General features: G+C 43.2%; 1 long non-coding RNA gene across 1 annotated transcript; it reads left to right on the forward strand.

Annotated features, from left to right (window-relative positions):
* The first annotated feature begins 17,085 nt into the window (after positions 1-17,085).
* On the forward strand, positions 17,086-52,577 carry LOC147897032 (uncharacterized). Its single transcript, XR_015541757.1, has 3 exons — positions 17,086-17,146; positions 52,403-52,452; positions 52,529-52,577. It is a non-coding gene; the product is annotated as an uncharacterized LOC147897032 (long non-coding RNA).
* Positions 52,578-72,089: the final 19,512 nt, after the last annotated feature.

A 72,089-nucleotide genomic window follows, 5' to 3' on the forward strand; every position in this document is an offset into this window, starting at 1 on the left:
GAGTGGGTAGCATGCATGGGAAGGGAGGTCAAGAAAAACATTTTTTATCAAATCAATCAATGTCCACTAATTTTGGGGCTTTAGAGGAGGTAGAAGTTCAACCAACACTTGTGGCAAATGTTCACAACATATTGACCATTGTTAAGCAACAAAATCTAATGATTAGCTATTTCTGTAGTGTAGCACATGTCCATGTTGATGAAGTCAGAACCATATGCATCTTGTGACATCACTATGGCAAAAGCCTCAAGATTAGTCCAAGCTTGAGGGTGCACCTTTTACTTAGTAAAAGCTCTTGACTATGTGTCAGGATGTCACTAGATTGTTCTCATTGTCTGCTTGTTGTAAGCAACATCACACTAGCCCAATTACCCAAGATGACATAGATCTTGTGTACTCATTTTGGGAAGTATCCCCCGATAAGGATGTCTATCAAAAGATTATTGGAAGAAATAATTTCATTGAGCATCCAATTCATCTATTTGATGAGCTTAAGATATTTCCTTGAATGTATTTCACTAGTATGTAGTCCCCATACAACACATCCAAATTATGTGTAGATCTTGCCTCCTTCATTTTGACATTGAATTCTTTTACCTTTGCATATGTATCCATGCTTTGGAAATGTATGCTCTCCCCAAAATGTATGCAGTGCCCCACATAATTCAATCCACCAATAGTAATTTGGTTTCTTTCATGTTTAAGTATTCTTTGTTATTACTAAGACCTTATCATGATCTACAACATGCCCTTGGGTTAAGACAACATAAGCAAGCCGAGCACTTGTCGACAGGTCAGCTTAGAGAAGCTAATGTTGGTGTCGAGCGCGCGGTTAGAAGAAAATTTGAAGAAAAGCTAAAGATTGCAAGGGCAAGTGGCACCCTTGAATCGGTTAACTTAGAAGCAACTCTTTGGCTAGCTATCCCAAGCAACTAAAGGATAGTAGTAGTGATACCGATTGTGACTCTGAGTTTGATGAAGGAGTTACCCCAAACTAAGGATGATGGAATAATGGTGAGCATTGTTCTAGTAATCATCAAGCACCTAGAATAGAAGTAAATTCAGTAGAGAGAGTCTACTTAGTGTTAGAAGGAATTATAACAAAGAGGGGAGAAAGACAATCACTTAGATGATTGACTATGATCTCTATTTCTCTCTATCTTGCTAGGTTAGGAGCTTGCTTAGCAGTGTGTGTATAATCCAAGCCAAGGCAGCTTCTTAACAGATTCTTGATTAATACAAGTTTGGGATTCACTTCCCTTGTATTGTGCTATTGATGTATTCTTTATTACTCGATTAATTTCCTCCCATCATCGTATGATTGCAATAGCTACAACTTCCTTGACCTCCAAGTTGATGATACTATTTATAGCTATTTGCACATCGCCAAGCACGTTTTGCATCCACAACACCTTGAGGACTGCATGAGCAAGCATCATCATCTGAGCATTGCACTTGCCATCCACTATGTAGGGTTGGGTTGTGGAATTACAAGAACCAACCACATTTGGAGCTAATTGCAGGATAGTGCAAGCCACACCATCAACAAATGTCCTATATTATTCAAGAGAATGTGGTTGAGATTTACAAATTTCATAAATTGGTTATAGAATCAAAATAAGTTAATAAACTTTTAGATTTTCCACAACATAAACAATCAATGATTGCATATTCATCAATTTTGTATAACAGTTTATAAATCTATGCTTGGACTAAATTCCTATTGAATCCTAACATCATCAATTAATAGAGCTTTTTCATGCCATGACACATATGAAGATCCGTTGCATCCAAAAACACAAAGTGTAGGAAAACCTATCAAATCCAATGAAATGCTTGCATGGTTCTCCGCTTGAGCAAACAAAAATATTACTTTTCCTTGACCTGAATGGAATTTTTTCCCTGAAGTCTTATAGACATTCCAAAAAACACAAGAATATACCAATTTGAACGACACAATGGGTTGTGCTTTGTGATGGATGTGTTAAATTATTGGTACATTATTTAAGCACTTTCATATATTAATTTAGTCAACTTCTTAATGCAAAAGTGTGTTATAGATTTACATGGCCACCAATTGGGTATGGCCATGTGTAGGCTTGAGTGCCATGTTAGGCCTCCTATGGCACCCTCTTTTATCTATCAAAAGTTCCACTCATGTGATTTTATGAGAGAGGAGGATTTGGTCCATATACACTAGTGCATTTATAGTACACTCTGACATGTGGGATTATAGCACAAGGGACCTACCACATGGCAGTCCCACACTCTTCTCTATTTTAGACTATGCTCTTGGATTGCCCATTACCTCACATTTGAGATTCCAACACTACTCCTCAATCCAAGCATGAGGGGGGTCTTGGATTTGCCACTTGTCAGTCATCCATGCTGGAGTACACAGCATGCATTAGCCACTGCATGCCATGCCAATATTTGAGCTACTCTTTTCTTCTTGAGTACACAACATGCATTCCAATCACTATCTTTAAACTCTTCGAAGGCTTTGAGAAAATCTCCACGCTTTTGAAATGTGACTTCCATCAACTAAGGATGTCTTTAGGAAGTCTCACAAACTTCATTAGATGGAGAGTGACATTGCCTGCAAATGGCATTTTAGCATTCTTGGTCTCTTCATACAACTTGCATGCAAAATGCACATCCAGCTTCCGTTGGTTTGTGAACAAGGAATTCCGATCAATGAGCGGTGTGATGATGATAAATTGTACCAATCGCCAAATATATCCCTCGTCTTTAGGAGGATGTAAATTTTCCATACTTATAGAAAAACTAGCAAATGCATCTTCTTCCTCGGACTCTGTACCCTCATTGTCACTATCCAACTGCTCACCTGGTGCTAAATAACTTGCACTCGCTCGGTCTGCCCGTGGAGCTGGAGTTCTTTTTGCTCTCTTTCTTGGAATAGCTTTGGAAGCTAATCCCACCTCGGGATGACTCTCGCTTTCTTGTAGTTTGAGCAAGAGATGGAGTACCAATACTTAATGCCATGGTGGTTGCGAGGTGTACAACCTCAGAACGAGATGCTACTAGTGGCACACTTGCTATTGGTGGCACTCTTACTATAGGTACTACACTGCCACATGTTGAGATATGGTGCCATGAGCACATATAAGAGGCTAAGGTATGGTATAGGAAAGAATTAAAGTAGCCACACTAGGATGTGGACTAGACGATGTGGAGATGTGGATCAGGGATATCCACAAGGAGAGATGTGGATTAGAGGATCCCATAAGTGTTGACTATTCTAAAGGCTCTCTATATATAAGAAGCCTATCATATATTGTTGAATGCACATTGCAATAGATTTAGTATTGCCTACTTTATGTCTCTCTCATGGTGTTTTGATCCTCCTTGATCCCTCACTTTGTCATGGTATCAGAGCTCCCTTGCCTTCCATTGAGGCATTGTGATCCATACATGAGAGTGTGAGAGATCAAGAGACTGAGAGTTTCTATTGAGTGCTAAGTGGAAAAATTTGATTTTGTGATTTGAAAAAATCGGGAAAGTCGCTCGAATGATTCGAATGGAAGAAAAAATCGATTTAAAAAGCGGTGACACATCACATTTTTTAGATAAATTGCCATTTTTGAAATACCTGGAACACATCGCTCTTCCGCGTCGCTCTTCCGCGTTATAGCATAAGCCCACACTTTCCTAGTTGCATCATCAATGAATGTCACATAGTATTCAACCCCGCCTAATGTCCGTGTAGGCATGGGACCACATACATCTGAATTCCTTTCAAGCTCTTTCTTTCTCCTTCTTTTATGGGCTGATTTATTCTGCTTCCCATAGAGACAATGCTCACAGAATTCAAAATCAAAAAAACTCAAATGTGGTACATAACCCAAACGGCATAAGAGTTTCATTCCATTCTAGCTCATGTGCCCCAACCTGCAATGCCACAAAGAAGTACTTGGCTGCTTGGTTATTGCAACAACATGATTAGACACACCTGATACATGTAAGGGATACATGGCACCCCTAGCCAAAACCATAGAGCCCTTCTGAATTTTCCAACTTTGAAAGCCAAAAGTGGTCTGAAAACTAACATCATCTAGCTGACCTATTGAAATAAGATTCTTGGTCAACTTAGGCACATGTCTCACATTTTTCAAAACAAATGCAGACCCATTTGCAAAAGAAAACTTTATGTCACTTGCTCCCACTATGTCACATTCATAGTTATTTCCAGGATGCACACAACCTGTCTTTCCATTGTCATAAGTGGAGAACCACGCCCTATGGGGAGTAACATGGAATGAAGCACCAGAATCCAAAATCCAATCCTGGGAATATGAATCATATGAAGTGATGAGCGAGTCTGCAGGTAGACTAGACATGAAGAGAATGTCATTGTCACTATCATTAGTGATTGCATTAATCTCCTCGATCTTCATCTTTCCTTTGTCCTCCCTTAGACTCTCTTCCTTATTATTTGCACCCCAATTTGCATTCTTTTTCTTATCCTTTTGCTCTCTTTTCAACTTGTAGCGCAATCCTTTTTCATATGGCCCTTCTTGCCATAGTGGTAACACTCAATGTTCCATGCCCTAGATTTGCTATCAGACTTTCCTCTTTCTTGGGACTTCCCCCTGAACTGTGATCTGCCCCTTTGCACATTTAAGGCTGCATCCTGCTTGTTGCCATCCATAGACTTCCATCTAATCTCCTCGGCCAACAAGCTACCCACAACATCATCAAACTTCAGTACTCCACCAGGTGTAGAGTTATTGATAGCTATACAAAAGGTATCCCGTGAGGATGGCAATGAACATTAGAGAAACATTGCCTTAGTCTCTACATCAAAATTCATCTTTTGAGCCTGAAGCTGGCTGAAAATAATATTGAATTCATTCAAGTGAGAAGCAATGGAGACCCCTTCCTTCATCTGCAACTCAAACAACCTCTTCATGAGGTAAACTTTATTAGAGGTAGTTTCCTTCTCATAAGTGGCACACAATTTCTTCCACAAATCTTCTGTAGTCAGCTCATTTACTACTGTGAAATAAACTGACTCTGCAAGATGAAGTCTAATAGTAGACTTTGCTAATGCATCCAACTCATTCCAATCATCCTCAGACATATTTGCAGGCTTAGCTTCAATCCCTGCCAAGGGTTTAATATGCTTCTTTTGAATAAGCACATCCCTTATCCCAAAGATCAAGCCATACATTGTGTATACTAAGTAATATTTGCTTCTAAAAAGCATATAGGACCGGGACCTTGGCCAAAAGTTTTAATAGCAAATTGTTTCTCTAAAAGAATAATCTATTTTGCATTCCACCATATATGATGTCCTTTAAGATACCTAGATAGCGTTTTTATTGTGAACAAGGGGAATTCTGTGTTGTCCTTTGAGTACTTCCTATGGAATATTACAACTTGTGGAAATTTAAATTGTTTAATGTACACTCCTAGGGATGCGTCTTTTTCTAGCCCCAATTTGTGTTTTCCTAAAGCATGCCCCAAAAATTCATCCTCAAACATGACAGGATACAAGACAACATTATCCATTAGAAGCATGACGAGCTACAACATGACGAGTTGTAAGACAACCTTAAGAAAATACAAAATTATACATGTAAATCATTATGAACAAACAAACCTTCTGATTCTCATCATCAACAACAAGTAAAGTTATTTTCCATATGTCGATTGGTGTGTTGCTCTATTCCATGGTTAGGGTAATTGGTTCCTTTCCCATGGCATGCATATTGCTCAGTTGGATGATTGGAGCAACCGGTTCCTTTCCTATGTGCATAATGTTTAGTCTCTTTTGAATTTCTTAGAATTCACTTTCGGTGGGAATGGTATGAGCTACATCTCTGTACATTAAGGTTAATGTCAGAATCCTTTACGTTTGAGTCCAATAGTAAATATTTATCTAGATCTGGCTTCCCAAAATCTTCATCTTCCTCAAGATATTGTGCAATAATTATGAGTCGATAATCCTCCCTTATTTTAAAGAGTGTTTGAATATTTGTAATCAAAACATATTTATTTCCACAAATATGATATGTGGGAGCATTGGAGTAGCAATGAAGTTGGGATTCTTCTCTAGAGTAGATAACTAGTGGAGACGCAACCACTTTGGTTTTTTCTCTCAAGACCACTTCAATATCAATCCTTTGACTGAACTCCCTCTCTACCTCTAAATAAATCTCCTCAATAATCTCATGGGCTTCATCATCCTCTACCTTATTAGTATCATGTCTGCTACTATCCTCTCTTTGGTTCCTGCTCATCCTCTCTTTGGTTCATGCTCATCCTCTACCCTTGTAGTATCTTGTTTGCTGCTATCCTCTCTTGCTTCCTGATTGTCCTCTTGGACTCCATCTTCTTCAGGAACCATATGCGAATAGCAGACAAAGCCATACATGTAATCAACTAGACATTAGTTTGTACTATGAATGGGACACATCATGTCCTTTTTCCTTTTATTCAGTGGCACCTTACTTACATCTCTATGGAACTTCAGTGCATGGATATCACTGTGATGCACATACTCAGCACCTTCAATCATCACTGCATCCCTTGAATTGCAGTCCTTAAATTTCACCTCTATCTCTTCAGTATATGGGAATGAAGAAACGAGCATATCATTGATGGAGAGATCACAATCAAACATACATGGGAACTTTGGATGGCGATTAAAGGGGAAAATTGATGTGTGTGTGTGTGTATCCTATGGGCTTGTGTCCTATGCAAGGAGTGTGTGAGTGTAGGTGAGAAGGTTCTAGTGACTCATCAGTTAGGTGTGATGAGTGAGTGATCATAGGAGGTGACTAATTGAGATAATCATGGAGATGATTATGGATCTGGGATCTACCAACATGGAGGCAGTTGCGCATATATGTAACCACTCTTTGAATAAAGCTTTACATTTGTGCCTCATTACTTTCTCTATGGATTCACACGTGGTTTCAGAGCTTTTTAAAGATCCTAGTGCCTTTGAAGAGATTCTGTGAAGATTCCCTCGAGATTCTCTCTTCTTCCCCAAATGGAGTTTTCTTCTTCCTTCTTCTTCCCCAAATGGAGTTTTCTTCTTCCTTCTTCTTCCCCAAATGGAGTTTTCTTCTTCCTTCCTTCCATGAATTTCCTTAAGCTCCTCCTACAAGCCACCATTGCTCCAACCCTTTTAGATGTAGATTCCCTTAGATAGGGTGTGCTTCCACCTGAGAGGAATTGAATGATTATGGCTTCTACAACCCATGCTTACACTCGCTCTATCCCACACCATTTCTGATGATACAGCTTGCGAGGGCCACCATTTCAAAAACGGTCTAAGGTGCACTTAGGTGACCCTATGGGATACTGTTTTTCAAGAAGATAGGTTTTTGGAGGTGGAGAAGATGCTACTGGCACCAGAGGTGTCAAGCTTCTTTTGGTCTGAGACTTGCACTAAGTCTTCTACTCCCAAGGATCATTAATTGCACATCAAATGCCCTCTGGTTGATGCCTTATGGTGTGAAGTAGCAATCCTCCAAGGTTACTCTGTTTTTGCAAGCATTTCTTAACTATTTTTTTGAAAATAGATGCTACACTAAATGTAAGTTGATGCTTGAGGAGTTAAAATTCAAATCAGAGATTCAGAGATTTCTTTTTCAGATTAGAAAATGTCTTTGAAGTTCAGTTGATGTTGATTTCTTGACAAAATGCCAACCTCGGAATCTTCTTCTTCAAGTGCCAAGAAGATCACAAAGACAAAGTACAAGGTAAAGAAGACCCTAGTTAAGAGGTTGTGGAACAAGCCAACTGGTCATGCATATGCCAAACAATTAGGATTTTCTAAATTCTTATCTTGTAATTTGCATCTATATGGTGAAGGTGATTTCTTTGTTCAGAAAGATTGATCTTTTGTAAAGGGATTAGACACTGCTTTTAAATTGGTATGACCTTCCCAAAATGGCATCCAAATTGAAAATAGATAAGTTTGAAGGAGAGGGGTTCCACACTTGGCAAGAAAAACTGAAGTTTATTCTCATGAAAAAGGGAATAATATGGAAGGTAGCAAATGGAAAAGAAACTAAACCTACAACTAGAGAAGGAGAAGCTTCATCTCTTTCCAAAGATGAAAAAGCACTTGCTATAATTGCTCTTGGTTTGAGTGATTCTTTTATTCATCACATTGATGGATGTGAGATTGCTCATGCTGCATGGACTCATCTTGAGCATGTTTTTGGAGCACATGGAAGATGCTCTAAGTTTAGCTTTCTTATCAAGTTCTTTGATTTAAAATTGGATAGAGGAGAATCCATCTCTTCACATCTAAATTCAATGAAGAGCATTTTGACACAGTTATCTGGCATCAAGTTTAATCTTGATGAAGATATTGTAATTACCATCTTACTTAGAAGTCTCACTAAAGAATATGGCACTATTGTAACCACACTCACCAATATACTAGAGAAGTCTAGTAGAAATTGAAGCATCCATCTTGGAAGAGGAAAGAAAGATCAAACAAAGAAGTGATAAAAAAGAAGGGGCATATTACAAAGAAGGGGCATATTTGGCCAAAAGCAATTTCAAGGGAAAGAGAAAATGAAGTGTAACTTTTGTGGCAAACCTGAACACTTTGAAAAGGAATGTTATGCCAAGAAGAGATGTTCAGCCAATCTTGTTCAGGAAGCAAAAACTAAAGAAGAGGAAGAACCAGAGAATGTCAAAGCTCTCACTGCTTACAACACCCAAGTCAGTTCTGACAAGGGTGAGGATCCATATGTTTTCTAAGTTATGTGTGTGTGAGGTCAATAATGGTTCTTTGCCATGGATAGTCCATCCTTAAATGATTGTTAGTCTTTTGAGATTCTTTCCTTGTTGGACTCATTGGGCTTTTCATACATAGTCAATGTCTATCTCCCAGTTGTAAATGTGTGTTGCCACATGATGGTGGGCAAGCCATGGAGATCCCATGTACTACTGCTGAGGGATGAGGTCATCAATTTGTGGGGGGGAATGAAGGGGCAAATTGATGTGTGTGTGTGTATGCCTATGGGCTTGGAGTCCTCTATGCAAGGAGTGTGTGAGTGTAGGTGTGCTAGAAGGTTCTAGTGACTCATCAGTTAGGTGTGTCAGGTTGGTGTGATGAGTGAGTGATCATAGGAGGTGACTGATTGAGATAATCATGGAGATGATTGTGGATCTAGGATCTACCAACATGGAGGCAGTTGCCTATATATGTAACCACTCTTTGAATAAAGCTTTACATTTGTGCCTCATTGCTTTCTCTATGGATTCACAATGATAAAACTAGCGAACCTTGTACAACAAATCAAATAATTTTTGTCTCGATGTTTCTTCAACATTTGCATCATCATCAACCTCTACATCAAGATCGAAAGGATCCATTTGTAAGATGTTAAAAATAGTATCATTGGCAATGATAAAGATTTCTTAAAGTCACTACAATGTGATATGGGGGCTGTTCCTAGTTTTGAGAATTCTTAAAGCCACTACAGTGCCACATGGAGGATATTCCTAGTTATGAGAGGATTTTTCGCATCGTGATGACTTCCAAAAATGGGACATTCCCAAAAGAAATGATTAATATGCTTTGTAGCCATAAACCTAACTATCAAAAAGCAAACCACATCTCATCGTCTTCCCCACATTTACACTCTTGCAATAAAACTATGCCTAGCTTATTATTGTTGATTACTGCAAGGCACCTTTTCTTTGTGATCTCCCCATATGGCAGTCTCTTAAGTTCCATAAAACTAACCTCACGAAGGACATCTTATTTCATGAATAAAGAAGAGAAACACTTTCTTTTACCTCTTTTATGTATGCTCGAAAACAATGGACAATGCCTGGCATTTGTCTACATTGGTTTGACGAACAGTATCACGTTCTAGTGATTTCAAAGGTCATACACAGGCAATCATATTCATGCAATATGCTTCATCACATTTGGGAAAACTTTTCATCTAAACAAGTAGGCCACAAAATGGGTTATCACTTGCAGGTTGAGGAGCAAAATCTCATAGTAGTGACTTGTAGGTGTCGATGGAAAAATTACGGAAGACATAGTAAACTAAAAAACCCCAATGGAATGCTTTTGGAAGGCAGCAAAAATAAGTCAAGTTAGAGAATGACTTCACGATGGGGAAGACACTTGAATGGATAGAGAATGAATTTGCGATGGGGAAGACACTTGAACTGATAGAGAATGACTTCATGATGGGGAGGACACTTGAACATGATGCTTTAGGAAGGCAACAAAAACACAGACAATGCCTTCTCTAAATTACATGAATATGAAGAGAACAGCTTTTATTTGAATGCCCTCGAGGAAAGACTGTGGACACCTTAATTTTAGACACATGTCACATATGGTTTTGTTGTTTCATAATATACAGCTAAATCTGTCAGATATCACTACCTGTCAACTTAACTACAACATTCATTCTTGTACTATTCAGCGACATCTGCTCACCTCTGACACAAGATCACTACATGTCAAATTACATGTAACAATCATTCTACCAACCAGTTTATGGGCATTTAAGCCTCCCCCCTTGCTTTTTGGGAGCATGTTTACAAGAAAATCACTAGAACAAACTCTAGGCTTTTTCTACTATTTTCACCGGACCTCTTGGCCTCTCGCTTCCTCAGCTCCCACCTCTCATTTCCTCGCTTCCAAGTCATCTCTCACTTCCTCATCTCCCACTTCCTTGGCTCCTACTTCTAAGTCATCTCCCACTTCTTCGACTCCCACTTCCTCTTAGGCTCTCGCTTCCTCACTTCCTTGGCTTTTACTTGATCTCTTTCTTCTCTGAGAGATTCATCCTTGCAGCCAAATCACATACAGTTATAGTCATGGATAGAGACATGCACTCACTCAAAATACTTAGATACAAGTTTAACCAAACTTGTGAGCCTATGGATATGGATTTATTGGATTCGAAGATGCAAGGTATACTAGAGCTTTCTCCTTTTAGGTGCAGCCCAAGTACAATCACTAAACTGCCCCCAAATGTTAAGCATTCTCATGAAACATGATTTAAGGCACCAAGGATGGTAGTTTAGGAGCAAGCCACAGTTGAAGAAAGTCTACTTGGAGAAGCTACAACAAAGATGGAAGCCACAAGAAGAGCTGCTTAGCAAGTTGAGCAAGCCCTCCAAGCATGAAGAGCTCAGTAGTAGTGCATGATTCTAAAGAAAGACACCATCAAGATAATGTGGGAATCAAATAAGACCGCTTTATCCTTTCGTGGTCCCTCTTTCCATGTACATATATCCTTGCAAGGTAGGCCACATTATTACCCTTTCAATGTAGACAACATTCAAGTTCTTTCAAGTGTACATAGAGACTTTCAAGATATAGTCATCAACCCTTTGCTCGGTTTGTTTCTATCATTATTTTTCATTCCAGATTCTTCTTTCTTGTCAAAATAAACAAAATAAATTATATGATAGCATTTTTCTATGCAGCCTAGTAGGGAGCCACGAGAACAGTAATAATATTGCTACGTGAAGATAAATGTTACCCCCTAGCAAATTGAACAAACCCATAACCCTTATATATGGCTTATATATTATCACCTATTAGGGATGGATATTAAGGTAAAATGACCTTGTAAAAAAGAAACAAATGGGGAATGAGATAGTCACAATTTTAACAATGGATATAAACCATTGCCTAGTCTATCTTATCTTATCTTATATCTTATCTTCTTATCTTATCTTATCTTATCTTACTTGTTATCTTACTTCTTATCTTCTTATCTTATCTTCTTATCTTATCTTATCTTATCTTATCTTTCTTATCTTCTTATCTTATATCTTATCTTCTTATCTTATCTTCTATCATCTATCTATTCTATTAAGGAGGGAGGAGGGAAAGCCATGTGGCGGCGACCTTCTATTGCCAAGTGTCGGCGAGCTAGGAGGAGGGAGAGCCACATGGCGACGACCTTCTATTGCCAGGTGTCGGCGAGCTGGGAGGCACCGTCGCCTTCATCACGCCTTCAAAGCGATGCGCCATCGCCTTCAATCATGCCGTCACCTGCAGCTCTTCAACTCCTGCAACTCTTCGTCGTCGACCTCCATCTCTTGCACCTCCACCACCCTCCACCGTTGCTTGAGCTCCAGCAACCACCACCTCACCCTTCATCGTCGCCGTCGCTCGACCTCTAGCTCCTTCAATGCCACCCTCCGTCTCCTGCAGCTCCACCACCCTACCCTTCATCGTCGCCGTCGCTCGACCTCCGTCTCCTGTAGCTCTTCGTCTCTTACAGCTCTTCATCGTCAACCTCCCTCCATCTCCTGCACCTCCACCACCCTCCACCACCCTTCGTCTTCTGCAGCTCCACCATCCTCTGTTGCTCGAGCTCTAGCCTCCACCACCTCCGTCGCTCTTCGACACCACCCTCCATCTCCTGCAGCTCCACCACGACCTCCAGCTCCTGCGGTGCCAACCCACTCCTCCTTCTCTCAGTGCCCTACCCTCTGCCTACTCCTTGCCTTTGCAGCTTGCTACTACGGTCTGCAGCAAAGGGAGCCAAGCAAGGTCAGAGAGAGAGAGCGAGACGGTGTGTGTGTGAGGACCCGAATGCAAATCTCAAGGGGGCAGAGGCATGCAGAGTGCAGACATACGAGTGCCCTTGAGCATCTATCTTCTATCTATTGCCTTCCCTTCCTTGCCTCATCCCATGCTCCTCCAGCACATAACAAAAATCACTTCAAACATCCACTTTGAGACGTAACTGAGCATCATCGGCCCAAAAGTGAAGGAAAAGTATCCCCTCACTCATGGAGGTACATGGAGGTACATTGGAGGTTTGCGACATAAAGAAAAAGGTGAGGGAGTGTGATTCAGTTTATGGAATCTAGACCATGGAGGGCCCATGTAGTGAGGCGAAGGGGTGCAATGACTATTTCATTGCATGCGCCGAAAACAAAAGAATATGGATTAAATCAAATATAAAGGAAATGGGGAGGGGGGGATAAAGGTGTAAGGCATTAGCTCAATTTATATGTGGGGGTGTATGTCATTACGTATTTCTATGAGAGAGAGAGAGAGAGAGAGAGAGAGAGAGATGTACAGTTCGCTTAGCTTTACTTTTTTTTTGGGTTGTTTTTCTAGCAGGTGCTTCATTTTATTGTTGGACTAGCGCTAGCTTCTCTCCACAACTTTTGTTTATCCAGGTAGGTGATCACTCTTTTTCCAATTGACATTGTGTGTGTGTGTGTGTGTGTGTGTGTGTGTGTGTGTGTGTTTGAATCTTAAACATTTTCAAAATCATTGAAACCATTCCGATTTGATAATTCATGACTTCTTTGTTACATTCATGCAACCATTCTGATCGTAATTCGTGGGCCGCTTAGATTCTTGGGAGGGGAAAACTGAACTAAGAACCATCTTTTTTCAAAAAGGTAATGGAGGCGAGAGAGAGAGAGAGAGAGAGATTTAGAAGCTACATTTTTAAAATCATCCAAACCATTATGATCTTATAGTTTCTAGATGATTATATTATTGAGACGGAAGAACTAAAAGATAATGGAGGCGAGAGAGAGAGAGAGAGAGGGAAAATATAATGGTGGATAGAAGTGAATTAAGTTAGTGTATTAGTTAGAGACAAGGTGATGATGTGGTTGGACCAGTAATCATTAAATGTTATTGTATCTTTCGTAGGGGCATCTTGATGACCTGGCAATATGTCTAGAGATAAGCTTGCGCTGTCTACCCTAAGTGATCTAATCTAACCTTCATTTTGAGAAGCTAGCCTTGCTTTTCAATTGACTTTGCTTTCTATTTGCAATTCTTTGCTTCCTTAGGACACGTTGTGTGTGTGTGCGTGTGTGTGTGTGTGTGTTTGCATCGTTTAAGACAAGCTACATTTTCAAAATCATTGAAACCATTCCGATCTGATAATTCATGAATTCTTTGCTTCCTTAGGACACATTGTGTGTGTGTGTGTGTGAGTTTGCATCGTTTGAGACAAGCTACATTCATTGAAACCATTCTGATAAATTTGTGGATGCTTAGGTTCTTGGGAGGGGAAAACTGAACTAAGAACCATCTTTTTTCAAAAAGGTAATGGAGGAGAGAGAGAGAGAGAGAGAGAGAGAGAGAGAGAGTATTGACGGATTTATCTCTCCATATGTTTGCATCGTTTAAGACAAGCTACATTTCTAAAATCATCCAAACAATTATGATCTTATAGTTTGTAGATAATGGAGGCGAGAGAGAGAGAGAGAGGGAGAGAGAGAGAGAGAGAGGGAAAATATAATGGTGGACAGAAGTGAATTAAGTTTGTAGATAATTATATTATTGAGACAGAAAAACTAAAAGATAATGGAGGTGATGATGTGGTTGGACCAGTAATCATTAAATGTAAGATACATTTTTAAAATCATCCAAACCATTATGATCTTATAGTTTCTAGATGATTATATTATTGAGACGGAAGAACTAAAAGATAATAGAGGCGAGAGAGAGAGAGAGAGAGGGACAGAGAGAGAGAGAGAGGGAGAGAGAGAGAGAGGGAAAATATATTGATGGACGGAAGTGAATTAAGTTAGTGTATTAGTTAGAGACAAGGTGATGATGTGGTTGGACCAGTAATCATTAAATGTAATTGTATCTTTCCTAGGAGCATCTTGATGACCTGGCAATATGTCTAGAGATAAGCTTGCACCCTCTACCCTAAGTGATCTAATCAAACCTTCGTTTTGAGAAGCTAGCCTTGCTTCTCAATGAGAGTAAAGCATCAAATATGTTTCATGTCATGTGGACTATAGCCATGAGCACTAAGCTCGAGACGTGAGGCGATTGGATGATAGGTGGGGCTACACTGAGAGAGAGAGAGAGAGAGAGAGGGGACGAAAAAATGTAATGGTAGGCGAGAAGTGAAATAAGACAAGGCCATGATGTGTTTGGACCAGTAATCATTGAAGGTATTTGTATTTTTCTTAGGAGCATGGAGCTGGCAGTATGTCTACAGATAAGCTAGCATCCTCTTCCCTAAGTGATCTAATCTAGCCTCTTTTAGAAGTTAGCCTTGCTTCTCAAGGAGAGTAAAGGATTAAGTGTGTTTCATGTCATGTGCACTATAGCCATGAGAACTAAGCTCGAGTGGTGAGGTGATTGGATGATAGATGGGGCTACACACACACACACATACACACACACACACACACACACACACACATACACACACACACACACACACACACACACACACACATACACATACACACACACACACACGCACACACACACACACACACACAGAGCGCAAAATATAATGGTGGACAGAAGTGAAATAAGTCCATGATGTGGTTGGATACGAAAGAATATGGATTAAATCAAATATAAAGGAAATGGGGAGGGGGAGATAAAGGTGTAAGGCATTAGCTTAATTTATACGTGGGGGTGTATGTCATTACGTATTTCTATGAGACAGAGAGAGAGAGAGAGAGAGAGAGAGAGAGAGATGTACAGTTCGCTTAGCTTTACTTTTTTTTGGGTTGTTTTTCTTGCAGGTGCTTCATTTTATTGTTGGACTAGCACTAGCTTCTCTCCACAACTTTTGTTTATCCAGGTACGTGATCACTTTTTTTCCAATTGACATTGTGTGTGTGTGTGTGTGTGTGCGTGCGCGCACGCGCGCATGTGTTTGCATCTTAAACATTTTCAAAATCATTGAAACCATTCTAATCTGATAATTCATGAGTTCTTTGTTACATTCATGAAACCATTCTGATCGTAATTCGTGGACGCTTAGATTCTTGGGAGGGGAAAACTGAACTAAGAACCATCTTTTTTCAAAAAGGTAATGGAGGAGAGAGAGAGAGAGAGAGAGAGAGAGAGAGAGAGAGATTTAGAAGCTACATTTTTAAAATCATCCAAACCATTATAATCTTATAGTTTCTAGATGATTATATTATTGAGACGGAAGAACTAAAAGATAATGGAGGAGAGAGAGAGAGAGAGAGAGAGAGAGAGAGAGAGAGAGAGAGAGAGAGAGAGGGAAAATATAATGGTGGACAGAAGTGAATTAAGTTAGTGTATCAGTTAGAGACAAGGCGATGATGTGGTTGGACCAGTAATCATTAAATGTAATTGTATCTTTCGTAGGGGCATCTTCATGACCTAGCAATATGTCTAGGGATAAGCTTGCACTATCTACCCTAAGTGATCTAATCTAACCTTCATTTTGAGAAGCTAGCGTTGCTTTTCAATTGACTTTGCTTTGTATTTGGAATTCTTTGCTTCCTTAGGACACATTGTGTGTGTGTGTGTGTGTGTTTGCATTGTTTAAGACAAGCTACATTTTCAAAATCATTGAAACCATTCCGATCTGATAATTCATGAATTCTTTGCTTCCTTAGGACATATTGTGTGTGTGTGTGTGAGTTTGCATCGTTTGAGACAAGCTACATTCATTGAAACCATTCTGATCTTATAATTCGTGGACGCTTAGATTCTTGGGAGGGGAAAACTGAACTAAGAACCATCTCGTGAGGTGATTGGATGATAGGTGGGGCTACACAAAGAGAGAGAGAGAGAGAGAGGGCACGAAAAAATATAATGGTAGGCCAGAAGTGAAATAAGACAAAGCCATGATGTGTTTGGACCAGTAATCATTGAAGGTATTTGTATTTTTCTTAGGAGCATGGAGCTGGCAGTATGTCTATAGATAAGCTAGCATCCTCTTCCCTAAGTGATCTAATCTAGCCTCTTTCAGAAGTTAGCCCTGCTTCTCAAGGAGAGCAAAGGATTAAGTGTGTTTCATGTCATGTGCACTATAGCCATGAGAACTAAGCTCGAGTGGTGAGGCAATTGGATGATAGATGGGGCTATACACACACACACACACACACACAGAGCAAAATATAATGGTGGACAGAAGTGAAATAAATCCATGATGTGGTTGGATATGAAAGAATATGGATTAAATCAAATATAAAGGAAATGGGGAGGGGGGGATAAAGGTGTAAGGCATTAGCTTAATTTATACGTGGGGGTGTATGTCATTACATATTTCTATGAGAGAGAGAGAGAAAGAGATGTACAGTTCGCTTAGCTTTACTTTTTTTTTGGGTTGTTTTTCTTGCAGGTGCTTCATTTTATTGTTGGACTAGCACTAGCTTCTCTCCACAACTTTTGTTTATCCAGGTAGGTGATAACTTTTTTTCCAATTGACGTTGTGTGTGCGTGTGTGTGTGTGTGTGTGTTTGCATCTTAAACATTTTCAAAATCATTGAAACCATTCCGATTTGATAATTCATGAATTCTTTGTTACATTCATGAAACCATTATGTTCGTAATTCATGGACGCTTAGATTCTTGGGAGGGGAAAAATGAACTAAGAACCATCTTTTTTCAAAAAGGTAATGGAGGCGAGAGAGATAGAGAGAGAGATTTAGAAGCTACATTTTTAAAATCATCCAAACCATTATGATCTTATAGTTTCTAGATGATTATATTATTGAGACGGAAGAACTAAAAGATAATGGAGGTGAGAGAGAGAGAGAGAGAGAGAGGGAGAGAGAGAGAGAGGGAAAATATAATGGTGGAGAGAAGTGAATTAAGTTAGTGTATTAGTTAGAGACAAGGCGATGATGTGGTTGGACCAGTAATCATTAAATGTAATTCTATCTTTCGTAGGGGCATCTTGATGACCTGGCAATATGTCTAGATATAAGCTTGCACTGTCTACCCTAAGTGATCTAATCTAACCTTCATTTTGAGAAGCTATCCTTGCTTTTCAATTGACTTTGCTTTCTATTTGGAATTCTTTACTTCCTTAGGACACGTTGTGTGTGTGTGTGTGTGTGTGTGTTTGCATCGTTTAAGACAAGCTACATTTTCAAAATCATTGAAACCATTCCGATCTGATAATTCATGAATTCTTTGCTTCCTTAGGACACATTGTGTGTGTGTGTGTGAGTTTGCATCATTTGAGACAAGCTACATTCATTGAAACCATTCTGATCTTATAATTCGTGGACGCTTAGATTCTTGGGAGGGGAAAAATAAACTAAGAACCATCTTTTTTCAAAAAGGTAATGGAGGCGAGAGAGAGAGAGAGAGAGAGAGAGAGAGAGAGAGAGAGAGAGTATTGACGGATTTCTCTCTCCATATGTTTGCATCGTTTAAGACAAGCTACATTTCTAAAATCATCCAAACCATTATGATCTTATAGTTTGTAGATAATGGAGGCAAGAGAGAGAGAGAGATGGAGAGAGAGAGAGAGAGGGAAAATATAATGGTGGACAGAAGTGAATTAAGTTTGTAGATAATTATATTATTGAGATGGAAGAACTAAAAGATAATGGAGGCGATGATGTGGTTGGACCAATAATCATTAAATGTAAGCTACATTTTTAAAATCATCCAAACCATTATGATCTTATAGTTTCTAGATGATTATATTATTGAGACGGAAGAACTAAAAGATAATAGAGGCGAGAGAGAGAGAGAGAGAGGGAGAGAGAGAGAGAGAGGGAAAATATATTGATTGATAGAAGTGAATTAAGTTAGTGCATAATTAGAGACAAGGCAATGATGTGGTTGGACCAGTAATCATTAAATGTAATTGTATCTTTCCTAGGAGCATCTTGATGACCTGGCAATATGTCTAGAGATAGCTTGCACTATCTACCCTAAGTGATCTAATCTAACCTTCATTTTGAGAAGCTAGCCTTGCTTCTCAATGAGAGTAAAGCATCAAATATGTTTCATGTCATGTGGACTATAGCCATGAGAACTAAGCTCGAGACGTAATCGGATGATAGGTGGGGCTACACCGAGAGAGAGAGAGAGAGAGGGGACAAAAAATTGGAATGGTAGGCTAGAAGTGAAATAAGACAAGGCCATGATGTGTTTGGACCAGTAATCATTGAAGGTATTTGTATTTTTCTTAGGAGCATGGAGCTGGCAGTATGTCTACAGATAAGCTAGCATCCTCTTCCCTAACTGATCTAATCTAGCCTATTTTAGAAGTTAGCCTTGCTTCTCAAGGAGAGTAAAGGATTAAGTGCGTTTCATGTCATGTGCACTATAGCCATGAGAACTAAGCTCGAGAGGTGAGGTGATTGGATAATAGATGGGGCTATACACACACACACACACAGACACACACACACAGAGCAAAATATAATGGTGGACAGAAGTGAAATAAGTCCATGATGTGGTTGGATACGAAAGCTCCAAAGTTAATTGTATCTTTCCCAGGAGCACCTTGATGAACTAAAAACCATCTTTTTTCAAAAAGGTAATGGAGGCGAGAGAGAGAGAGAGAGAGAGAGAGAGAGAGAGAGAGAGATAGAGTATTGATGGATTTATCTCTCCATATGTTCAAGCTATATTTGCATCATTTAAGACAAGCTACATTTTTAAAATCATCCAAACCATTATGATTTTATAGTTTGTAGATAATGGAGGTGAGAGAGACAGAGAGAGGGAAAATATAATGGTGGACAGAAGTGAATTAAGTTTGTAGATGATTAAATTATTGAGACGGAAGAACTAAAAGATAATGGAGGCGATGATGTGGTTGGACGAGTAATCATTAAATGTAAGCTACATCTTTAAAATCATCCAATCCATTATGATCTTATAGTTTCTAGATGATTATATTATTGAGACGGAAGAATTAAAAGATAATAGAGGCGAGAGAGAGAGAGAGAGGGAGAGAGAGAGAGAGGGAAAATATATTGATTGACAGAAGTGAATTAAGTTAGTGTATTAGTTAGAGACAAGGAGATGATGTGGTTGGACCCTAAGTGATCTAATCAACCTCTCAAGGAGAGTAAGGGATTATGTATGTTTCATGTCATGTGCATTATAGCCATGAGAACTAACCTCTAGAGGTGAGGCAATTGGATATCAATAATCATTAAATGTAATTGTATCTTTCCTAGGAGCATCTTGATGACCTGACAATTGTTGGATAACTGAAAGGAAAGCAAAGAGTGGACACAAACTCAGAATACTTGCTTTACTTGCTTGTAGAATGAAGAAGAGTGAGGTCCTTAAGTAGGCACCTCATACATGCTCACTGACATCACTGATGACCTCAGAGCTCCACAATCATCTCCTCAATATGCTCCTAGATTCTCTCAATCATCCTATGTGGCTCTCCACCACCTAACTGTGCTTGTGGGCACCTAACTGTGCCTCTAGCACTCACACATAGAAACATAAGGTGTGCCTCAGGCATACACCTTGAGATATCCCAACAAACCCCCCCTCAAGGAAATGCCTCAGGCTATGTCAAGGATACATCTAGTCTCATAGTTTCTCATGCCATCTCATGGTGGTCAAGGATAAATCTATGGCTAGGTTCTCATGCTAGCAAGGGTTCCCTTGGGTGTAAGGTAAATAAAAGGGATACAAAAAGACCTTCCAATGGTTATCTCCCCTGCATGTACATGCACACAATGTCTGCAGGAGGTACCATGGAACAAAACATACACATGGCCTACATCATAAGGTGACCAGAGGTGTTTACAAAACACACAAAACACAATAGTTTATTTTCATTCATTTTGGAGGACTATCTAGGCTGAGTACCTTGACATAAAAAGAGAGATCTGGAGCATACATAGAGATGTGTTTAAAATGCATAATCTTCAAAGGATGCCTCATCTTGTGGAGGCTCATTAACTGAAAGTAGATTTGCATTTTCTGTCTTTGCTTTGGCTCTGCAAAACTTCTCATTATGGTTGTTCTTGCCACAGTGCTTGCATGGATTAATTTTGAAGCAGTCCTTTGAAAAGGTGATTTGTCTTTCCACAGTGATTGCAAGGAGTATACTTGCCCTTCTGGACTTTTACAGTATAAGCAGTGTCATTGCCTTTCCTGAGCTCCATATGCCTTTCTTCTTCTTGGAGAGCAGAGATAATACCTTCAAGATTAGGATTAGGAAGATTTTTCAAAGTGGTAACTATGTGATCATAATCTTCAGGCATGCTCTTAAGTAACACTGCCATAGCATCATCTGGAGAAATAGGAGAGTTGATAGAAGCTAATTGAGTCATAAGACTCCGCATATAGTTGACATGAGCTGCTAAAGTAGTACCACTAGTCATCTTCAATTCAAAGAAAGAGATTTAAAGTGATAGTGTAGAGATGTGAGAGCTAGCACCAAAAATCATGTCAAGCTTCTGCCAAGCTTCCGAAGGAGACTCCAAGTCAGAGATATGGTGTATATAATCATCTCCTAAAGCAAGAGCAATAATACCGTATGCTTTTTCTTCTCTAGCTGGATCCCTTGCCGGTCGTGTCAGAGTTGAGGATTCTCCAGCATTGGAGGCCGTAGAAGAAGCAGTAGGAGTCGGTTTGACAAGTTCCCATAAGTTCTCCCTCATCAATGCAAATTTCACCTTCATCTACCATGTGTGGAAGCCCTTTCCATTGAACTTCTCGAGATTAAATAGGGTATCCATGAGAGGGTCTAACCCAGATATTGGGCAGTGTCTATCTCTCTTACAAGGAAAAAATAACTGAAAGACTTCCAAAATATGAGCACTTGATGTAGCAAAGACTAGTGACCAATATTCAAACAATGATGCTTCTTCTTACATGCTTCATAGAAGTGGGTGAAATAAATACTTTCCAATCAAAACCAGGTCTAGTAATTCAAAAAAAAACTGAAGCCACACTTGTATGAAGTTATTGAAAGCTTCAAAAAAACAGAAATGCTAGAGTAGCATTTTATGTAGCATCATCTTCAAAAACTTGTCCAAAACTATCAAAACTGAAAAGCTAAACTTGGAGGGATTGTAGCTCACTCTTCAAAGCAAGGAAAAGAGGGCTTTCTAAAGCAAAAGAAAGATCATATACCAGAGACGGTCCAGCACAGACGTTGGACAAAATGGTGTGCACTTTTGCCCGGGAGAGTTGCTACAGGCTGAAACTGAGTTTTGACTATTTCTCCCTCGTTACTAAACCAAATGACCTGAAAAATGGCTCAAAATCTTCGTCTTGAGGTCGCCCATCTACTCCTAAGAGGGCTCAGGCAATGGCGGAGCAGGCAGGGAGTATTGAGCAACATAAGAAATTCGCTGTTTGGAGAATGGCAGCCACCACAGACGTTTTTTCTTCAATTGCTTGCAGGTGGAAGTTTGCCCATACTAGAGGAGTTTCCAGCTTAGAGGGTTTGGGCAATGGTCGTTTATAGGCGGAGAACCAAGCTCTCTAAGATTTTGGGAAGAAGGAGGAAGATTGGGAAGAAGAAGATGAAGAAGAAGATGATGATGTGGCAGAAATGGGCTCAAGGGGGATCAAACGGCTCTGATACCATGTTGGATAACTGAAAGGAAAGCAAAGAGTGGACACAAACTCAGAATACTTGCTTTACTTGCTTGTAGAATGAAGAAGAGTGAGGTCCTTAAGTAGGCACCTCATACATGCTCACTGACATCACTGATGACCTCAGAGCTCCACAATCATCTCCTCAATCTGCTCCTAGATTCTGTCAATCATCCTATGTGGCTCTCCACCACCTAACTGTGCTTGTGGGCACCTAACTGTGCCTCTAGCACTCACACATAGAAACATAAGGTGTGCCTCAGGCATACACCTTGAGATATCCCAACAACAATATGTCTAGAGATAAGCTTGCACCCTCTACTGTAAGTGATCTAATCTAACCTTCGTTTTGAGAAGCTAGCCTTGCTTCTCAATGAGAGTAAAGAATCAAATATGTTTCATGTCATGTGGCCTATAGCCATGAGAACTAAGCTCGAGACGTGAGGTGATTGGATGATAGGTGGGGCTACACCGAGAGAGAGAGAGAGAGGGGACAAAAGAATATAATGGTAGGGCACAAGTGAAATAAGACAAGGCCATGATGTGGTTGGACCAGTAATCATTAAATGTGATTGTATCTTTCGTAGGAGCATCTTGATGACCTGGCAATATGTCCAGAGATAAGCTTGCACCCTCTACCCTGAGTGATCTAATCATACCTTCGTTTTGAGAAGCTAGCCTTGCTTCTCAATGAGAGTAAAGCATCAAATATATTTCATGTCATGTGGACTATAGCCATGAGAACTAAGCTTGAGATGTGAGGCAATTGGATGATAGGTGGGGCTACACCGAGAGAGAGAGAGAGAGAGAGAGAGGGGATGAAAAAATATAATGGTAGGCCAGAAGTGAAATAAGACAAGGCCATGATGTGTTTGGACCAGTAATCATTAAAGGTATTTGTATTTTTCTTAGGAGCATTGAGCTAGCAGTATGTCTACAGATAAGCCAACATCCTCTTCCCTAAGTGATCTAATCTAACCTCTTTCAGAAGTTAGCCTTGCTTCTCAAGGAGAGTAAAGGATTAAGTGTGTTTCACGTCATGTGCTTTATAGCCATGAGAACTAAGCTCGAGAGGTGAGGCGATTGGATGATAGATGGGGCTACACACACACACACACACACACACAGAGCAAAATATGTCTAGAGATAAGCTTGCACCCTCTACCCTAAGTGATCTAATCTAACCTTCATTTTGAGAAGCTAGCCTTGCTTCTCAATGAGAGTAAAGCATCAAATATGTTTCATGTCATGTGTACTATAGCCATGAGAACTAAGCTTGAGACATGAGGCGATTGGATGATAGGTGGGGCTACACCGAGAGAGAGAGAGAGAGAGAGATAGAGAGAGAGACAGAGGGGATGAAAAAATATAATGGTAGGCCAGAAGTGAAATAAGACAAGGCCATGATGTGTTTGGACCAGTAATCATTAAAGGTATTTGTATTTTTCTTAGGAGCATCGAGCTGGCAGTATGTCTAGAGATAAGCCAGCATCCTCTTCCCTAAGTGATATAATCTAACCTCTTTCAGAAGTTAGCCTTGCTTCTCAAGGAGAGTAAAGAATTAAGTGTGTTTCACATCATGTGCCTTATAGCCATGAGAACTAAGCTCAAGAGGTGAGGCGATTGGATGATAGATGGGGCTACACACACACACACACACACAGAGAAAAATATAATGGTGGACAAAAGTGAAATAAGTCCATGATGTGGTTGGATACGAAAGCTCCAAAGTTAATTGTATCTTTCCCAGGAGCACCTTGATGAGCAGACAGTAAGATTGCAGTAAGATTGCTTGGTGATGATCATAGGACTAAGGTTTCAGATTTAGGGTTGGGTAGAGGAGGCTAATGCATGGCAAGGGGAGGTTAGGGGGATTTGATTTTTGAAATAGACACTAGGGCCATGTGCCTTCCATGTCGATTTCTCCTTTTAACATGTCCTATGATTTCTACTTCCTACCACCATATCCTTGGTCACTCTAAGCAACTTACCGCCTTTGAATCAGAAAATATTTGCATGAGTGCTTGGCAAGAGCTCATTCACAAATATCTCAATCCATCCAACTTGATTCCAAATTCTTTGCTGAGAGGAGATGGGCTACAATCTTTGGGTATCTGCCTCCTATCCCAATTGATTTCTGCTCATGTTTGTTCTATGGAATCTGTGTGATCCAATTATACAATTGATCCAATACATACCTGAAAAGGTTTTTGTATTTTGTTATGGATGTAGCTCCAGAAATGGCTTCTACCATTGATCCAAATCTTGGGGAGTCGGGCTTCCATGGGTGACAAAGCCTTCGGGCAATGAAGCGAGCTACAAGGGTGGAGGGCTCTGCAATTTCTGACATTGTGTTTTCATCTTTTCATGAGCCAAATAGCCTTCATGTGATAAATCAAGTTTTTGCAAGGGCCGAGACTTCAACCCATGGAGCAAATCACAGTCCCAAGTTGCCTTCAAAGCATTTTAAGTCTAGCCGTGAATGTCGCACTGCTAATATAATGAAACGACTTAGAAGGGGGAGAGCTTCAACCCATGCAACTGAGCATTCAAGTCATTACAATCTTTTAAAGTCCATTCAAGCCATGTGCAAGAATAATAAGGATGCATGTGCCATGAACACACGATATTTGGGCTCTTTATGGGGAGAAATCCATTCAGATGGTGCTGCAGTAATAGCGCAGGGCATGGCAGAATTCCTTGGAACTCTCATTGCAAGGATTTCTCAAATTGAGAATAGCGTTAAGGACTCTAATTAATGGATGCTGCAGATTTTGGGGAGAGGTGGAGAAGGGGCAGTTGTATGTGAGAATGTGTGTAGACTACAAGTTGATAAGCTAAACGAACAAGTTCAGCTACTGTCCACTGAGGTGTCAATGTTCAAAGTTGGTTTAAATAGGCTAACTACTTTGATGACTAGGATGAGCCGTAAACTAGAGCAGGTCGCAACCCGTGACAATTAAGAGACTCCTGAGACTTTTATGTCACTTTTTGTACTAGAATCCCAAATGCTTCTATGGGATTCATGTACTTGGGTTGCCCTTATGTTATTTGGCAAGACAAGTTTGACTCTTGAGACTTTTATGTCACTTTTTGTACTGGAATCCCAAATGCTTCTATGGGATTCATGTACTTGGGTTGCCCTTATGTTATTTGGCAAGACAAGTTTGACTCCTGAGACTTTTATGTCACTTTTTGTATTGGAATCCCAAATGCTTCTATGGGATTCATGTAGTTGGGTTGCCCTTATGTTATTTGGCAAGACAAGTTTTTTGCAAATGATTATATTTACTTTCATTTGACATATATATGGCAATGGAAGCTAATTTAATTCAATATTTGAATTGCCTATTGTTCCTTCCCATTTTCGTTTTATTTAAGATATTCTCAAATATTTGTAATTTTTTTGCATCATGTATTCGCATAAATGCTGATGCAATGCTTATACTTTTTTATTTTAAAATATTCATTCATATACACATCGTTTCTTAAGATGGTCAACTTTGAGTTTTTTTAGATATGTTAGCTTTGGTTTTTATGTTTCAAATGATGGTTGCACATATGGTATTGTATTTTGCTCATATGTTGAAAAAATATGAGCATTACTCTTACCAAAGATAGTGACACACTGAAACTTGGTCATGGGACACTATGAGTTCAATGCATAGATGGTCCGCTCTCAATTTTAGATAGATGGGAAAGGGATGGCTTTGCTAATTAACCTTGCTTCTTGCTTTTCTAAATTATTTTCTTCCTTAGGGCACATTGGTTGAGATCCATCAATTTTGTCATGGTTGGGGATGATGCATAAGTTATTTGATTAAGCTATTTTTCCCTTTGAGGAATAGATATTTATGTAGTTGGTTGAGTGGATACAAAAGATGGCAAGACAAATAGAAGAGAGGCTAAATTCAATACGTTCTCATAGGAGAAGATTGTTGGATTCAACGCAGGCGGCCCATCATGCTTATGCTATTCAAAGAACAAGGTCTAAAACACAAGGTGCTAGAAGCATGAGGGTGGCTATGGAATCTATGGGTGTAGAAGTAGGAGTTTGTAGTCAACATAATCAGATACATGGATGCAGTAATGTAGCGTGCATTGTGGCTAAAAATACAATGGACCTCAATACTTCAGTAACAGTAGGTAGAGTGCATCAACATGCTTCAGTGATAGGTACACCTACTCAAATGGATTCAACGTGGGTGGCCCCTCATAGTTATGCTATACAAAGAACAAGGTCGAAATCACAAGGAGTTAGAAGCGTGAGGGTGGCTGTGGAATCTATGGATGTAGAAGACGGCCTTCGCAAACAACAGGACCAAATGCATGGGCACAGTAATGTAGCGTGCATTGCTGAAAATACAATGGACGTCAATACTTTACCAACTGTAGATAATGAGCATGAACATGCTCCAGTAATAGGTACAACTACTCAAATGGATTCAACGTAAGCAGCCCGTCGTGTTTATGCTATACAGAGAACAAGGTCGAGAACACAAGTTGCTAGAAGCATGAGGGTGGCAGTGGAATCTATGGATGTAGAAGTTGGCCTATGCAGACAACAGAATCAAATGCATGGGCACAGTAATGTAGCATGCACTGCTGAGAATACAATAGAACTCCATACTTCACCAATAGTACGTAATGAGCATGAACCTGCTCCAATATGTTAGCCCTCTCTACTCTGAAGACTAACTCGAAACGCACTACTGCGACAGATTTACATGCGTAATCGTACTTCAGAACTGCGTATGAAAATTCATAGAGTAGAACAGTGATCGACAGAATCATTCATGATAAAACAATAAGGCAGATGCAATAGAATCTCTGTATAACATTTCTCCGAGCAGTACAACACCGTACTCTCTGATACATAGCACTGATCCTTGCTCCGATCCTCATCAATGAGCCTCAATTGATCTCTCTGAATGATCGCTCTCTTCTCTCTTATCTAACCGGCACACATAACTCCTTCACGGTTGCCGTGCCTATTCAGTTCTCCGCCTGCCCCTAGAACTTCCGTCTTTTCATATCTCATTAATAAACTAGATACAACGTATTAATAATAATCTAAGGACTAATGATCTAAGGACTCCCCCCCTAGCTCCTCTTTACTGTGGCTGCTTTTGCCCCTAACACTTGGCACTCCCAGGGAATCGGATTCTGGATCCGCATCCGAACCCACCGGTTCTCCGCTACGGTTCATCCTCGACGTCGCCACCGTCATCGTCCGCCGCCGCCGCTGCTGCCGCTGCCACCGGAACTGCTGGAACTGCTGGAGCCGCCGGCGCCGGTACTGGTACTGCCGGAGCCGCTTGCGCCGGTCGAAGTAAAGGTAGCTGCTGCGGGTTGAGAGCATGGGTATCCACAAAAATTTGGAGCTGTCCATAGAAAGGTGGTGCCACCGCCCCCGCCTGCTGAGCTACTGCCGCCATCCGATGAATATAGCGGCATGCCGCCCGCAGGTCGACCAACATAGCTGCTCTCTCAACATGACTCGTTCTCCGCAGCTGTTGTAGCTCCTCTGCATGCAGTCGGGTCTTTTCAGATAAAGCGAGTTCGAGATCGGTTACCCGCATAGTGCGATCTGCTTTCTTCGCCACACTATCCAGTCGTTTCATTACCCGCCCCAATTCCTTGGTTTGGGCACCTGTTGAGGGGTCTGGCGTAGTAGCTCGGAGCTGCAGCAAATCGGCCATGAGGCTCTTCACCTCAACTTCATGTTGCTGGTGCTCTTCTTTCCGGGCGAGCTTGAGTGCCAACAGCTGAGATCTTGCATCGTCACACTGCTGTTGCACCACCGCGACGTGTTCTTTCAGCTGCAAAAAGTGCCTGGCGTCCAAGGATTCCCCGTCCGCTGGCTCCGGAAAAGCTGCCACAAAAGCGGCTGCTGCGTCTGCTCGGGGTCGTGGCATCATCGCGGTCTCGGGTCTTTTTCCTCTGGCCTTCGCTCTTCGGAGGGCTTCTTCCAGCTCGGTGATCCGTTTGACATAGCCTTCGGCAGAATCCACCGGTCCCGCCGCTGTCTGCTTCCCGAGAGTATTGGCCGATGTAGAACTTCCACCCTCCGGTTGTGCCGCAGTTGCCGTCATCGGTACTGGTGGTAAAAAGGCTGTTCCTGTGCCCCCTCCCGCCGGATCATCCTCATCCCTCCGGGCCAACCGTCGGTCGAGAGGCCTGCAAGCCCGCTCCAGCTCTACTCGCAATTGATGTTGATGATCAAGAAAAATACCCTGCATCTCTGCGACGAAGGCTTCCGATAGATCCAACAAAAGGGCCTCGTCCAGCATGCGTGTAGAGCCAGAGGGTTGCCGGTACGCCATCACTTCTGCTTCCAACAACTGCACCCTGGCGGTCGCAGCTGTAGCCTTCTCCGTCAATTGTTCCGTCAGCCGCAGGTGTTCTTGAGTTTGGGCGACAATCGCCGTCCTTGCTTCCTCCATATCCTGCTGTCGCCGTGCATCCACCTGTTGGAGTCGTACCAACTGCTCCTGCAGCTGTTGATTGCGTTCGAGCAGCCTGGCATTTTCCTGGCGCAACCTCGCCTCATTCTTCTCCAGCTGCCCCTTCTGAAAACATTGGAGCAAGCGCTCCGCCAACCGTCGTGCCGTGACCAGATCATAGGTCTCCCGGCGGAGATAGCTGCAGCTCACCACTCCCCCTTGGGACTACACGGGCTTCCTCCTGACCTGCCTGTCTCCCCGAACTGTCCTCCCGAGTGTGGACTGAGCTTTCCCCTTGCAAGGCCTCCGCTTCCGAGCGGGTTTTCTTCAACATGCCTCCTTCCGGCGCGAGAGCCAACTTTCTTTTCAATAAACTGGCCATGCGGCTCGATGTTGCTGAGACCGCTGGCCTACTCCTCGGGCTACCCTGTGGAACTTCTGCCGGAACCGCTGGCCTACTCCGCTGGCTGCCCTGTGGAACTTCGGCCGGAACCACCACCGCAGGTACGACCGCCGGAACCTCCACCGCAGGTACTACCGGAGTCACCTGGTTCCTTGGCATCAGCGTCAGAACTCCCTCCGTTGTTGATCTCGCTGGTTCCACCTCCTTGGACTCCTTGTCCGAACCCTCGTCTGTGGACTCCTCCACCTCCACATACGATCCTGGGATGACCGGTTCCGCATCTGGTCCGAACAAAAAGAATAAGACCTGCCCCATCCGGGATGTTGCCGTGGGCTTCAAGAGCTTCTTGGCCACCTCCAGAATTCTGTCCGCCAGCAGCTTCGCCCAGGGAACCGGTTTCCCTTGCTCCGCCCTCTGGAAATAGGTAAACTGGGTCTGTCCCAGTAACTCTGCTTTCACCTTCTGCCAGAGTGCCTCTGCAATAAACTTGTAACATATCTTCGTCGAAGCATCCAGCTTCTTCATATTATACTCCCCCTTGCAACCTGCGCCGAGAGCTGCCTCCATGGCACTGCTGGTAAGCTTCGTGACTTTGCATGGGCCATCCACCGGCAAGTGCAAACGGGCTGCTACCAGCTCCTTGCACAAGGTGAAAGTCTTGCCATACACCACGACCTTGCGCCCGCGTGCAAGCTGCGCCAAGATATCTTGCGCCAAGGGATGAAATGGTGTCGTAGCCCATGGCAAACCCGCGAACTCCACCAGACGAGCTCGTGTCAGCCAAGACTGCACAGCCTCATCCCCAACAGGTAACGGATTGATCAGATGGAAGACCACCATAGCGGCGAAAAGCTGGGATGCGAGGGAGAAGAGTTCTGGAAAACAAAGAGTTGGAAATAAGCCCCCTTTTGCTTCCAAAGTGCCTTTTGGATGCCCTGGTGAACTCCTTGTTTGCATGCAACGATCAAGTGTCCCATCATTCTGATAAAAGCCCCACTTCGAAGATTCAATAGATTGCATGGCGGCGTCCGCGCCCCGCAACACGAAGCTTTGCTCCCACCGTTTCTCGGAATAAAGTGAGTGAGACCACACGTGCGTATTAATAGCCCCCATCATCGGTTTCTCCACCGAAATGGCTACAAATGCATTTGAAATAATCTTCACAGGTGGTTTCTCCGGAAATGGGTAAGGTGGCATGGGCCCTGTATATGGTCGGAGACGAAATCCATTTACCGGCTTCTGCAACAGCTCCCCCTGTAGTGTTCCTAATCTGAACGTGCCGTCACCATAACGCTCCACCACCCAATACGGACCTCCCCACCGTAACTTCAGCTTACCCGGATGCGGACCCATCCGAGTATTAAACAATATCACGGCATCTCTCCGTTTGAAGGTCTTCTTCTTTGAATGACGGTCCACCCAGACCTTCCGTCTGTCCTGGACTACCTGTGCAAGATACGCACTGTAGAACCGCTCCTCACCCAGCCGATCCAGCTGTTCAATCCTCCGGTCTACGGACTCGTCCCAGCCCAATTTCTCTGCCGCTGCAATCCGCAGACTCGGTACTAGGAATTCCATGGGGACCACTGCTTCAACTCCGTAAACCAACTTGAATGGCGTGAACCCCGTCGCAACCTTATAGGAAGTCCGGAACGCCCATAATGCGGAGTAAAGTTTTTCATCCCAATCTGTCCGATTTTCATTGACCAGCTTTTTCAGAATGACTAGCAACACCTTATTCGAGGACTCTGCCTGTCCGCCGTTTGCCTGAGGGTAATACACTGTGGACTTCTTATGAATGATTAGGTGCCGGGTAACCAGTTCCCGTAACACCGCATTAAGAAAATGCCCACCTTGATCCGTGACGAGCTCAACCGGACATCCGTACCGTGTCATAATGGCTTCATAAAGGAATCTGGCCACAGCCTTTGCCGAATTATCCTTCAGTGCTCTGGCCTCCACCCATTTGGTACAGTAATCCGTCGCCACCAGGATATACCGGTTACCTGTCCTCCGCGCCGGCGGCGAAAACGGACCTACAAAGTCCAGCCCAACGGTTCGAGGGCCAGTATGGGATTGTGCGGCATCCGGTCCCGACCTGATGGCTGGCCCAACCTCTGGCACACATCGCATCTTTTGACGAACCTATGCGCATCCCCCATTAATGTTGGCCACCACAGACCTCCTTGGAGTACCTTTCGTCCGGTGACTTCTCCGGCGAAGTGTCCACCGCTGATTCCTTGGTGAGCCTCTTCCAGGATGACCTCCTGCTCATGTGGGTACACACACCGGCGCAACACACCATCCAGCCCCTTTTTATACAATTGGTCAGCAATGATCCGGAAGTCTCTGCTCTTGAGCGCGAGCCGTTTTTCCGCTGGTCTCGCAACATTCTGTCGCGCATCTGGCCCGTGTCGACAAAGTGAAACATGTCGTCGTACCACGTCTTTGGAGCTACCGGTACCACCGCCTCCAGTTCGAACAGCTGGGCATCCGGAAAATCGTCTTCCACACCCATCGGGTCTTCGCCAGATTCCAACCGCGAAAGGTAATCCGCTACGGCATGTGTACTGCCTGGTCGATGGACCACCGTGAAGTCGAACTCCTGTAAAAGCAGCATCCACCGGGCCAACTTTCCAGTGAGCTCGGGCTTGTGTACCAAATACAACAAGGCGGAATGATCCACATGAAACGTGAACCGATTCCCCAACAGGTAGTGACGAAACTTGGTTACGGAATAAATCATCCCCAATGCTTCCCGCTCCATAGTAGAGTAATTCCGTTCGGCTTTTGACAACCTGCGACTTGCATAATACACCGGTCGGAACCACTTGCTTGTCGCTTCCTGCATGAGGACACTACCAATAGCCACGTCCGAGGCATCCACGAAGACATGAAACGTCTTCGCCCAATCTGGCGGCTGAACCACCGGTGCTGTCGCCAACATCAGTTTGAGCCGTCGAAAAGCTAAGTCACAAGCAGAAGACCAGACTAACGGTACTTTGTTGAGTTGGTCATACAGTGGTGTCGCCACATCCGCCAGATACCGCAGCATTCGGCTGTGCCATTTAACCTGCCCTAGGAATCTCCCAAGCTGCTTACCGTTGCCAGGAACCTTTGCCTGCCGAATCGCTTCGACCTTCGCCGGATCCACCGCAATGCCTTCCGCCGAGACAATGCAACCTAGCAGCATACCGCTGCCCACGGCGAATGCACATTTCATAGGGTTCAGACACAACCGTGCCTCCCTACACCGGGTTAAGCATTTCTTCAGATGCTCAAGGTGCTGCTCGCGACTCCCAAAAACACTGAAATCGTCCAGAAATACCTGCATAAAGATTAGTAAATAATCATGAAATATCTCTTGGACCATGCGTTGAAATGTTGCCGGAGCATTCTTTAGCCCAAATGCCATCACCAGGAAAACAAATGCTCCCCACTCCGTGATGAAGGCTGTTTTCTCTCGATCTTCTGGTGCCATCTGCACCTGGTTATACCCACTGAAGCCATCCAGAAAAGAATACATCTCGTGACCTGCCACTGTATCCAGCATAGTATCATTAAACGGCAATGGAAACGGATCCGTGATTGTCGCCGCGTTAAGCTTTCTGTAGTCAACACAGACCCGCAACTTCAAATTCTTTTTCGGAACAATCACGATTGGCGAAAGCCACGTTGCACGGTCAACCGGACAGATAAACCCGACCTTTAGCAACCTGTCCAGATCCTCCTTCACCCTTTGGGCATAGTGCGGATTCATTCTATACCGTTGTTGCCGAACCGGTATCGCATCCTTCTGCAGATTGATCCTGTGCTGATAGAATTTGGGATCGATGCCGAGCAAATCTGTGTAGTCCCAGGCGAACACGTCTTTGAAGGATTTCAGCAATGTCTCCAATTTTCCCCGAAACCCTTTATCGAGCTTTGCACTGACACGGACGTTCTTTGGCTCCCCCTCCGTTCCGAGGTTAAGATCCAGCAGCTCGTCTTCTTTGACCCTCCGCGAGCGACGGAGTTCCTGCTCGAAAACTCTTTCCGCCTCCGCCACTCCCGCTTCGTCCGGCATGTCTCCTGTGCCTTCCGGTAGACTCCCTTCGACTGGTGCTTCCGTGGGACTGGATGACTCCTGCGTAGCCGAGGGAAGCTGATGCTGATATTGCTTTAAAACGGCAACCACATCTACCTCGAACAAGCTTACCAGCTCCGTATTCCTACTGAAGTAGTCATCCTCCTCTTCGACCCCCATTCCGTCCATCATATGGATACCTTCCGCCATCGTCGGTCGGAATGGCGTCCTCAGCCCTTGTTTGGTATGTACCGAGAGCTTCAGCTTCTTTTTTCCTTTCCAAATGGTGATGCGGTCGGATTGCCAGTCTTGTTTCACACGGGCCTGACGCAACCACGGTCTTCCGAGCAATAACGGGTATGACCCGCTAATATCCTCCATCCGGAGAATCACCGCAGCGATTTCGAACTTTACGCCGCAAACCTCCATTTTCAATCCACGGAGCAATCCTAACGGCTGCACTCTCCGTTGGTCCGCCATCCGAACGGCGAAGGGTGCGGATTCCCATTTTGTGATACCCAACGGCACCAGCATTTGTTCGGACAGGATGTTGACCCCAGACCCTCCGTCCAGCAACACCCCTCCCACACGGCTGTTCTCCAGCGTTACGGAAATTACCGGGACCGCTTCATCAAAAACAGGAGGCTGTTCTTCCACTTCAGGCTTTGTAGATCCGTCAGGCGACACTTCCATTGTTACCGCTTCCATCTCCGACTCCATCGCCCTGACTGGTTCCGTCAATTGTTTGATGAGAGAATTCCGGAAGTTGGGTACCAATGCTAACAATTGCTCCATTGTCATGTGTATTTGCTGTTTCCGCAAATCTTGCCATAAATCATATGGTTCAACATCCTCCTTGCCGGTCATCAGGCTGTCCTTCTGACTGGTAGGTAGACAAGTCGCTTCTGGCTGGTCTCCTTGCAGGCGCCTTGCCACCGTCGCACCATTCTCCGTCACCGAGACTGCCTTTTCCGCGCTAGGCCTAGGTAACACCGTTGGGGTTTTCTGGACCCATTCACCGACCGTCGACCGCACCTGTTGTTGTGCCTGCCAATCCAACGCCGGGGGTCGCCCCTTCTCTTGCGGGGCCTTGTAGTCCCGCACCTTTTCCTGGGATCGTGTGACCACGAGCACATCTCCGCTCGCCCTTCCTCCCACGTTGTCTTCAACAGGGACACCCGCCGGGACTTCCGGTACTTCTTCGGACTGCGGACTAGGCTCCTTGCTATCCTGTTGCGGACTGTCATCATCGCATTCGATAATCAGAACCGCGTTCACTGCTGGTGCGGACTTGCCTTCTCCGGATCCCCGGGTTGCTTCCCTTTCCGCCTTGTGGCGCTTGAATAATTCGCAATCTACCTTTCGATGTCCGGGTTGATTGCAATAAAAACATAGGAACGTCCGTTCCCCTGCTGGTTCATCTGCACCTGTTCCAGCCGTTCTCGGCCGCCAAGGTCTTTTCGCCGGTGCGGCTGGTACCGCGGCTGGTGCTGCGGCTGGTGCCGCAACTACCGCCGCCACCGCTGGTGTCGGGGCTATTCGTGCGTTATAGCGGCAGATCTCCGTGGTATGCGTCGCTGTTTGGCAAATCGCACACCACCGCTCATTCAAACCGCATTCCTCTGCTAAGTGTCCTGCATTCCGGCACCGATTACACCAAGTATCCTTGCGAACTTTTGAAGAGGACCCTATTCCACTATCCCGGCTTTTGGCTCCGGCAGCAGATCCTTCTGGAAATAACTTCCCTGCCGCTTTTCCAGCCTTCCGCCTCATGGAACGTTTGTCCTCCTCCTCATCCGACTGATCCGACTCCTCCTCAGTATCAGTATCGGAGTCTCCCTCAGCCTCCTCATACTTCACTTTTCCTTTCCTTCCCTTGGAAGTAAACAGGACTTGTTCCGCCCTCACCGCTGCTTGGACGACTTCTTCCAATGAAAGAGCTTCCAGATCCAACGATGCCAGGGACCTTTTCAATCCTTTATTCAGCCCCTCCATGAAGTAAGCATTTTGGATGGGGACTGCTGGAGTAGTTGCTGCATCGAGGCGGCGGATCAACGACCGAAACCTGGCCGCATACGCCTCCACTTCTTGGTTCTTCTGTTCCAGTTTCCCCAGTTTGGCTAGGACATGAACACGGGTCTTGTCCTCCCGAAACCGGAGCAAAAAGGCATCCCGCAGTAGATCAAATGTGGCAAAATGGGTAGCTCCATATTGCGCGATCCATACTGCCGCCTGCTTCTGCAGTGTCGGGATGAAAGTCGCCATCTTCATAAGATCTGTCGCCTGCACTAGTGGAGCCGTATTCACCATCCATGCCATCTCAAATGACAGTATATGTGCATCCGCATCCTCCTTATCCCGTCCCGAAAACTTGGGGTACTTCACCGTCATCCTGGATACCAGTGGTGGAATAGCCGCGCTGCTTACCGCCGGAACTCCACCCCCGCCTCCGCCGCCACCGCCTCCACCTCCCCTACCGGGATCTGGTGACGGACCTGGGGCTCCGCTTCCTGCAGGCACACCACCCTCCCGTCTCCTGGGACTCGGTGGTGGGGAATTCCGCAACGGTGACGCTTCGTCTTCCGGAGGAGTACCTGTTAAATCGAACGGGCTACTGCGTCCGGAGGATTCGCCTTCCTCCTGAACACCGGAAACGACTGGACCTTCCTCTCCTGGGATCAGCGGAGGTGTGTCAGAGCGGCTACTACTCTCACTATCCGTGAAGAAGTCGAAGAGAAGATCACGTTGAGCCACATATCGGTCATGCCGTTCCTCGCGGGTTGTACGTGCCGATACTGGAGTTGCAGGCTCCCGAGGCCGTTCCGGAGAGCGCGATGTTCCCCCTGGCTCACTCCCAGCGTCATTCATGCGCTAGGCCTCGCACCGAGGAATCAGAGTGTTACAGATGGGGAGCATCCAACCTCTCCGGGGGAATCCACCGCGACGAACATGGAAATCTTCCGTGGTCGCCAAAGTGTTAGCCCTCTCTACTCTGAAGACTAACTCGAAACGCACTACTGCGACAGATTTACATGCGTAATCGTACTTCAGAACTGCGTATGAAAATTCATAGAGTAGAACAGTGATCGACAGAATCATTCATGATAAAACAATAAGGCAGATGCAATAGAATCTCTGTATAACATTTCTCTGAGCAGTACAACACCGTACTCTCTGATACATAGCACTGATCCTTGCTCCGATCCTCATCAATGAGCCTCAATTGATCTCTCTGAATGATCGCTCTCTTCTCTCTTATCTAACCGGCACACATAACTCCTTCACGGTTGCCGTGCCTATTCAGTTCTCCGCCTGCCCCTAGAACTTCCGTCTTTTCATATCTCATTAATAAACTAGATACAACGTATTAATAATAATCTAAGGACTAATGATCTAAGGACTCCCCCCCTAGCTCCTCTTTACTGTGGTTGCTTTTGCCCCTAACACAATATTATGTACAACTACTCAAATGGATGCAACCACGGATGCTACTCATTTAAGAGCCCGAAGGCATGTTGTTCACAACAGGGCTGTGATTTTGGGTGCAGGGGGGAGCCTCTCTATCTTGCATACTTTTCCATTAAGGGAAAATGTAGAGCATCCATCTTTGTATCCACTGGTCTTCAATGCTCCTTCTCTTCATGCACTCGGATCCATGGATCATACATGCAGCTTTTGCCAGGCTCAACTATGGAAACAAGAGACGCGAATGCATATGCATCAAGTTGTGGGCAAGCACTGTTGCAAAGTTGGTCGTGTGTCATTGTTGCCGTTAGAAGAACCACTAGAGATTTTGAGAGTTCTACTGCACGGACATGATGCTAGAAGCAAACTATTTAAGAAAAACATTAGGGCTTATAATAGTGCCATGACATTTGTTTCATTGGGAGCCAATGTTGATCAAATGTTCCGTGGGAATGGGGGTATACAAAACTTTCAGGTCCATGGTAGTGTGTATCATCGGGTTGGAAATTTGTTGCCCGATGAGGCTAGGCAAGAGATGCCACATTTTGCACAGTTGTACGTGTATGACACTGATCATGAACTAGAACACCGTTTACATGGGATGCTTGGTTTGGATCCAGGCATTTTGGAGTTGTTGCAGAGGATGATGCACGAGTGCAATCCATATGCCAGTGCATTGATGGCTATTGGGCAAGTGCTAAGAACAAATCCACATACAAACCTGAGGATGGTTATTTCTGAGAGCCGCTCCACCTCAAGGCAGTACTTGGCTCCTATGGCTAGCGAGGTTGCTGCAATCATGCCAGGACAAGGGGATGACTTCGATATTGGAAATTGGGACATTCATATTTTTAGCCGCAATGGGTTTGTGCGTAGAATATCTAATTTGCACCGATCATGCATGCCTCTCATGTATGCTCTTTTGTTCCCTCGAGGGGAAGATGGTTGGCATCCATATATCCCATATAGTGATGTTCCTGATCACACACCATTGCACGAGATACGTGGATAGAGTTGTGTCACCCAGAGAAAATACTACGCATATCGTTTGCAAGTGAGATATGATACAAATGCATGTCTTTTGCGTGGGGGTAGATTGCTACAACAATACATGGTTGATGCCTACAGTAGCATGGAAGAGTCCAGGTTGGTGTGGATACGAAACAACCAAGCTTCCCTACGCATTGAACTCTATCAAGGGTTGATGGACATGGTGAATACAGTTGATGGGACACGTACTGTGCTTGGCAATGCTGCAGGGCATAGGGTGGTGTTGCCTTCTTCTTTTACAGGAGGGCCTCGGTATATGTGCTAGCTATACCAAGATGCTATGGCAATTTTCAGGAAAAGGGGAAAACCTGATTTATTCATAACATTCACCTGTAATCCCAAATGGCCTGAAATATCTATAGCATTGTTGCCGTGGCAAACTGTGCAAGACCGTCCAGATTTGATAGCCCGTGTGTTTTTCCAAAAGCATAAGGACATGATGCAGTCAATTACAAAACATAATTTGTTTGGGAAGGTGGCTAGATATGTGAGGGTCATAGAGTTTCAAAAGAGAGGTCTGCCACACTCACACATATTGTTGATATTAGAAAGTGGTTTCAAACCCGTGGAGATCGGTCACTATGACCAATTAGTGTGTGCGGAGTTGCCAGATAAGGCAATGTTCCTGGAGTTGCATGATATTATTGGGCAATGTAATGTCTATGGTCCGTGTGGTGCACTAAATCCATCTGCAGCTTGCATGGTTGATTGAAAATGCATTCGTCATTATCCACGTGGATTCTCGCAGACGACTACTGTTGGCAACGATGGCTATCTAGTTTACATGCATCGTGATGATGGTAGAAAGATACAAGTGAAAGGGGGTGTGATTGATAATCGTTGGATTGTGCCATTTAATCCTTTCCTCTCCATGAAGTACAAGGCACACATAAATGTTGAAATATGCTCCACACTCACTGTAGTTAAGTATTTGTATAAATATGTGTACAAAGGTCATGACAGAGCCATTATCAAGATGCAGCTAAATAATGCAGGAGAGCAAGGGCATTTGCACAACATAGTTGACGGTGGCATTGATGAGATTAGTAGTTACTTAGATGCACATTACGTGTCAGCATCAGAAGCATGTTGGTGGATTTATGAGTATGCCACGCACGATGAAAAACCCGATGTGCGAAGATTGCAGGTTCATCTTTCGATGCGCAATAACGTCATCTTTCAAGATGATGATGATTTGCAAAATGTTGTAGGCAAGGAACAAAATCAAAAGACCACCCTCACAGAATGGTTTACTTATAATCACTTGCAATATGACGCAAGAAACTTGCTGTATGGTGACTTGCCAAACAATTTGGTTTGGAACAAAACCAGTAAGCGGTGGACTAGAAGACAAAAGGGGAATACCATCGGTTGGATGTACAATATTTCCCCCTCAGCTGGTGAGCTCTACTTCATGCGTATGCTTCTTAATGTGTGCACGGGATGCAAGTCCTTTGATGACCTACGTACTTTTGATAGCCAAGTGTACCCTACTTTCAAGGCAGCATGCATAGCATGGGGATTGTTGGAGAGTGATGATGAATGGTTTGTGTGTATGCAAGAGGCTGTGTTTTATCAAAATAGTGCACAACTGAGACACCTATTTGTCACAGTATTGGTTTTCTGTGAGCCGTCTCCTCGACTTTTGTGGGAAAAATTTTCCCTTGAGCTTTCAGATTATTTTTTTAATATATTGGAATCAAGTATGGGGAATTTAATTGGTCGTCGTGAACTAGCAATAAAGAAGGTTGTATTGCACTTGGAGCACATTCTTCAACAACATGGGTGAAGGTTGGCTGAGTTTGACGGAATGCCTGTTGTAGATAGAACATCTTTGTTAGAAGCTGGAAATGGCTTATTGCAAGAAGAAAGAATGTTTGATTGTGTGAAAGAAGCATAGACTGCCTAGCAATGGAAATGTCCTTGAATCAGTGTCAACGTGCTGCATTCGATCGGATTTTGGCAAGGGTCTATGGAGATGGTGGTGAGATCTTTTTTCTCGATGGTATAGGAGGGTCTAGAAAGACCTTTCTCTACAATTGCTTTCTCTCTCGATTGCGTGGGGAGGGGCTCATCACTTTGGCATGTGCATCTTCTGGGATTGCTGCATTGCTACTAGCCAATGGATGCACGGCACACTCACAATTCAAGATACCATTGGAGCTGGATGGTACTAGCAGTTGCAATATTAAGGTTAATAGTCAACTCGCAGATGTTTTGAAGATGGCTAGGCTGATAATATGGTATGAGGCACCCATGACTCACCGGTTTGCTTTCGAGGCACTAGACAGAACTTTGCGAGATATCATGTCCAATGAGCAACTTTTTGGTGGGAAGGTGGTATTGTTGGGGGGATTTTAGGCAAGTATTGCCAGTTCTTCCAAAGGCAGGATAAGAGGACATTGTCAATGCTACCTTTGTTGAGATATCGAGCTCCACTCACGATATGCCAAGGTGACTGTTGTGCAATTATGTCACCAACCTGTTAGCTGGAGATGCGGTTGGTACACCGCCCACGAATAATAGCTGGATGACAGCTATCCTTATCTACTCTAGTTTGTGGCTCAGTTAGTATGCCACCTTAGTTAGTTGAGTTTGGTTTGAGACCCACATATAGGGTTCTTCTATTTCTTTGTACTAGAGTTCTTTTGGCTTTCACAACTAAGAAGAGGAAAACTATTTTCAGCCTCCACCTTTGTGTGTATTCCCCCATTGTGCATGTGAGAAAGCCGCAAGTGAGACTCCATGGTATCAGAGCCTTGTTCGTGGTAAGGAGCTCAAGAAAGCAAGCCAAGTTCGTGGTGTCCTGGTAAGAGGACAAGTGTTGCTTTCCTATTTCGAGTTTGGGAGCAAATCTCTGCAGGTAGCACAGCCAGAAGTGCAAGAGTGCCCTGTTTCAGATTGAGACACCCTTCGCGGTGTGGCGAGAGCGCAGTATATGCTGCGGGAATAGGCGAAGCCCTCAGTGACTTTATTTTTCTGATTTGAGGCCGTTTCGGGGCCCGTTTTGAAGGCGGAAGTTCTTCACAGGCACTCAGAAAAAGGCCCTGTTTTTTGCTGTGCGACCACTGTGTGGCTAATCGGTGGAAAGGTGCCGCAGAAATTGCATCGTATGCCTGTGTGCAGAGATATTGGGAGTTGCAGATTCATGCTTGTTGCCTGTTGATGCAAAATCATCACTAGGAAGTGACTGTGTGGTGAAATACCACTTTCGTCAGTTTTGCAGATCTGCCCGTGTGAGGCAAAAGCTGTGTTTTTTGCAGTGACAGAATATTTTGCAGTGTTCTGTAATGGCATCTGATTCTCTTTCACAGATTGTCACTGAAAAGCTTGACAAGAACAACTTCCAGGCATGGAAGTTTAGAATGACGAATTTCTTGATGGGAAAAGGCTATTGGGAATTCATTACAGGAAATGAAGAAGAACCTGTTCTTCCTAACGTTCCCAGTCAACAGGAAATGCAGGCATTCAAAGGATGGCATGAGAGAGCCAGGAAAGTTATGTACTGGCTGTCTATCAGTATTTCGGACTCCATGATTGTGCATATTCAGGATGCAAATACGCCAAAGGAGGCATGGGATACTTTGGCAAAAATGTATAGCACAAATACGCAAGCCAGGAAAATGCAACTCAAACAGAAGTTGCACAATGTGCAGAGAGAAAATTTGAGCATAAATGACTACCACATGAAAGTGAAGAAAATTGCAAATGCATTTGCTTCCATTGGGTCACCAGTGGATGACGATGATTTGGTTTCTGTGACCTTGAATGGTCTAGGAAAGGATTATGCACAGTTCCGGACATCCATTGCCGTCCGTGAAAACTTTCCTGATTTTGAGGAGTTGATTGCTCTTCTAATTTCTGAAGAGCAGAGAAATGGGGGTGCATCTTCTTCAGCAGGAACTTCAAAAGAAACTGTCTTCTACTCAAATGCTGGCAGAGGTAGAGGCAGAGGTAGAGGAGGCCGATTTGCAGCCGTGGTAGAAATCAGAATATGCAGCAAACGCAAGAAAACTAGTCCTATGCAGGAGGACGTGGTAACTCTAGAGGCAGGGGGAGCCAAAGAGGCCGTGGTGGATGGCAGAGAAGCCAAAATGCAAACAACAATGTTGAATGCTACTATTGTGGCAAAATGGGTCATATGGCTAAAGACTGCTACAAAAAGCAGAATGACATTATGAGTGGAAAATTGCAGCAAGGCAATTATGCATCCTCTAGTAGACAAGGCGATGACAGAAATGAGCATTTGTTTATGGTGCAGCATATTGTTGAGATATCAAGCTCTATCCCCGACATATCTCCTGGATGACTATCATTTATGTCACCGTCTATGTTAGTTGTACTCGTGGTGTAGTTAGACTACCACGTATGTTTTGGTTTGGGTTCACATATGAACCACGAATTCTAGGTTTTGACATATAGGGTATTTCCCTCTTCTATTGAATTGTTGTTGTGTGCAAAAGTGAAGAAAGGCTTCACCCTCCAACCTTGTGTCCTCTCTCTTTTGTGTGTTGTGAAGAAAGCTGAACTTGAGTCTCCTATCTCTCTCCCTTATTTTTTACATGGTATCAGAGCCTTGTTCGTGGTAAGGAGCTCAAGAAAGAAAGCCAAGTTTGTGGTGTCCTGGTAAGAGGACCAGTGTTGCTTTCCTACTTCGAGTTTGGGAGCAAATCTTTGCAGGTAGCACAGCCAGAAGTGCAGGAGTGCACTGCTTCAGATTGAGAGGCCCTTCGCGGTGCGGCGAGAGCGCAGTATATGCTGCGGGAAAGGGCAAAGCCCTTGGTGACGTTATTTTTTTGATTTGAGGCCGTTTCGGGGCCCGTTTTGAGGGCGGAAGTTCTTCGCAGGCACTCAGAAAAAGGCCCTGTTTTTGCTGTGCGACCACTGCGCGCGGCCAGTCGGTGGAAAGGTGCCACAGAAACTGTGTCGTATGCCTATGTGCAGAGATATTGGGAGTTGCAGATTCATGCCTGTTCCCTGTTGATGCAAAATCGTCACTAGGAAGTGACTGTGTGGTGAAATACCACTTTCGTCAGTGTTGCAGATCTGCCCCTGTGAGGCTTTTCGCAGAAGTTTTGCTATTTGCCCTTGTGAGGCATTTGCTGTGTTTACAGGTTGCTGTTGCAATTCGTGATTTGTAAAATGTCTGAGAATCTGTCTACCATTGTCAGTGAGAAGCTTGACAAGAACAACTTCCAAGCATGGAAGTTCAGGATGACAAACTTCCTTATGGGAAAGGGAGTTTGGGATTACATCAGTGGTGAAACTGCAGAACCAGTTTTGGGTACTGCTCCCACTCCTGCTGAATTGAAGGCTTTTAAGGAATGGCATGAAAAAGCCAGAAAATGCTTGTATTGGCTATCTGTTAGCATTTCAGATTCTATGATTGTGCATATACAGGATCTAGAGACGCCTAAGGAAGCATGGGATACATTGGTGAAGCTGTATAGCACAAATACCAAAGCACGAAAGATGCAGCTAAAGCAGGAGTTGCACAATGTGCAAAGGAAAAATCTGAATATAAATGAGTATTCCTTGAAGGTGAAAGGCCTTGCAGATTCTCTTGCCTCCATTGGAGCACCTGTTGATGATGAGGACTTAGTGTCCGTGACCTTGAATGGTCTTGGGAAAGATTATGCACAATTTCGGACATCCATTGGAGTCCGTGAAACATTTCCTGATTTTCAGGAACTTATTGCTCTCTTGCTGAGTGAAGAGCAAAGGAATGGTGGTTCAGCCACCTCAACTTCTCAAGAGACTGCTTTCTACTCGAATACAGGTAGAGGCAGGGGTAGAGGAAGAGGCCGTTCTGGAGGCCGTGCAGGAAATCAGAACCAACAGCAACAACAGGAAAACCAGTCCTATGGAGGAGGACGTGGTAGTTCTAGAGGCAGGGGGAGCCAAAGAGGCCGTGGTTCATGGCAAAGGAACCAGCAAGTAAATAGCAGCACAGAATGCTATTATTGTGGAAAGCCTGGACACAAGGAGAATACATGCTATAAAAAGCAGAATGACATCAAAAGTGGAAAGTTGCAGCAAAGCAACTATGCATCATCAAGTGGGCATGGTGACGACAGAAATGAGCACCTTTTTGTGATGCAGCATATGGTTAACTCCATGTCAGGAGATGCTGCAGCTTGCAATGATGTTTGGTATGTTGATTCAGGTGCCTCTAACCACATGACCAGTCATGGTGAGTGGTTTCATGATGTCAAAAATTTGGATAAGCCAGGTTATGTTGAAACAGGTGATGATACTGCGCACCCAATTACGCAGGTTGGTAAAGTGCCATTGGCTATGCAGGATGGCAAAACAAAGTACTTGGCAGATGTACTTCATGTTCCAAAAATCACTAAGAACCTGGTTTCAGTTGGCCAGATGGTTGAGCAAGGTCTGCAGGTTAGATTTAATCCTGATGGATGCTTCGTTGAAGACCTGAAAAATAAATGCCGCTTGGTTGCGAAAGGCAACAAAAATGGAAGAATGTTCACCTTGGATGTTGATATGCCTGAGGTGAAAGCTGCTATGTTTGCGCATGGGAGAGGTGTCATTGCAGATATTGAGATATGGCACAAGCGCATTGGGCATGTGAATATACAAAGGCTGAAATCTATGCAAACGAAAAACATTGTTGCAGGTTTGCCTAAATTCAGAGTTGAGGGAATGCAAAAGGTATGTGAAGCATGCCAAATGGGTAAGCAGGCCAGACATGCATTTCCCAAAAATGCTAAGGTGAGCAAAAGACCTTTGGAAGTGATCCATTCAGATGTTTGGACAACCAAAGCTGCTTCTATTGGTGGATGCCATTATTATGTGACGTTTATTGATGACTACACTAGGAAGGTGTGGATTTATTTTATGAAGCACAAAAGTGAAGTGTTCAGCCACTTCAAGGCTTTTAAGGCCATGGTTGAAAAAGAGAAAGGTGTGCATATTAAAGTGCTAAGATCTGATGGAGGGGGAGAGTACTTTTCAGAAGAATTTTGTGAATATCTGAAAGAACAGGGAATTCAAAGGAAGTACTCATGCAGGTCTACCCCTCAGCAGAATGGGGTTGCAGAAAGGAAGAACAGGCATATTGCAGAAGTAGGACGGGCGATCCTAAATGAGAAAAACATGCCTGATTATTTTTGGGCTGAAGCAGTAGCAACTGCTGTTTATATTATGAACAGAACCCCCACTGCAGCTGTCAATGGCATGACGCCTGAAGAAATGTATACAGGCCAAAAACCAGATATTTCTCACTTGAAGGTATTTGGTTGCATAGCTTATGTTCATGTTCCTGATGAGAAGAGAACAAAGCTGGATCCAAAGGCAGAAAAATGCATCTTTATTGGATATGCTCAGCATCAGAAAGGGTATCGCTGTTATAACCCTTCCACCCGCAAAATGCAAGTGAGCAGAGATGTGGTTTTTGATGAAATGAGTAGCTGGTATGCACCAACTGTTATGGTAGGAGATGCAGATGCAGGAAATGGGAATGCTGCAATAAATGCAGAGCAGCAATCTCAAGCCTTGAGTGGACCCAGAGAGTCCTCTACTAGTGGATCTAATGCATGGACAGGGAGATTGAGATCTAGTGAATCGTCACATGGCAGCCCTGATAGTGTTGTGCAGGTATCACATAAGGGAAAAGAAAAAGTGGACCATGCTCCAGTGTTTGATGTGTCTGCTGGTAGCTCTCATGTTGATGGAGAGTCAAGCGGCTCTGAAATGAGCCTTGATGAGGAACTTGGGATTCCTTCTGTTGTTACACCTGGTGCAAGGAAAAGCAGGCATGATTTAAAGACTCCTGCAACTGATCCAGTTGTACGAAGGTCCACTCGTATTAAGTATCCAGTTGACAGGCTGAGATATGATGGGTATACAGCACATCACTATGCTTATATGGTCAAGGTTCTAGAGGAGCCAGAGCCCACATGTTTTGAGGATGCAGCAGGGCATAAAAATTGGGAAGCAGCTATGGATGAAGAGATGGCTGCCTTGGATGCAAACCACACTTGGGATTTGATGCCTTTGCCTCATGATAAGAAGGCTATTGGCTGCAAGTGGGTTTACAAAGTAAAGCACAATGCTGATGGGTCTGTTAGCAGGTATAAGGCAAGATTGGTTGCCAAAGGTTTTGCACAGACATATGGAATTGACTATGAGGAAACTTTCAGCCCAGTTGCAAGGATGGCAACCGTGAGAGCAGTAATTGCTATGGCTGCTGCAAAGGGATGGTCTTTGCATCAGATGGATGTGAAAAATGCCTTCTTGCATGGTGACTTGCAGGAAGAGGTTTATATGATGCAGCCAGAAGGTTATGAGGATAATGCACACCCCGATTTTGTATGCAGGTTGCGCAAAGCCTTGTATGGCTTAAAACAGGCGCCGAGGGCATGGTCAGACAAGATAGGGCAATATCTTGTCACTATTGGATTTCAGATTTCCAATTCAGATTTTTCACTTTATGTGAAAAGGACAAACAGAGGGATTGTGCTTATAGTCATCTATGTTGATGACTTGATTATTACAGGTGATAGTGATGCAGACATTAATGAAGTGAAGCTGCTGTTGAAGCAGAAATTTGAGATGAAGGATTTGGGAGAGCTGCGTTACTTCTTGGGCATTGAGGTTATTAGATCCCCGAGTGGGATATGGCTGTTGCAAAGGCAATACGGTTTGGACATGCTGTCCAAATATGGGATGACAGGCTGTAAGCCTATTTCTGTTCCATTGGAGCAGAATGTGAAGCTCAATGCAGAAACAGGTGAGCTTCTTGAAGATATTACTATGTACAGGCGCATAGTAGGTAGCTTGATTTACATGACTATAACCAGACCAGATTTGAGCTATGCTGTGGGGCTGGTGAGTCAGTTTATGCAGGCACCGAGGAAGCCACATTTGGATGCGGCTAGGCGCATACTGCGGTATGTGAAGTCCACATTGCATTATGGACTGTTTTATGAAGCTGGCTGTGCATTACAGGTACATGGATATACAGATGCTGACTGGGCTGGTAGTGTCTCAGACAGGAGATCTACTAGTGGTTTTATGTTTTCCCTTGGGAGTGGTGCCATCAGTTGGAGCAGCAAGAAGCAGCCAACAGTTGCCTTGTCGAGCACAGAGGCTGAGTACAGGGGTGCAGCAATGGCTGCATGTGAGGTAGCTTGGTTACGGAAGCTACTTGCAGATATGGGACAGTCAGTTCATGCAGCAGTTGTCATTCATTGTGACAACATTAGCAGCATCATGCTTGCTAATAACCCAGTTTATCATGCTAGAACGAAGCACATTGAGGTGCATTATCACTTTGTGAGAGAGAAGGTTCTAGCTGGTGAGATTGATCTTGTCTATGTCAGCACTGAGGAGCAGGTGGCTGATATCTTTACGAAGGCATTGGGTACCGAGAAGCTTCGCAGATTTAGGAGCTTGCTTGGTGTACGTGAGATGGATTTGAGCTTGAGGGGGAGTGTTGAGATATCAAGCTCTATCCCCGACATATCTCCTGGATGACTATCATTTATGTCACCGTCTATGTTAGTTGTACTCGTGGTGTAGTTAGACTACCACGTATGTTTTGGTTTGGGTTCACATATGAACCACGAATTCTAGGTTTTGACATATAGGGTATTTCCCTCTTCTATTGAATTGTTGTTGTGTGCAAAAGTGAAGAAAGGCTTCACCCTCCAACCTTGTGTCCTCTCTCTTTTGTGTGTTGTGAAGAAAGCTGAACTTGAGTCTCCTATCTCTCTCCCTTATTTTTTACACATATGACAAATTCTGTAACAAGTGCAGAAGAAAGCAACGATGTGTGGTATGTTGACTCGGGTGCATCAAACCACATGACAGGTCACGCTGAATGGATGCAGGATGCAAGAAAAATGGAAAAACCAGGATTTGTGGAGACTGGTGATGATACTGCACATCCTATTGTGCAGATTGGCAAAATTCCTTTGTCTATGCAGGATGGGAAAAAGAAATACTTGTCTGATGTATTTCATGTCCCGAACATCACCAAGAACCTGGTTTCTGTTGGTCAGATGGTTGAGCAGGGCTTGCAGGTCAGATTTAATCCTCATGGATGCTTTGTTGAGGATATGAAAAATAATGGTCGCTTGATAGCAAAAGGAAAGAAGAAGGGCAGGATGTTTACATTGGATGTAGACATGCCCGAATAGAGTGCAGCAATGTTTGCACATGGGACCGGTGTAGTTGCAGATATTGATATCTGGCACAAACGCATTGGTCATGTTAATATACAGCGACTAAAATTAATGCAAGCCCAAAATATTGTTGCAGGATTGCCAAAATTCAAGGTTGCAGAAATGCACAAGATTTGTGAAGCCTATCAATTTGGGAAACAGGCAAGGAAACCTTTTCCTAGGCATGTTCAAGAGAGTAAAAAGCCATTGGAATTAATCCACTCTGATGTGTGGACTACAAAAGTTGCATCTATTGGAGGCTGTCACTATTTTGTCACATTTATTGATGACTTCAGCAGAAAACTGTGGGTGTATTTTATGAAAAAGAAAAGTGAAGTGTTTGGGCATTTCAAAGCTTTCAAAGCTATGGTTGAAAAAGAAACAGGCCTACAAATAAAATGCCTAAGGTCAGATGGAGGGGGAGAGTACCTCTCAAATGAGTTTGCAAGGTTCTTGCAGGAGCATGGTATAAAGCAGCAATATTCATGCAGTCATACCCCATAGCAAAATGGAATTGCAGAAAGAAAAAATAGGCATATTGGAGAGGTGTCTCGGGCTATGCTAAATGAAAAAGATCTACCAGATTATTATTGGGCTGAAGCAGTTGCTACAGCAGTCTATATAATGAACAGGACTCCCACTGTAGCAATACATGGCATGACGCCAGAGGAGATGTATACTGGTAGGAAACCAGATATTTCTCATTTGAAGATTTTTGGTTGCATTGCTTATGTTCATGTGCCAGATGAGTTGAGGTCCAAGTTGGATCCAAAAGCTGAGAAGTGCATCTTTATTGGCTATTCTTTGCAGCAGAAAGGGTATAGATGCTATAACCCTTCTACATGTAAGTTCACAGTGAGTAGAGATGTTGTTTTTGATGAGATGAGCAGCTGGTATAAACCAGTAAATGTGATGATTGATGTAGATGCACAAAATGGTAATGCTGCACAGAATGCACAGCAGCAATCACAAAATATCAGTGGACCTGGAGTGTCCTCTACCAGTGGTTCACATACTTCGCCATGGACAGGCAGATTGAGATCAGGAGAATCTCCTCAAAGCAATGCAGATAGTGGTACGCAAGTATCACGAAAAGGAAAAGAGAAGGTAGATCAGCCCATGTTTGATGTGAATGCAGGTCACTCTTATGTGGATGGTGAATCCAGTGGCTCAGAACAGATCAATGATGATGAGTTGGGTATTCCTTCTGTTTTTACGCCTGGAGTAAGGAAGACCAGGGATGTTTTGAGAGCACCTGGAAGTGAACCTATTTTGCGCAGGTCTACCAAGGTTAGGTATCCTGTGGATACGCTGAAATATGATGGATTTATAGCCATTCACTATGCCTATATGGTCAAAGTGATACAGGAACCAGAACCCACTTCTTTTGAGCAAGCCATGGGAAATGAAAAATGGGAGAAAGCCATGGATGAAGAAATGGATGCCTTGGATGCTAATGCTACATGGGAATTGGTGCCTTTGCCTAAAGGCAAGAATGCAATTGGTTGTAAGTGGGTTTATAAGATCAAGCACAATGCAGATGGTTCTGTGAATAGATACAAGGCAAGATTAGTTGTCAAGGGGTATGCACAGACATATGGCATTGATTATGAAGAAACTTTCAGCCCGGTTGCAAGGATGGCAACCGTAAGAGCAGCCATTGCTATGGCTGCATCAAAGGGATGGTCTTTACATTAGATGGATGTAAAGAATGCCTTCTTGCATGGTGATTTGCAAGAAGAGGTCTTTATGGAGCAGCCAGCAGGTTATGTTCATGCTACTCATCTTGAGTTTGTTTGCAGGTTGAAGAAAGCCTTGTATGGCTTGAAACAAGCACCTAGAGCATGGTCTGACAAGATAGGACAATATCTTGTCACTATTGGCTTTCAGATTTCCAAGGCAGATTTCTCACTCTATGTGAGAAAAACAGAGAAAGGGATTATGCTGCTGGTCATTTATGTTGATGATTTGATCATCACAGGTGATAGTGATGAAGATATCCTTCATGTGAAAATGCTATTGAGGCAGAAGTTTGAGATGAAGGATTTGGGAGAGCTGCGTTATTTCTTGGGCATTGAGGTGATTAGATCACCAAGTGGGATACAGCTCTTGCAGAGGCAGTATGGATTGGACATGCTGTCCAAATATGGGATGACAGGCTGTAAGCCTATTTCAGTTCCTTTGGAGCAGAATGTGAAGCTGAGCACAGATGCAGGTGAGCTTCTGGAAGACCCTACTATGTACAGACGCATAGTAGGAAGTTTGATTTACATGACTATTACCAGGCCAGATTTGAGCTATGCTGTTGGGTTGGTAAGTCAGTTTATGCAGGCTCCAAGGAAACCGCATTTGGATGCGGCTAGACGCATACTCAGGTATGTGAAGTCCACATTGCAGTATGGACTATTTTATGAGGCTGGGGTTCAGATACAGTTGCATGGATACACTGATGCTGATTGGGCTGGTAGCATTTCTGATAGACGATCTACCAGTGGATATGTGTTCTCTTTTGGGAGTGCTGCAGTCACTTGGAGCAGCAAGAAACAGCCTACAGTTGCCTTGTCGAGCACAGAGGCTGAGTACAGAGGTGCAGCAATGGCTGCATGTGAGGTAGCTTGGTTGCATAAGCTACTCTATGATATGCATCAGTCTACAGATGGGCCGGTTGTCATTTATTGTGACAACATGAGCAGTATACACTTGGCAAAGAACCCAGTCTTTCATGCCAGAACAAAGCACATTGAGGTGCATTATCACTATGTGCGGGAGAAGGTTTTACTAGGTCTCATTGATCTAGTTTATGTCAGCACAGAGGATCAGGTAGCTGACATCTTCACGAAAGCATTGGGCGCAGAGAAGCTGCGCAAGTTCAGAGACCTGCTTGGTGTGCAGGAATTGGGATTGAGCTCGAGGGGGAGTGTTGAGATATCGAGCTCCACTCACGATATGCCAGGGTGACTGTTGTGCAATTATGTCACCAACCTGTTAGCTGGAGATGCGGTTGGTACACTGCCCACGAATAATAGCTGGATGATAGCTATCCTTATCTACTCTAGTTTGTGGCTCAGTTAGTATGCCACCTTAGTTAGTTGAGTTTGGTTTGAGACCCACATATAGGGTTCTTCTATTTCTTTGTACTAGAGTTCTTTTGGCTTTCACAACTAAGAAGAGGAAAACTGTTTTCAGCCTCCACCTTTGTGTGTATTCCCCCATTGTGCATGTGAGAAAGCCGCAAGTGAGACTCCTTCCCTCTCTCCCACAATCTTCACAACCTTATGCCACTCAAGGATTTGGGGTCGCACTACAGCATTGAAGTTGACGCAGAATATGCGGGTCCTTCAGAATGGTGATAATTGTGCTGAGCAAGAGTTCATGCAATGGGTTCTGGACATTGGCAATGTGATAAATAGATGTACAAAAGAAGATACTGTTGTGATTCCATCGCATATGCTTTTAGATGGGTGTATCGAGGGCTTGTAACTGTTTTGGACTATGCACCATACTTTCGAGAGCATGCTATTCTTGCACCTCGAAACATCAAGGTTGATGCAATTAATGCTACGGCATTGAAGGCAATGCCCGGTGAGGAAAGGGAGTACCTAAGTGCAAACTCAGCGGACAACTTAGGGGGAGATTCCTTTTTGTTTGTAGTTGAGTATTTGAACAGTCTTGATCTTGGTGGTGGATATCCCCCGCATCGGTTGGTTTTGAAAAGGAATGCTCCTATAATTTTGTTGCATAATTTGAATCCTCGCCAGGGTTTGTGCAATGGGACACGGTTGATATGCAAAGAGTTTCACACAAAAGTGTTGAAAGCTGAAATCATTACTGGTAACAATGCTGGTGATAGAACATTTATTCCAAGGATAACATTCATTCCGACCAACCTTAAACTTCCATTCGACATGAGGAGACGGCAATTTCCTATCTGATTGGGATTTGGCATGACAATCAATAAGTCACAGGGCCAAACATTGTTAGTTTTGGGGCTGTACTTGGCGACACCGGTATTCAGTCATGGCCAATTATATGTGACATTTTCACGTATCCGAGCATCAAACGCTGTTAAGGTTTTCATTTCGCAGAGTGCGTCTGATGCCAGGGGCGAGGAGATGGATAATACTTCTACCACAAATGTTGTGTACAAGGAAGTTTTGCAATTGGCAACAGCAAGAACCTAGGAGTATGACATTGCTCTTTCAAGCCCTCCTCAGACTTTCTTGGGTGGAAAATCTTCATTTCGGTAATCTTTGTATAGATTTTTTTAAGTTCTTTCAATATTCCAACTATCATAGGTCTTTGGGAATGTTGGCTATTTATACAAAGATGAAGTGAGACGTAATATTTCATGACTTTGTCCTTGATAATGTTTGGATTTCATTTTTCATTTGAGTTATGGGTTTGCAATACACTATAGGCTATTTTCTCTTCAAAGCCTATTGTTTTTTTCCTATATATGTAGATCGACACGTGCATTCTTTTTTTGCAATGTGATAGGATGTCTAGGCAGTTCACGTTTGTAACCGAAACAAGAGCACAGGTGCAAGGTACATAGTTGCTTGACAACCATGTTTTATGTTGACATGTTTAATAGTATAGTCACTCACTTTTAGAAAATTGTAGATCATGCGGGCTGGGGATCTCTGGAGAGCGCGCAACTGTTGTTGGATTTGCTTGAGCTGGAGAGATACCTTGGGTAAGAACTGTGTACATTGTTTGTTGCTTTATTTTTGTTACAACAAAAATTTTTTGGATTATATTTGAGTGGGAAAACATGCTATTGTTTGTCTTTTAGTACTGTTCCTGATTCAAGGTTTCTAATGAATCTCCACGTCCACAATCCTTTGGATGGACGAGTCCATTTGGGATATTACACTGTCCTGGCTTGCCGGCTTCATAGGGATGATGGACCACAGACCATCACTGTTCGCTGGCTGGGATACTATGAATGTGTGCGGACACAAGTTTTCTATCGAGGGCAAAATGGGGACTACACGTACACCATTGTCAGCGTTTTTGACAGCCCTTTGCGTCTGAGTAAGTACTCTAAAGAATGAGTTGGGTTTTACCAACATACATGTATAAAAGTTTTATGGCTCAATAATTATAGTTCCTAAATTATCTTTCTATGTGATGCTGGTCCAGATACGATTGTTGGTACTCCGTTGTATGTTCATAGCCACGGTGGATGCGGCGGATGTGGTGGATGTAGAGTGAATGGCCATCGCAGGCTTTCCCCTGCAGTACATGGCCGCAAACTTTTCCCTTAGGGATGTTTGTGTGTCTATTGTAGATTTTGTATGTTCAGTTATGACTTTATTTTGCGGCTGTGTATTTGGATATATCAATCAGTTCTTTGATGTAGCTATTGCATATTCAGACATGTGACTGCACTTTTGGATGTGATATTTTTGAAGTACTCTGTCATAGAGATTTTTTTTTTGGGACGTGGCGGATGTGGAGTACATAGCCAGCAGAGGCTTTTCTCTATAGTACATGGCCGCAAACTTTTCCCTTTAGGGATGTTTGTGTGTCTATTGTAGATTTTGTATGTTCAGTTATGACTTTGTTTGCAGATGTGTATTTGGAAAGAGTTTCACACGAAAGTGTTAGAAGCTGAAATCATTATTGGTACCAATGCTGGTGATAGAACATTTATTCAAAGGATAACATTCATTCCGACCAACCTTAAACTTCCATTCGACATGAGGAGATGGCAATTTCCTATTTGATTGGCATTTGGCATGACAATCAATAAGTCACAGGGCCAAACATTGTCTGTTTTGGGGGCTGTACTTGGCGACACCGGTATTTAGTCATGGCCATCAATGCGTGGCATTTTCACATATCCGAGCATCAAATGCTGGGAATCTCTGGAGAGCGCACAATTGTTGTTGGATTTGCTTGAGCTGGAGAGCTACCTTGGGTAAGAACCGTGTACATTGTTTGTTGCTTTATTTTTGTTAAAACAAAAGTTTTTATTTGAGTGGGATAACATGCTATTGTTTGTCTTTTAGCACTATTCCTGATTCAAGGTTTCTAATGAATCTCCACATCCACAATCATTTGGATGGACGAGTCCATTTGGGATATTATGCTGTCCTAGATTGTCGGCTCAATAATTATAGTTCCCAAATTATCTTTCTGTGTGATGTTGGCCCAGATACGATTGTTGGTACCCCGTTGTATTTTCATAGCCACGGTGGATGTGGCGAACGTCGCAGGCTTTTCCCTGCAGTACATGGCCGTAGACTTTTCCCTTAGGGATGTTTGTGTGTCTATTGTAGATTTTGTATGTTCAATTATGACTTTATTTGCGGCTATGTATTTGGATATATCAATCAATTCTTTGATGTAGCTATTGCATGTTTAGACATGTGACTGCACTTTTGGATGTGATATTTTTGAAGTACTTTGTCATAGAGAAATTTTTTTTGGACATGGCAGATGTGGAGTACATGGTCGGCGCAGGCTTTTTCCCTATAGTACATGGCCACAGACTTTTCCCTTTAGGGATGTTTGTGTGTCTATTGTAGATTTTGTATGTTCAATTATGACTTTGTTTGCGGATGTGTATTTGGAAAGAGTTTCACACGAAAGTGTTAGAAGCTGAAATCATTACTGGTACCAATGCTGGTGATAGAACATTTATTCGAAGGATAACATTCATTCCGGCCAACCTTAAACTTCCATTCGACATGAGGAGATGGCAATTTCCTATCCGATTGGCATTTGGCATGACAATCAATAAGCCATAGGGCCAAACATTGTTTGTTTTGGGGCTATACTTGGTGACACCAGTATTCAATCATGGCCAACTATACATGGCATTTTCACATATTTGAGCATCAAACGCTGTTAAGGTTTTCATTTTGCAGAGTGCGTCTGATGCCAGGGGCGAGGAGATGGATAATACTTCTACCACAAATGTTGTGTACAAGGAAGTTTTGCAATTAGCAACAACAAGAGCCTAGGAGTATGACATTGCTCTTTCAAGCCCTCTTGAGACTTTCTTGGGTGGCAAATCTTCATTTCGGTAATCTTTGTATAGATTTTTTTAAACTTCTTTCAATATTCCAATTGTCATAGGTCTTTGGGAATGTTGGCTATTTACAGAAATATGAATTGAGATGAATATTTCATGACTTTGTCCTTGATAATGTTTGGATTTCATTTTTCATTTGAGTCATGGGTTTGCAATATACTACAGCCTATTTTCTCTTCAAGCCTATTGTTTTTTTCTAGTATATGTAGATTGACACGTGCGTTCTTTTTTTGCAATGCGATAGGATGTCTAGCCAGTTCACGTTTGTCATCCAAACAGGAGCGCAGGTGCAAGGTACATAGTTGCTTGACAACCATGTTTTATGTTGACATGTTTAATAGTATAGTCACTCACTTTTAGAAAATTGCAGATCCTGTGGGCTGGGGATCTCTGGAGAGCGTGCAACTGTTGTTGGATTTGCTTGAGTTGGAGAGCTACCTTGGGTAAGAATCGTGTACATTGCTTGTTGCTCTATTTTTTTGTTAAAATAAAAGCTTTTTTTTCGATTATATGTGAGTGGGAAAACATGCTATTGTTTGTCTTTTAGGACTGTTCCTGATTCAAGGTTTCTAATGAATCTCCACATCCACAATCCTTTGGATGGACGAGTCCATTTGGGATATTACGCTGTCCTGGCTTGCTGGCTTCATAGGGATGATGGACCACAGACCATCACTGTTCGCTGGCTGGGATACTATGAATGTGTGGGGACACGAATTTTCTATCGAGGGCAAAATGGGGACTACACGTACACCTATGTGAGCATTGTTGACAGCCCTTTGCGTCTGAGTAAGTACTCTAAAGAATGAGTTGGGTTTTACCAACATTCATGTATAAAAGTTTTATGGCTCAATAATTATAGTTCCTAAATTATCTTTCTATGTGATGCTGGTTCAGATACGATTGCTGGTACTCCGTTGTAGCCATGGTGGACACAGTGGACACGGTGGACGTGGAGTGAATGGCCGTCGCAAGCTTTTTCGTGCAGTACATGGCCGCAGACTTTTCCCTTAGGGATGTTTGTGTGTCTATTGTAGATTTTGTATGTTCAGTTATGACTTTATTTGTAGCTGTGTATTTGGATATATCAATCAGTTCTTTGATGTAGCTATTGCATGTTTAGACATGTGACTGCACTTTTGGATGTGATATTTTGAAGTACTTTGTCATACAGAATTTTTTTTTGGACATTGCGGATGTGGAGTACATGGCTGACGCAAGCTTTTCCCTATAGTACATGGCCGCAGACTTTTCCCTTTAGGGATGTTTGTGTGTCTATTGTAGATTTTGTATGTTCAGTTATGACTTTGTATGCGGATGTGTATTTGGACATATCAATGAGTTCTCTGGCTTCACTTTCGGATGTAATATTTTGAAGTACTATGTCATAGACATTTTTTTATGTTAGAATATGTTGCTTGTCTTAGACATTTTAGCATCTTGAGACCCGACAAAGCGGGTCGCTAGCCCATCGTAGACAGGTCAGGTTACTCGTACTATATATTAAGGAGGGTGGGAGGCCAATAGATTGCCATGTGTCATGTGAGGGAGGCAAGAGGTTGCCACTTGCCGTGTGAAGGGGGATCTTACTTCTTATCTTACTATATATTAAGGAAGGTTATATTAAGGAGGGTGGGAGGCCAGTAGATTGCCACATGTCATGTGAGGGAGGCAAGAGGTTGCCACTTGTCGGTGAAGGGGGATCTTACTTCTTATCTTATCTTATCTTATCCTACTATATATCTTATCTTATCTTATCTTATCTTATCTTACTCTTATACTATATATTAAGGAGGGTGGGAGGCCAGTAGATTGCCACGTGTCATGTGAGGGAGGCAAGAGGTTGCCACTTGTCGTGTGAAGGGGGAGAGCTAGGTTGCATCTGGGGCTGAAACCCGAGTGCTGCTCCACCTTGGCATAAATGCATCCTGTTGTGGTAGCAATTATGCTCCTACATTTCAAATTTGAATCCTCCTCTCTGCTGAAGGAGCTCACCCGTCAACTCCTACAATTCCCTAAAGTTTGCCGGTCATCTCCTCTGCCCATCAGCTCATTTGATTTGAATCCTCCACTCCCCTTTAGCTCAGCTCAGGCATCCTCCTCCCATGATAGCCATCCCAAACATGCAGTGAGTCATCTCTCTCTCTCTCTCTCTCTCTCTCTCTAGGCTTCGAGTCTACCATGCCCACGATAAATCACCTACAGCCTCTTCGACAAAATTCAGTGCCTTTAGATTTTGACTCATTGTAGCAACAATAAAGAACAAGAAAAGTCCTCCAAGCCATGAACACTCTTGCGTGGATGACCATCTTCATGCTACTTGCTAGGAATGGATACGGAGGATGACTGATCAAGGCGGTGAACCTGAGGCTATTTTAGTTCTTGGAGACAGCCGGAGGGTTCATCTTGCTAGAGGTGACATCCTCCTCATGTGAAAACCCGAATCAAGAGTAGTGCAGGTTCCTTCACTTTGCTTTGGCCTATCGTAGGCATGGAATTGAAGCTCTCTTAGTTTTGTGTTATTGTGGAGGTTTTTCCCTCTACGGTGGTCATCACAAAGACCTGCATCCTGCCAAGATGCAGATTTGAATTCCAAGGAAGGTAGCTTCTTCTCGCAGTCCTTTCATGCATGTGTTTCCCGATGAGAGCAAACAGAGATTCCATCCTTCTCGATATTAGCAAGAGTCTTTTGCACATACTCGACCATTCCTAGGGGAACTACATGATTACCCATAATATGCAGGAAGTTATGTGCTTATTTCGTTTAGTTGCCTCTTGTTCAATGCCCCGAAAATGTTAATTTGCCCTGAAAATGTTAGTTTACGGTGGAGCTCGGCTTAAAACATTCAAAACCCACGCGGTAGCTTGGATGCTAGCAAACCTATGGCCATTAGTGCAGCTCTTTTCAGCCTGCTAGTAGAGACTTTACGAAGGCGTCCGGATGACTGTCTGGAGTTTACGATGAGGTATGTTTTATTCTTCTGCAAAAGTTTTTTGCCATTAGTGGGCTCTTGGCTCAAAATTCAGCTTGCTGACTACTATGCATAGGCTTGAGTTGGCGTTAGGGAAGCTTGATTTGAGTGCTGTTAACAAAATGGAGCTGACTTTTATTTTGAGCCTACTCTTGACGATCCTACTCCTATCACCCTGTCCTCCCTTGATCCTTTCCCTTCCACCTTTCCCATCTTCCTCTCACCTACCCTTCTATGATCAACTAACTTTCATCATCCCAAACTTGGACACAATAGCTTTTCACTTTGCAGATGAGGAAAGTCAAAGTATTGAGATTTGGGAAAGGAGGGAGAAGCATTGAATCAGGAAATTCAAGGAAGAGCACAAAGGGAAAATGTGAAGTCTTAGATCAATGATAGATAGTGGCTTTGTTGGCTAGATCGTCCACTTGGGGCAATCATTGGCTCAGATTGATGTTGTAAACTTGGGCAACAGCTTAAACAGAATCGTGTATACCGGAAGGTGATTGATCAAGCACACAAACTATGTAAGTAACGAAATTCATACCTTTCCATGTTCTTGAACGTTAAATTCATAGCAGTTCAAACTAGTGTAATAAAAAGCTTGGACAGACAACCATCTGCCATGGGAATTTACTTTTTTATACAAAAGCCGTTACTTCTGTCGATCCTTAGGTGTTTTGCTCCTTCGATGATGCAAAATTTCCTCCCAACCTCTACTTGATCTATGAAAGATGCATTTGTATTTGTTATGATGATCTTGCAAATTTCAAGTACTTGCAGGTCTCTAAGGAAGAAACTAGGCAGGATGCTTGCAAGGAGACTCTTTTGCTTCCCACCAATGATCGTGTCAACAATAGCTTGCTAAAGATGACGAGAGTAAGCAGCATTGAGGCAGATAACATGGACATTGAAAGGCTTGAGAGTGACGTGGTAAGATTTAGTCATAGAGTTGTGCTTCAACACTACACAAAGTTGAGAGCTAAGGTGGTGAGCTTAGGAGACGAAACACTTCAGTGGCACATAGAGGTGAGCGGACAGTAAGCATTTGCGAGGTGGCTACAAACCACAAAGTGCTTGACATGATTTTTTTATGGGATGGTATGTTGTGGAATAAGATGAGGGATGATGTGTGATGAGAATGGCTAGGACTGCAGTGGTGGATACATACAGTAAATGCGGTGCATTGTAGAAGCACAAGCTATCATCAAGCTTTTTATTTGGGATGTAGTCTCTTGGAGGGTGGTAAGTGTGCTCAATGAGGACCACTTAAATGTTTCATATCTAAGGCCTCTCTCAAGAGTCAATCACCTTCCATTGCATGTTGAGTATATGCATTCAATGCCACTTAGATTCTCTTTTCAATTGTGTAGGGAAGCCGTTTCCTATGCAAGGCCAACAATGGCTGAATTGTTGTCACATGGGGTTCTAGGAGGACTAGAAGATGGGAGATTTAGAGAGAGTAGTGGGAGGGAGTTTGCAAATGCAAAACATGAGTTGGAGGAGAGGTGGCAATAAAGTACAAGCTACAAAGGGGAGATAAGAAGGTGATAGGGAATAGTAGAAGTCATATTTCAAACAAATAGAAGGAGTAATAGTACCGAATCATAGACATGCTACTGTAAATTCTATTGGAATTCTTTAACTACAAAGCTTTCTGTTTCACCAAAAGGAATAAGGCAACTCTTAGACTGTTTGGATGGGGCGGCTGTGATGGGGGGGCAAATACCTTGGAATTGAAGCGATAAGGAGCAGAGCGGGGAGGCAAGACAAGAGGAAAGCAGATGGGAAGGGAAGGAGAAGGGTGTCTAGGTTGTCGATTGTGGTGAGGAAGAGCAAACTTGCTAAGGCAAAGATGGCAAATTTGATGCCAAGACGATAAATCTCACATTATTCATTGTTTGCTTTTTCTTTGGGCCAAGCTTTTCCCTCTACAATCCCTAAGGTTTGATCATGGGCTTGATTCTGCAAAGGTCTAAGGACACCTTGCTTCCCTTTGACCAGACATGGGCTTTCCTATTGGGTTTTCCCATCAAATATTTAGGAAGACCAATTGGAAAGTGGCTTTTACAATCCTTGAAGAGGATGGTTTACCAACTCTGAGCTTCAATTTTGGCTTGAGCACTCATTGAAACGATGGGTTGTTCTTTTTTCTTTCAAATTTCTTTACCTAAAGTGGTTTGTAATGGATGAAGTTGGCTTCCCATTTGGTCCCTGTGTGTTGATATGGTTTCTCCTCCAAATTCATTAGCTTGGGGGGTGTTGAAAAGGTCAACTCCCCATCTGTAAGCCCCCATATGTGGAGGGCATGGGGGAGGTGGACTCAGGGTTAGGCTGCCACATGGGCAGCTTATTGGCTACCATGTGGGTAGCATACTCAGAGGGAAACAAAGAAGAAGGGGCTGCCACATGGGTAGCATCGATTCTGTACAGAGTAGACATGTGACAAGGTGGAACAGTTTGCAGTAGTTTTGGGCAAAGATCTGGAGCCTACAACATGTCGCCTAGAGCATGGAGGCCTGTGAAAGACTGCATGGACAACTTGGAGAGTCAGGTTGAGATTGGATGGCTTAGAAGAGCTGGTACACCCTAGGAAGAGAGTTAGTTTTGTGGTTCATTCTTATTGTGAGAGAGAGAGAGTTAGTTTTGTGAGGAAGAGAGCTGAGAATGTGTGAGAGAAAAAGATAGGGCTCCATCAAACTCGGACTGCAGCTCTATCAAGGCTTCTAGCTCTAAGATTGCTTCTAGAACAAGCCTACAACGACCTTCTTCAAAGCTTTCAGACAACGAACTCTGTAGACGAGCCGCTCCATCAACGGCTTCAGTCTCCTTCACAAGCACTTCTACATCAAACGAAGGCCAAATCTCCATATAGCCTTAAGGCTCCTACCATAGGTGCACGGTGGCTCTAAGATCTCTATGCCTCACCAGACCTCACGGGCCTTTTATCAACAGCACCTGCAATAGCCAAGGCCTCGACTTGCTTCTACTCCAGTGCTTCCTCTCCAACAAGAGTGCTTACTCTCCTTCGAATGCTGCTTCACGGTATGATCTAGTCAACATGGCTCATCTTCTAAGGCACCTACGTGACTGCAGTGCTCACTCAGTCACCTCCTTCAATGACCCTCCTGGACTACTGGCTCTCTACCAGTCTACAACCCGACGGGCTCTACAAAGCTTCCTACAACCAAGCTTGGATGATAGGATTCCCCGCGGATCCTTCAATGGCAAGCCTCCTTTGCACTCGAGCGCCACCCATGACCTGCAGCACTGACAGACTCCCGATGGCCATCGACTTGCACCAACAAGCTCCTTGCATAGCCACGGCCACACAAAGCTCCAAGTAGGTGCACATCGAGCAACTCAGGCTCCAACGCCCTCCAACGACCGTTTCCAATACTACTCACATCAGTAAAGGCTCCCGCGCTTAGGGATCTCCAAGCCAGCAGCTCACGTGCCAAGCATCTCCAAGTCCTCTGCCAACGACAGCCTCTACACGATGGAATTCTCAGAGACAAAGCGATGAAATCTCCGAAAGATTCCGATTCTCCTTAGAGCGACATGTGGCAAGAACCTTATCCTCGGCTGACCTCACACCCTTGGGCTTGGTCATGAAGATGCCACATCATCATCTTATCTGGTTAAGTTAACTCGAGTACCGTAACCCTGGTTAGAGAGTGGATAAGGTTGGTTAACTTAACCATAGGTCAAGTTTACCATGGGTCAATGAACCATGGTTAACCATGGTTAAGCTACCTTAACTCAATCCTTATCTACCACCTCAGCAGTTCCACCTCAGCCAGTGCCACATCAGCAGTGCCACCATAGCTGTCCAATCAGCACTGACCTTTGTAGGCACACACAGTGCTTCACAGTCATTGCATGTGACCACTTCTGCCAGCTCAGCACAGGCTTCACTGGCACATCTCTTGCTCGGCACATTACCACATCATCACTGCATGTGACTCATAGTGACACATCATCATTGAGCACATTTGCACTCCTTTTGCCCCTCCACCTAGATCAAGTCATATCTCTTGATTCTGGAAGAATTTGAGGGTGCTCCAAAAAAGAAAGTTGCTCGTTTTTTCGTGCTCTACGCACTTGTTACATCATGCACACATTTTGGCGCAAGTTACACTCACATTTGAGCCTCGACGACAAAACCACTTCCTTCATGCACATTTGCCTCTACATCGACGCATCTAACCCAACACTTAAAAAGAAAAAAAGAAAAGGAATTATTTGTTGTTCTTTCACCGATCGATGATTGGTTTAGATCTAGATCAGAGTATACCAGATTGCCATAGAGGGGACGCTTTGAATTTCCCCAAGTTGCCAATCTAAGCCGTGCCCGAAATTCTCGACTAGTACCTACTCGGACAGTCCATACGCTCACATACAGTTTCACATCATTACATTACCTAAAACCTTATGTTCATCAGTTCAGTGAGCAGACTTCAGAGTTCATAGGCATTGCAAATTGTTTCAGTGGGCAGATAGCATTTGATTTCACACACACATGCCACCATTGTAAAGCCTATTCGGCTATCTCACGGCATCGTGCACATCATTTCAGCCTTGTGAAGCCTCTTGGCTATTCCCGGCATCATTGACACAAGCCTTGTAATACAGATCAGATTTTATATATTGCAATTCTATCTTCATCGATGGTATAGAGATTTCACTTGGCATAGTCAGTGTATTTGCAGTTGATTCATACAGAGATTTTCATGACACTTTTGAGTACATTTCCTGCACCATGTCGACTAGCAACCTCAATCTGGAGGCACCTGCTATGTTAGACAACTCCAATTACGATACATGGAAATACCGAATGGAGACCATTCTTGTGCTTCAGGACAAATGGGAGTATGTCGATGGGTCTACACTTAGACCATTGGATGATCCAGCTACCAGTAGCTCTACTCCATCTGTTGTCATAGCACCAGCAACGGGATCTACTTCAGGATCTACATCTACACAAATAGTTTTCGCACCAGTAGCAGATCCTACCATTGCCCGATCAGGCAGAATGGGATAAGAAAGACCAGTATGCCTATCACCTAATCAAGCAAAATGTGCAAGATGTCATGCTAGGACAGCTCAACACAGTCAAGACATCAAAAGAAGCATGGGATATGTTTGCATCTCTCTACGAGTCCAAGAACACATCCAAGATTCTCACCCTCAGAAACCAGATCAACCAGAGTTTCCGCAACAGTAGTGAAACCGGTCATGCTTATGTACTCTGCATAAAAGACTACAACAATCAACTTGCAATAGCAGGAGGGACTATGAATCCTGCAGAAATGGTTCAAGTCATTCTAAATGGACTAGGAGAGGGATACGAGAATCTAGTCTAGAGTATTGCCATCCAATGGCAAATTCTGACACTGGAAGAACTTCAATCAGTTCTACTTGGTGAAGAACTCAGGACTCAAGCCATTCAAGACGTAAAATCATTCTAATGATCAAGCATCCATAGCTTCAGACATAAGCAGAGGCAAAGGCAAAGGTAGAGGTAGATCATATAAGAAAAGTGGTCATCATCAACAAAATCAAAGTCAGCAAAATCAGCATCATCCTCAACAACATCAAAATCAGCAAAGAGGAAAACATTCCAATCAAGGAAGATTCCAAGGATGAGGGAATGCATCCACCAACATGTCAAACATTCAGTGCAACTAATGTCACAAGTTTGGACACTATGAAAGAGATTGCCGCAAGAAGCAGTACAATCAAGGCGGTCAATCCAGTAGCAATCGAGGAAATTCCCGAGGCAGAGGAAATCATCATGGTGGACATTCTAGTCACAGTTATTTTGCAAATGAACATGGAAATATGTTTCTTACAAGTGAGGAATTGCATCAGATTGATACAGTGTACCTAGACATTGATTTCAATCCCAAAGACGATTATAGTTTGGGGAAGAAATGGTGAAGATGAAGAAGAAGAAGAAGAAGATGGAGAAGAAGAAGATGATGACATGGCATAAATGTGCTCAAGGAGGATCATAGTGCTTTGATACCATGTTGAAGAACTGAAAGGAAAGCATGAAGCTGAACACGAAATGAGAATGCTTGCTTGCTTATGGAATGAAGAAAGGTGAGGTCCATATGTAGGCACCTCTTACATGAGCCACCAAGCTCCACAATCATCTCCTCAATCATCTACTCAATCAGCTCCTAGATTCTCTGAATCATCCTATGTGGCATCTACCACCACCTAACAGTGCTTATGGGCACCTACCTATGCCTCTAGCACACACACATAGAAGCCAAGGTGTGCTTGGGGCATACAACTTGAGATATCCCATCAGAATCTTGGGCTTATCACTACTAGCAACGGGTATTCTAAGTGCACCCTTTAGCCCTCACTCACCTGTTCGTGTCCATTTGTTCATCCTCATTTTTCTTGTCCTCACTCGACTTCAGTGCTCAATGTACCTCCGCTTCTTTTTCTAGGATACCACTAGACCTCGCACAAGTTTGCTTGGAAGTCGTCAGGCTTTTTGAATGCTGGCACTCGGATCTAAGGCTCTCGAGGCAAGTGCTGTAGTGAAGGGCGTTGGTAGCTTCCCTTATGCAGCAAAGTTTCCTCGCTATTACTTCTACTCCCTCGGATTGCACACTGCTCGAGGGGGGAGGTTCAATGTCCACTGTATAGAGTGTATTTCCATTTCACTACAAGGCATAGGTCCTTTTTTGATGGAAATACCGACCTTTTTTACACTAAAAAGTTTTTTTTTGACGAGTGCAAAGGTCATTATTTATGTCGTGATAAGCATCAAAAAAGAACGGTCGCTATATAAGTGTCGCTATATAGTGACACTAATAAATGTCGCTATATAGCGACACTAGTAAACGTCGCTATATAGTGATGATTAATAGAAGCTTTAAAAAAACATTAGTGGGGCTAAACAGGGCCAGAACAAGCCCTGTTTTGCCCCCACTAATGTTTTTTATTTAGTAATTACAAAAGAATGTTTTTTATTACAAAATTTCCCTTGTGGAAAGGGTGATACAAAATTGCTCAAATGAACCGAGCGATGGAAGCATATACATGTCGAAGATATACAACATTGTTTCTTACAAAATTACCCTTTCGAAAAGGGTGATACAAAACCGCTCAAATGAGCCGATATACAAAAGCATATATATGGCAAAGTATATGCAAACTACTATTAATACTACTGCTCATCCGAATCGTCATACTCGTCCTCTTCTTGCTGGCTGATCCTTGGCCCTCATGAGCTGTGTCTGATCCTTGGTCCTTGTGAGCTGCACCTTGATCCCTGGCCCTCGTCGAAGCCATATAAGCCTTATCCCTAATCATCACTACTCACCTCCACTGATGGGATGTTTGAGCTTTGACTCTAAGAGTGAAACCATATTAATTGGAAATTAGATTGGAATTTAAAGAATAAAACATTTTAAAAAGTGAGATTACAAGTAGGAGTAGACTTATACCGTGCGAGTAGCCACCTCAACCTAATTGACCATCGCTCCGAGTGCCTCCTGCTCAATAAACCACGACCTTGTTCCTATGTGAAATGCGTGTCTCGTCTTTGTGTCTATAGGAAGGTGACCCATCGTAGCTTGTTGTGGGCCCAATTTACGAGAGTTAGATAAAGTGCATGCAATATGGAGTAAAACAAATAGAATAATACATTAAATGAGAAGAAGTAGACTTACCACAGTTGCCTCAAATGCCAATCGTCCACCTGCACCAAAGTGCGAAGTACCTACGGAGTCTAGCCATCTCCTCACAACCCTTCTCTGACCCTCGAAACATCTCGGGATAGTACTTGTTTTGCTTCTTGAAAAACTTCCAATCAGCTTTGTTTGCCCAGCAGGGTTTATAGCCTTCCCCTTTCTGATGGAAGTACGCAAGGTTGACCTACGATGTGTCAAGACCACAAACCCATGCGCTCTCACATGTAATTCTCATTGAACTCCCAATTTGGGGGGTTAGGGTATTTTCTTTTCAATTCATCGATGACTACTTGCTTCTTTTGGTCATCTTGGTACCGCCAGTCAGTAGCTATGCCACTCCTAAAGTGGTGGCTCATCAACCGCCTCATGGTGGCCATCATTGTTGCGCCCTTTTTATCTTCTATTGTCTCGAGCAGCCGTGATTTGATAGGACAAGTCCTCGACCGGGTAAGGAGGACTCATGGTAGTGGTAGAGTTAGAGCGATTGGTGTTTGTGCAAGTGCTTCTGGAGCGAGGAGTAGCAGTGGGAGTAGGAGAGGGCAAGGGACTTGACTGGTACTGGGTCTTGGGACCAAGTGAAGACCTATAGGGATGTGAGTGTGCTGACTCATCTACATCTCTCGAATCACAACAACATAAGCGACCCCTCCTACTCTTCCTTCCGTTACAATGGGCACGACTAGGTGATGACCCCTCAATTGAAGGGGCTAGAGGGGAGGGCTGGACAGTAGGTCCAATCGTCGGTGTAGGAGAGAGATTTGCTGAGGTCCTCTGGGATAGCAAAGAGAAGAATCTCGCTGCCTCCACATCGGTCATCTATGCGACAAACTCGTCGGGACTCCCAAGAAAGCCATGGGCTGCTAGCAAAGGAGTTCCCCGAGGGGTAGTCACAGTGCTATGTGCGAGAGGAGTCAAGCCAGGGGTAGGCCCCTGAGGTTTCACCTGAGTGGAATCAAAGTCCTTTGGAGAATAGAGATCATGATGTCTCCTCCTACGAGGGTTTTCGTACTTGTCGGATGTGCGACGTGATCCCATGTCTAATTTGGGGGGATTGGACAAACATAGACACAAACACGAAAACAAAAAACAAAAAACAAGAGCAAGTAAGAAGCGGAAAGCATATGAGGGAAAGCATATGCATAAGAGAAGCAAAAGAGAAGGAGAAGCATAAGAGAAGGAGAGGGGAAGAGAAGAGAAAGAAAAGGGGAAAAGAGATTGAAACAGGGGAAAAGAATTGAATATGCATAAGAGAAAAAAGAGAGAAAGCATATGCATAAGAGAAAAAGAGGGAAAGCATATGCTTATGCTTATGCATAAGCATATGAGCATATGCTCATGCATAAGCATAAGCATAGCATAGGCATAGGCATAGGGCACATGCTTATGAAACGAAGAGAAAAAGAGAGGGAAAAAGAAGAGAAGGAAAGGAGAAGGAGAAGTAGAAGGAGAAGGAGGAGACATATGCTCATGCATAAGCATAAGCATAAGAGAAGAAAAAACATATGCATAAGAGAAAAAGAGAGAGAGCATATGTTTGAAAGAGGGGAAAAGAGATTGAAAGAAGGGAAAAAGAGATTGAAAGAGGGGAAAAAGAAGAGGGGAAAAGAAGAGAAGGAAGAGGGGAAAAGAGATTGAAAGAGGGGAAAAAGAGATTGAAAGAGGGGAAAAGAGATTGAAAGAGGGGAAAAAAGAAGAGGGGAAAAGAGATTGAAAGAGGAAAAAGAAGAGGGAAAAAGAAGAGAAGGAAGAGGGGGAAAAGAAGAGAGGAAAAGAGCATAAGCATAAGAGAAAAAGAAAGAAAGCATATGCTTATGCTTATGCATGAGCATATGCGCATAAGAGAAAAAGAGAGAGAGCATAAGCTTGTGCTTATGCATGAGCATATGAGCATATGCTCATGCATAAACATAAGCATAGGCAAATACACTATATAGCGACGGAACAGGGCAAAGCATCGCCATATAGAGAGACGGTTCAAAGCACTTATTGTCAGAAGAGAGAAAAGGAGCTCATGGGTGGCTATTTTTTGGTTCTTAATAGATTTCCTTGCAGCTCATGTTGTGATTTTGGAAGTGTGCAGATGGAAGGGACAAGTGGAAGCTCGTTAGATGATGTGCTAACACCCGGGAGCGTATAGTGGCTTATGAAAAGGTTGTATTGTCATTGCACTCATTGCAAGCGAGAAGTATGACATCAATGTCGTATTGTCATGCACCACTTGGGGATGTATGGGGAGGAGCCCAAACCAGTACCCACCATTGGTGTTGCACGTGGTGATGGATCATCGGTAAGCCAATGCTATTTGAGTTCGTGATTAATATTGGATACCATTATGACAGGAAACCTTGAGACAAGATCTTATATTTACACGAAATCTTGAGATAGGATGAGGAGGGTGGCGAGGGTGTGCATATACCTTCACACTTTGAGCAAGACTATAGTCTCCCGGATGTGCCAGATGATGACGAGGGTATGGTGGACATGATGAATTCTATTTTCAGGGGCACTACATCACATGTACACGTGATGTCAGAGTTTGAGGTCAATATGCAAGAGTTGCAATCAACACAGTTGTACGAGGATGCTAGGATGTCTAAACTATGGGCTTGTCTCTCAATCTTGAATCTGCAAGAAAAGTATAGGTGGTCGAACACAAGTGTCTTGGCCTTAATAAGTTTAGCTCCTGCATTAATTTGACTCATTATTTGGATATTGTTTGTTTTGACAATCATCATGTATGTTTGAGAATCATCATTATTCGAAGCCTATGTATGTTTGAATTGTGACTCTCTTTTATCATTCTCTCTTTTATCCTCTCTTTTCGTCTCTTTTCTCCTCTCTTTTTCTCTCTTATCTCCTCTCTTTCTCTCTCTTTTTTCTCCTCTCTTTTCCTCTATTTTCCTCTCTTTTCTCCTCTCTTTCCTTCTCTTTTTTTCTCTTTTATCCCCACTTTTTCTCTTTTCACTTTCTCTCTTTTTCTCTCTTATCTCCTCTCTTTTTCTATCTTTTTTCTCCTCTCTTTTCTCCTTTTCTCCTCTCTTTTCCTCTCTTTTTTCTCCTCTCTTTTCCTCTCTTTTCTTCTCTCTTTCCTTCTCTCTTTTTCCCCACATGAAGCTTCAAATAGCCTACCATTGAGCAAACAGATACAGACTTCTGTCACTCTAATTCAAAGAATGTAGGAGTCTGTAAATGTTTGCTCAATGTCAGGCTGTAGGATTCTAAGATTGCTCAATGTCTTATAGGTATTCTAAGCTATAGGATTAGTGACATGACTTCTTTGTTGCTTTGAAAGAGGGGAAAAGAGAGGTGAGAATCATCGTATATGTTTGAGAATCATCATTATTTGAAGCCTATGTATGTTTTCATTGTGATAGGTTGCTCAAAAAGATGTTGCCTGCACCAAATACCAAGCTCGCATCAAGAGATGAAGCAATGAATATGCTAACAATGGTGGGTATGGATTATGATACCATCCATGCTTGCCGTAATGACTATATTCTCTTTCATTGTGAGCATGGAGATTTGGCTAGTTGACCGAAGTGTGGGGAACAATGATATAGAGATGACTTATAGGGGGTGAGCAGATACCAGTAAAGGTCTTGAGACACTTTCCTATCATTGCAAGAATACATCACATGTTCTGATGTAAATCCATAGCAGAGTTGATGACTTGGCATGCATCTCATCGGTCCACTGATGACACATTGAGGATTCCCATAGATTGTGCAGCTTGGAAGCACATAGACAATCAATGGCTGGACTTTGCAAGGGAGCCACGCAACTTACATCTTGGGCTCGCCATGGACAGCGTGAATCCCGTCGGGTTACGCTCGACATCTTGGTCGACATGGCCCATAGTCTTAGTGAATTACAATATCCCACCATGGCTAACAATAAAGAAGGGACACCTCATGCTTGCATTACTTGTGCCAGCGAAGTAAAAGGCCAATAAATATGGACATGTACATGGCACCTTTGATAGAGGAGTTGTAGATCTTATGGAGATGAGTGTAGGTCTTTGATATTTCTAGAGCTCCTAGACATACCAATGATATTTTGGTCAGGGGTATCTTGATGTGGACCATGCATGACTATCCAGGATATGGAGAGTGTGCAGGTATGTGGTTGTGTCTTTACGTGTATAATATAGGATTATGCTTTTATGACTCTCTTTTGCACACGTCTTATACTAACACATTCATGCACGTGTGCAAGACTTGTTACAAGTGGGTACCATGCTTGTCCTATTTGTGGACCGGTTTGAAATCACTTGCACGATACTCCAAACATATGAGGAAAAATGTTTATGAAGGTCATGCTCGATACCTTCCATTGGACCCATCTTGCACGTGGAGGTCAGCTTGATCCACCACCAAAATATTTGAAGGCAAGTGACTAGATTCAGGCTTGGAGGGTGAATGGAGAGGAACCTCCTCGTGGTATGAAGAGGCTATCGATCTTTCATGAGCTTTCTTATTGGGGTCAGTTACAAATCAATCATCTCTTGGATCCCATACATATCTTCAAGAATGTGGGGGCAACTATTTGGGCACACTTGGTTGGTTCCAAAGACTTGAGAGGAGTGTGAGAAGATTTGCCTGCTATGAATAGGATGTCTTGTTTGTGGCCCCAAATGTGTGCTTCGGGAAAAGTTATCCTCCCGAAAGCAACATGGATCCTCTCCACGAGAGAAGAGGCGGCAGTCAAGGCGAACATTGCCTCTTTTCAAACACCCACAAGGTACATGCATTGCTTGAAAGGAGTATTTTCAAAGGACAATAAGCTTAGTGGGCTCAAGTCCCATGATTGGCACAAGGCCTTACAGGTATTCTAAGCTGTAGGATTAGTGTACCGATAATCATGATGCCTTAGTGTAAAATTTATGATTATGTTATATTATTGACATGACTTCTTTGTTGCTTTGATAGTTCATCCTCCCAATTACAATAAAAGGGTGCTTAGTGCACATAGTTGATGAGGTGGCCATTGCAGGTACTGTTCATAATCGATGGATGTTTTTTCTCGAGTAGTTTATGAAAACTTTGAAGGGATTTGTAAGACAAAGAGCAAGACCAGGAGCAAGCATGGCAGAGGGATGGCTTTTTACTTGACATTTTGGATATATGCTTCCATCGCACCATAAGTCAATATGTTGAAGCCCTTCTCTTCTCATATTTTCCCGCTGTTGAGCATTCAGCACCGTATTTTTTTGTCTTTTTTGTGCTGGAGCATATTGTTCTTCTAAGTCGATGTGAAGATCAGATTTTATATATTGCAATTCTATCTTCATCGATGGTATAGAGATTTCACTTGGCATAGTCAGTGTATTTGCAGTTGATTCATACAGAGATTTTCATGACACTTTTGAGTACATTTCCTGCACCATGTCGACTAGCAACCTCAATCTGGAGGCACCTGCTATGTTAGACAACTCCAATTACGGTACATGGAAATACCGAATGGAGACCATTCTTGTGCTTCAGGACAAATGGGAGTATGTCGATGGGTCTACACTTAGACCATTGGATGATCCAGCTACCAGTAGCTCTACTCCATCTGTTGTCATAGCACCAGCAACGGGATCTACTTCAGGATCTACATCTACACAAATAGTTTTCACACCAGTAGCAGATCCTACCATTGCCCGATCAGGCAGAATGGGATAAGAAAGACCCGTATGCCTATCACCTAATCAAGCAAAATGTGCAAGATGTCATGCTAGGACAGCTCAACACAGTCAAGACATCAAAAGAAGCATGGGATATGTTTGCATCTCTCTACGAGTCCAAGAACACATCCAAGATTCTCACCCTCAGAAACCAGATCAACCAGAGTTTCCGCAATAGTAGTGAAACCGGTCATGCTTATGTACTCTGCATAAAAGACTACAACAATCAACTTGCAATAGCAGGAGGGACTATGAATCCTGCAGAAATGGTTCAAGTCATTCTAAATGGACTAGGAGAGGGATACGAGAATCTAGTCTAGAGTATTGCCATCCAATGGCAAATTCTGACACTGGAAGAACTTCAATCAGTTCTACTTGGTGAAGAACTCAGGACTCAAGCCATTCAAGACGTAAAATCATTCTAATGATCAAGCATCCATAGCTTCAGACATAAGCAGAGGCAAAGGCAAAGGTAGAGGTAGATCATATAAGAAAAGTGGTCATCATCAACAAAATCAAAGTCAGCAAAATCAGCATCATCCTCAACAACATCAAAATCAGCAAAGAGGAAAACATTCCAATCAAGGAAGATTCCAAGGATGAGGGAATGCATCCACCAACATGTCAAACATTCAGTGCAACTAATGTCACAAGTTTGGACACTATGAAAGAGATTGCCGCAAGAAGCAGTACAATCAAGGCGGTCAATCCAGTAGCAATCGAGGAAATTCCCGAGGCAGAGGAAATCATCATGGTGGACATTCTAGTCACAGTTATTTTG

This window comes from Dipteris shenzhenensis, chromosome 11 (assembly GCF_047967505.1).
Source record: "Dipteris shenzhenensis isolate YYH24624 ecotype China chromosome 11, Dip_SZ_1.0, whole genome shotgun sequence".
In the NCBI taxonomy this organism is placed as follows: Eukaryota; Viridiplantae; Streptophyta; class Polypodiopsida; order Gleicheniales; family Dipteridaceae; genus Dipteris; species Dipteris shenzhenensis.